The 72089-nt window shown below is 34.9% G+C and overlaps 1 protein-coding gene across 3 annotated transcripts; it reads left to right on the top strand.

The window, feature by feature from the left end:
* Window positions 1–24178: 24178 nt before the first annotated feature.
* On the top strand, window positions 24179–59363 carry LOC124370008. Of its 3 annotated transcripts, none has more exons than XM_046828279.1 (5): window positions 24179–24326; window positions 43137–43216; window positions 48340–48550; window positions 52638–53493; window positions 59132–59363. In XM_046828279.1, exons 4-5 carry the CDS (start codon window positions 52650–52652, stop codon window positions 59134–59136), a joined length of 849 nt encoding a protein of 282 aa, XP_046684235.1. In that variant the 5' UTR covers window positions 24179–24326; window positions 43137–43216; window positions 48340–48550; window positions 52638–52649; the 3' UTR covers window positions 59137–59363. The 3 variants fall into 3 exon arrangements, with proteins under 3 accessions (XP_046684235.1, XP_046684233.1, XP_046684232.1); XM_046828277.1 differs by lacking the exon at window positions 24179–24326 and adding an exon at window positions 34452–34637; XM_046828276.1 differs by lacking the exons at window positions 24179–24326; window positions 43137–43216 and having other exon boundaries at window positions 46033–48550.
* The last annotated feature ends 12726 nt before the right edge of the window (window positions 59364–72089 follow it).

The raw sequence follows: 72089 nt of genomic DNA on the forward strand, positions 1-72089 counted from the left end.
CTTCAGCACACTCTCGCGTTGTAGTACCCTCACTAGCTTCTCGAAACTTTGGTTTGAACACTGCTATATGACCTAACTTACTGAGCAAAAATGCCAATGTGCCATGTGGCAAGATATATTGAGAAAGATTTCATCTGTACACTGGCATGCAATTGGCATGAAGTTACCTTTCTACAGGGGTGCTGAAAAGTCCCGGGACGGTCTAATAACTTTTGAAACAAATTACAATATAAGAACCAAAATTTACATCAAGCTTTTGCTCATATAAAACTATTATTTTTATGTATTTCACCATGATATCCTGCTTATGGGGGATGTGCCGCTAGGGGTTGGTGAAAATTCTTAAATAGAAGCGTAGGTCGAGTCGTACATCAAATTAAAGCTCTTTTAATTAGAAACATTTTGGCGAAAATCTGACGTAAAACAGTTGACGCATTACAAAATGGCGGACACTCAAAGATTATAAAATACAGAATTTTTCAAATGCAAACATTCTGGTTGTTAGAGAAAACTGAGACACTTAATCTTTTATTTTACTTCTTTTACTTCAAATCACTTACCAAAACAGTTATAACAAATGTTCAAAGTGTTTGCCTTCAGTTTGCTGACAATATCCCAATCGATGGTGAAATACATAAAATAATAGTTTTATATGAGCAAAAGCTTGATGTAAATTTTGGTTCTTATATTGTAATTAGTTCAAAAGTTATTAGACCGTCCCGGGACTTTTCAGCACCCCTGTATATAGGAAAGAATTATGATATAAACCCTGTATATAAGAAAGAAGTTTTATGATGGTGCCCAATGCCACATATCCCAATGCCCAACTATGGAATTAGGCTGAGCGTCATTGATGCCAGTCACTCAGTAAGGTAGGACAATTTCTATTTTGTATGTAGAGAATGCAAACATATGTGTTCTGTACGTGTGTCTATCTATTTGTCTGCAGGACATCTAGAGATTGAAACGAGCTATAGATTTGAAATTTTTCACCCAACCTCAGCAAGGCCAGTTACACATACTCGACACATGTTGTGGCGTACTCGTATTTTGTATATAATGTAGGACCAGTGACCATGTACAGGGTGTTCAATAAAAATGTTCCAATACTTTGGGATTTTGTTCTACACATAAAAGTGAGCAAAAAACTCCATACGAAGGTATGTCCTAACAACTTGTTTTATCCGTGTATCTGCCTATACGTGGTTTTTATCAATGAAATCATATCTTTTGAAACAGTTATGATAAAGTTATGAAACTTGAGAACAGTATTAACCTTTGGTAGAGCGAAAATAAAACAATAACACAATACTTTTACCCGCTTCAAAATGGCGGACGTTTAAATTATTCTATCAAAATAACTCAAAACCGACTATCGTCCGCAATTATGAAACGGGTAAAAGTATTTTGTTAATATTTTATTTTCAAAAAGGTCTACCAAAGGTTAATACAATTCTCAAGTTTCATAAGTTTAAATCGACTGGTTCGAAAGATATAGTTTTTTTTAATAAAAACCACATACAGACAAATAGACGGAAAACTAAAGGTTTTAGGACATACCTCCATATGTATTTTTTGCCCATTTTTATATGTAGAACAAAATCCCAAAGTATTGTAACACTTTTACTGAACACTCTGTATATCTTTATGGCAACAGTAAGTTTCTAATAACATAAAACCATAAGAAGAGTGACGTGTTTTCGTGTCTGAGAAAATCAAATTAAAGTGACTGTTGTAAGACAATCGTACATATAATAAATAATCTTTATAATTTCTACCTAGAGTTGTTTATTTTACTATCAACCCTTCTGACAAGTTCTATTTTTTATTACAATAACATCGGTCTATAATCAACAGTCTACTATCAAATGAGCAAAGGTGACGGTTTCTGTTATTCGAGTTTTCTGTATTTGATCTGAAAAGCGATTAAAATGAGCTCTAGAAATAGAATATATGTAGCTTTTAGAAAATCATTATGAACAACGTGAGTCAAAACAACAAATGTTTACATTTGGCCCACAATAAGTTTGTCAGTTTTCAAAAAAACAAAACATACATCAGACGAAATCGCCTGTAAAGTCGGTTTTACGGGCGAAGATTTTACGTGACAACGTCTTTTTCTCGGTAGAATATTTATTGATATGAATATTATTAAATTGCACAATAGGAACAAGGAATTGAATGAAAATAAGAATTGCACAAATTTTAACTATAGAAATATATTTTGTTTACTAAAACATTGTACATAATTTGAAATTAATTAAAATTTGTTATTGTAAATGGTAAAGTTGAATAAAACATTTACTAAAATTGGAATTTGAAATTCTTGCTAAACACAGTTAAATTCTAACTCCGCGCGTGGTGATTGGTCGGTTTAGTTCGTTTGTTTGGTCGCACTGTTATGACAGGTTAGAGGTTATAATTTGTTATTTTAAATGTTTGACTAGCAATACGCGCTGTTTCTTCTCAATCGACTGAATTACGATTGATTGCAGAGTGATTTAAACAAATAATTTACTTAACACTATCAACATTTGTCAATAGTATGACATAACCTATAAACTCAGTTTCTCAACTTTTGTGTCAATCTAACAATTAATCAATCAATCATAGTTTACGATAATGAAATATCAGTGTACAATTATTTACCTTTATTGTTGTAGTTGTTGTAAATGACGAATCTAAGCACTCCACATTTTCACGAATAAACATAGTTATCTGCTTTATCCCGTGCGGCGGACCCACAGTTATCTGCTTTATCCCGTGCGGATCCCGTGCGGCGGACCCACTGGACGGGCATCGTAACGTTACCGGGCGTTACACTTTTTCATGAGTGACTCCGAGCCGCAACCTAATTTAAGACGTTGTCACGTCAAAACAGTGTAAATATAACGAATATCTGTTGAACTAAATTAACTTTTATATTGATCAGTGCAAAGCAAATATTAACTGAATACCACTAAAATTCAGCAAATAATATAATAAAAAACAACAATTTGTTCATTGACTTCAATTAATTATCTACTAGTTCAAAGATCCTTCCTGTTACTTTTCTTTCTTCAACAATGATGAATTTCAACTTGGAAAAAGCACGAGTAATAAGAAGGGATTATTCCTGACTGGAATTTACTTTTCATTTTTAACATTTTCTTCATACAGATAGAAAAGACTTAAGGTTGTCAGGGTCGCCAATGTTCCCACAACGATAAATTCACTTATTTAGGAACTTGCGTTTTAAATAGGTGAGCACCAATTTTCTTTTTTGTGTTGTGATGTTATCGTGTTCGAAATATATTCCTGCGCCATGCAAAGAAAGAATTTCTAGCATTATCGGGGATTGATGTTGAATAAGCGGCAAGCTTGCCTTATCTGTATCAGCCGACCGCATACAATCTCACACCACACCCTGGTGATAATTTGGCGTTCGATGTTACTTTCGACCGTTACTGTAGGATTCACTTCTGGCCATGAGTGTTGACGTGTTGGTTTCATAATTGTCAACGTTATCTCGAGTAAACTGTGACTCATCGGCTAATCTATAGTAAACCGGCGGGTATTAACCTCTCTAGAAACGTGAACGTTATATTTTTGTCCCTGTTGGGATAAAGATTTGTATTGTTAGGAGTTCACAGGTTAATTGTGATTTATTTTTAATTAAAGAAGCCCTAGCGAATCTATCCTCCCTGAGGCATACCATATATTACATGACCTAAGTACGACGATAGAATTATAATCGGCTATGCGACGCAAAGGAAAGTGTAATATGAAAGTAGATATTTTGAGTGTGCAACAATAGATATTTAGGGCTATTAAATATAGGATGGTTTGGTGATTTCTTGAGGAAGATGTTAAGAAAATGATTACATGAAAGTGTAGGAAAATGTAGTTCTGAAGTATACGAATATAATCCGATTTAATTTATGTCGATTAGTTGTTTTATCGTGAATTAAGGCTTTTTCGTCGATTATGGTGTAATCAGGTTATGGTGTTGATTATTTAATTGTATCAGGTAAAATAGCAAAAAAGTAATTTAATATAATATCTTATTTGACAGTTTCATATTGTACTGATTTTTAAAACCTTTAATATTGCTTTTCTGCTGTTTAAGTATCGACTGTCGTAAATAGTGGTTATTTCAATGTTATCGGAATTTTATTACTGATAATAACTCTAAATCTGATGATGATTAATCGTTAATGATTATCCATAAGTTTTCAAAAGCTTAACATTATTTATTCGCGTTGATTGTTTACCTTTTACCTAATTAATTTTTGTCGAGCTTTTGTGCGTATTTTAGGAATGTTAAAAATATTTAAAATTTTATGGTACTTTGCTATTATACCGTCACAAATTTTGGTTGATCTGCTTACTGGAGTAGTAGAGAGAAATGTTGAGTCAAATATCTTAAATTATCCTATCGCAACCCCCCCCCCCCCACCACCACCCACTACCACCAATGATAGGTAAGGTCGAGCGGTTAATTACTAATACTGTAATTAGGATTGTGGAGCAGCATCTTGACGTACGTCATTGCTAAGTGTACTTTCATGTCGGTGGTTCCCATGTGCTGAATAAGTGATCTGATTTCGACAATATACCAATCAGAAATGCTCCTGGCCTTCAGTGCGGTGGAGTCACTCCGCAATTCTGTCAGAAGAAGAAAAAACGTCCCACGAGGAAGTATCTAAATTCAAGCTCAGGCCACGTAATACAAGCGCAGAAATTGAAGTCGGTACTGTAATTGTAGACAATTACAGTTCATTTATGTATGGAAATCTGTTTTTTTTTTTTTTTTTTCATTTTTAGTTAAATTTTAGCAAACGTCGAGCATGTAATTATACTATACAGACTTATTAGTTTGGAAAATTGGCAAATTTTGAATGGTCACAATGGAGTTTTGTTTTTGTTTGTTAAAGATTTGTTTAAATGATCAACAATCAAAGCGTTTATTAGTTCAAGCCATAACTCATAAGTTATGAACAGGTCATAAGTACAATAGTTTGACTAGAGCAGTATTTGTTAGAATACCATCGAATCCCATGGGAATCGGCCATGGGAGTGCCGATGGCCGAGCGGTCTAAGTCGTTGGACTTTGGGTCTGTGTTAGAGATAACGCAGGTTCAAATCCTGTCTGTGACCATTGCACTTTTTATCAGTACTATTGACCTTGTACTGTATCGACTCTCCCCCTTATTCTGTTTGATAAGATCCTCGCACAGGCCAGTGGCCCATGAGGACGGACAGAATAAGGCTTAAAAGGGGATCGGCCTCTCCTTTTTTTTAAAAAAAAAAGAAAAGAAAAGAATAAACAACATACAAAACATTTAACATATAGGCGTTAATAAGTTTGTTTTGAGAATAGTTCCTTACTTGTAAATGACATTCTTTCCAGGACAACCAGTTCGATTTAAGTTCAAAGGCAAGTTCAGATTTTCCACATTTTATGTCAATGGGCTAGGCATTATCAAGTTTCACACATAGGTGAAGGGATAAGGCCCTGGTGGAATGCCTGTGAACTGTCAGCATTCCACCATGAGCCTTATCCTTATCCTACCTCTCTTGTTGTACGAGTGATAAGACCCACTGATAGTGAAGAGCCTAGGGGTGGATTCTGACAAAAAATGCAGCACCCATAACCCACCAAGCCCGCAAGGGTCAGAATATTAAGTGATTTAAAATAGGGTCTGCAATACCCTATGCTAAGCTTTAAAACAGCTCTGATATACAATTTCTGTATTCTAAAAATTCCTTTCTCTTTGAGATTCCCCGAAATATTAGCCCTTACTGTAGTATGAACTCTACGTTGCTAGTATACGGTAGGAGCACCTGTAGGCTTCTTTGAAATGTTACTGAAGTTGGCCAGTACTTACATTACAGATATTCCACCAACTTCTCATAGGGGTCACTGAGAAGGTGAAGGTGCTCATGGTGCAAACCTCTTTTAGGCCGTTTATCAATGTGCAGATTTATTTCCCCAAATTGAAATTTTAAAAAATTATAAAGCTGTCCAGGAAACTCGACAACCCTATCTGTCGAAATTTCTGAAACCGATATCTAGTTCAAGGTATGTAGGTTTCTAGCAAGTCACGGTCATCTTCTAGGACTTAGAAAAAGGCCCTGTTGCGATTGTGTCTTCACCCAACACGATTGTCTTGGTCTGCCGGGTGTAGACGGACTTTCTCTATAGCTTCTTTTGATCCCTATAAAGTGATGAATCTTGTGATTTATGACTCTTTAAAGTAAAGTAAAGTAAAGATGTCTTATTTTCCTAGGCGAAGTTAGGGCTAAGAAGCCCTCTCTAACACTTAAACCTGGGGACCAACGGCTTAACGGTGACTTCCGAACCATCACCAATGGCCGGGCAGGCGGGCTGCTTGCAAGGACAGGATCGCTCAGCGGTCACTCATCCAAGCAGCAGCCACACTCGACGTTGCTTGATCTGGTTGATATTTTAGATGTTTGTTGGAAGAGTTTCCCATTTCGCTATACGTGACACGTCCCACGCCTAGCTCTCCATAATATATAAAACTCTTTTTATCTGTTTGTTTGGCTTGTGTGACCATAACTATAATAGTTTAATGCCGGACTGTTCAGTTGGACCTAATGACGTTATATGCATGTGTACTGTTCTCAAATGCCTCAGTACAAAGACTAGACATAAATGTAATCATACATTGTTTCTAGGGTACAAAAACAGTCATATACATAAATAGATGTCAGACGAAATTAGACAATTTGTAACAATGAATATTTTCCACATAAATATAAAATTTTATGTATTCAAACTGAAGATCAAAATCCAATTCCGTACAAGAACGAAGCTTAGATCCAAACTGTCGTCAAGAATAAATAATAACATACACGGGGTCAGTAGATTTTAAAGGGGAGTTTCTGGTGAGAGGTAAGTCAAAGTCAAAATGTTCTTTATTTATATACATCAAGTACAGAGATAGTGTCAAAAATTAATAAAACCTAATTGATGACATAAAAACATTTAGAGTAGAATATTAATGTCCAGGGTTGGTCATTTGGTAAAATTCTTCAAGTGTGTAGATGGCCTGGTGTGGAGAGCAGTTTATGGAGTTCAGTCTTTAGCTGTTTCCCCTTCTTCGTTCTTATTTCTATCGGTAGACAGTTGCTCAGCTTTCTTCCTATGTAGGATGGTTCTTTTCATACTGTGCTGTGGTGAATGGGCAGTGGATACATAGTTGAGTTGCGGGTGTTGTAGTTGTGCAGGGTCTTCAAGCCTTGATAGGTTTTCTCTATCAACATATAAAATAACTTCTTGTATGTAGAGAGCGGTCACGGTCAAGATCTTTAATGTTGCAAAGACCTCTCTGCAGCTTTCCGGAAATGAAGGTTTGCAAGGATTCTTATTGCTTTTTTTTGAAGGATTAGAATTCTGGTCATGTTAGCATTTGATGTCCCCTCCCCATACAGCTTAGACCGTATTATATATGTGCCTCAAATAGAGCAAAATAGGCAGTACGTGCTGTAGTCAGATCACCAATTTCTTTAACCTGTTTGAGTGCATATAGGCTTGAGTTTAGTCTATTGCATAGCTGGTCAATATGGGGTGTCCAGGATAAGCTTGAGTCAATTGTAATTCCGAGGAATTTGGTTTGTTCAACCAAGTTAACTTCTGGTGAGCAATTAATTTGTCCTGTTTTCTTCTCCCAAACCCAAATTGGGTAGTTTTAGAGGGGTTAACCACTAAGTCATTTCCATCACAATATTGATATGCCATGTTGACCGCAATAAAAGCATTTACACTAAGGTTTTCAGGTGTATTGTTGTCAAGGATTAAGGTTGTATCGTCAGCGTACATCAAAGTTTTAGTATATTCATGTAAGTATTCTGGAAGGTCATTAGTAAAAAGAAATAAAAAAAAGCATTGGACCCCTCACGGATCCCTGTGGGACACCTCTATGTATAGGATGGGGTTGTGATCGGAATGCTTTAGTCAACCCTTTTTCAGTAGGACTTTAGTTCGACTATTTGACTTCTGTCTTTGAGGTAAACTTTCAAACCATTTCAGAGCTGTTTCTGTTACACCCAAGTGCTTTTAGTTTTTTCTGTATGAGGTCATGACCCAGGCAGTCGAAAAGCCTTGCTCAAATCCAAGAAGATAGCTGTAGTCAGGTTTGCCTTTTTCTATGCTGTCAGTCACTATGCTGAGAGCTGCTTAACAGGTTGTTCAACCTGCAATGTTCTAATAGCCTGACGAGAACAATTTTCTCACAAAGTTTTGAGACAGTTGGTAGTAATGAAATGGGTCTGTAATTACTTAATTCTGATTTACTGCCTGCCTTAAATTTAGGATAGATTTTTGATATTTTCAATGCTGAGGGAAAGTGTCCTTCGTTGAAAGATTTATTGAAGATATCAGTAAGGGGATAGATAAGTTCTTCTGCACAGTGCTTTAGTATTTTTGTGGATATGTCATCAATACCGGCTGAGTTTTTTGATTTAAAGTTTTTAATAATTAATCTTAATTCCTCTTGAGTTGTGGGTTTGAATGAACTAAGTTCATTAATTTGAGTGCCTATGCGTTCAGCTGGTTCTAATGGTTTTCTATGAGAGTTTTTACTAAGGTTTAATTGTGTTTTTTGCCATGTTGGCAAAGTAGTTATTGAATTGTTCAGCGACTATAGATGTGTCTTCAATAAGCTTTCCATCAATGGTTAGTTTTAGTTCAGGTGAGCAGTTTTGTTTTGTTTTTTTTGTTTTTTTTTGTTTTTTGTTTTTTTTTTTTTTTGAGGTAAGAAATGAAGTGTAGGGAGTGGAAGGCCTTGTAATAAGTAAATTTTGGTCTTGGGTGAGGTATATTTCATAATAACCTGCTGTTCTGAAATAACCTTCATTTTTAATTAATAATAAAACACCCTAAAAATCTCATCGGTTTCAATTAGAGAGATGTTTCGTTTTACAGTTTGGTCAAATTAATTGAGAAGCCCGTCTCATGGAATAAGCGATGTGACGTGATTATTCAATCTAACTCTCATCGCAGTAGTGCTGCCACTTGAATAATGCGAATAGAGCTCCAGAAGGGGGGGGGGTGATACCTGGGTCGGTGGGGTTTTTGTGAGTGGGAGGACTCCTCCACCATCGGAGGGAGGTTAAAGATTACGGTAGTCCAGGAGCTGAGCCCAATTTGCATTCAATAACCACACTATCTAGTTCATCTTGAAATTGGTGGAAAGGAAATTCACTTAAGAAAAGCCACGCGAGTTTTGGTTAGGTTCGAAATATGTGAATACTTAAAGGGTAAAATATCATACGATATGTATTTTCACATACCATATTGTTTAGCTTCATACACAACGAAATGGCAGAGACGTTGAAACAGCCTAAACCAACGAAATTAAAACTTACTATTTCACTGATAATTGTACTTTCAGTCTCTTTATCTCGATGGTTGACATCGATATAACTACTTATTATTATGCTGTCCTCACAAGGAAAAACGCAGTATCTGAAAAAAATGATAATAATGAGAGACACATATACCTGAATTCAGAAAAAAAATAGCTACTTCTAATAAACTTAACCATAGAATGTAATATCTGTTCTGTTGTAGAAGTTAATTTTATTTCAATCACTGCATTTACATCAAATAATGGAGTACGCTTGAGAAAACACAGTATAATCAGTTTACTTAATGTGAATGCCGTATCCTGTTTTCATTTACTGCAGTTTTTACTGCATAGTTGATTTCTTTAGTCGCAGTAACTAACGGCAATGTGGTAAGCCATTTTAGACAGCTTACATTTCTGTCACAACTTACGTGAGATGTGTTTATTTGATTACGTATATTCAGCTTGAAACTTTTCTTTGTTTGAAGTTTGTTTTTGATGATGGAAGGATTGTGAAGGAAACATAATTTTTCCGGACATTTGCCATCAAAAAGATCAGTAACATTACGTTTTGAGATTTACAATCTGATCTCTTCTTCAGGTAAATGACTAACCTAACACATAATTACAAACTAGGTTAAAATAAACAAATCATACCAGACCGTTGTGACACACGTAAGTCAAGAATCACAGCCATCATGTTGTGTGTCAACTTCACTAACTCTAAAACATGCAATTAATAAAAAAACTAAACACAACACTAAATATTAAAACTGAACTGCAGAATACAGGTCACAATAGGTCTGCATTCATCGACCAACCAACTTCGACTGATCTCGAAACGTAGTGTTACTGATTTTTTGTATCACTGAACGATGATAAATGTCCGGAAATCCTTTTCCTTGAATCTTTTGCAAAATCAACCTCTCTTGGTAAATTAATTTTGAGTTGACTTAAATCGGCAAAAGTGTGTACAATTTTCATAAGCATAGTTAACACAAATATATGAGAGAGGCTTTGCAAAAATGCAGTAGATGCCATATTTTATCGTGGATGCAAAGAAAATATTTAATCATTTATTATTAGGCAGTAATAAATTTATAAAATATAAAAGTATATACACTTAGGCTCCCAATATGGAGAGCTCTTCAAGTTAACCTAATTTTTCTGAATATTTGTCAGTTTGTAGATACTGCGCTTGTGAGGGCAGGATAGTGTTTGACAGTGTAATAAAGTGTCTAAAACTAAAAACACGGTAGAAATACGTCACACTACGCTTCGTTGAGGTTGTAGGCAACATTTCAAACATATAGCCCATTTCCTCCTAGAGATGTCTTGCGGACAGGTAGACAGACAGACAATCATACAAAAAAGAAGTTAACACAAAAATGATACATCATAGAACTTATTCTTGTAGAAATCAAGTTTTTATGCAAGATTTAAAGTGTGCGTATGAAATCTTCCTTAACATATCTTGCCACCATGATACATGATACATTCAAATTATTGTTCATTAAATTGGTTTTCATATACGTGCTTAAATAATAAAGTCTACACACCAAGTCACTAGAAGATTATGCTGTATGTGTTGGGATAGTTAGGATACATCTGTTAATATGTCACATGTTTGAATCTCATTTGGGTGTATTGAGTTTTTTCGTTGCCATCATGGTTACCTATAAGTTCAATATAAAAATATTTGCTATAGCCGAATCCTTTGGTGTGGCATTCACCATTTGCGAAAACAGTGTTGCTCAAATAGAAATGAAGCCTTATGTGCAATTTCGAGTCTGTAGGTCAGTTCGTTTTAGATATATCATGCGGACAGACAGACATACAGAAATAAAACTTTTATAGCCCACGAGTGATAGGCTTAGCTAAAGCTCAGACATATAAGGGTAGTTTTTATCATTCTGATACTCTCCCATTTCATCGTTTAAATACATTAACGATGCTGACGATCGGTTTCACGAACAACTTAATCATTTAGCAATTTAATTCAATTGGGTCTCGAATAAAGGGCTACGACCACTTTCCATCGAGTTTTGGCCATGCCAATTTACTACATCAGGAAACAATGTTTATAGTAATTTACTTTTGATAAAATTGTCAATGTGTATATATACCTACAGTTTTTCATATTTTCTATATACAGTCGAGTCTTATCGCTGAATTAAACCATAAAAACCACAATAAACCTATTTATACAAAGTAAGCAATGTAATAAAAATTTAATTTTTGATCGTTTATCAAATTGTCTATATACAGTCAGTCTTCTCGCAGAATTAATCCATAAAAACCATAATGAACCTAGTCATACAATGTAAACAGTATAATAAATTTAATGTTTCCCTGTTTATCCATCAATATTACAAATAATTAAGTAACCATTAAAGTATCTAGTAACAAAGTGCGCGGAGTAGAATGTTGCAGAAAAATGTAGTAATTTTAATAGTTACTTGAGCTGAGTGCTACATTAATGACAGTTAACATATCCAAGTTTTTATCCGAGTAGGTATATCAAGTCTCAGCATATAACTTCTCATTCCACAAGTAACCGCTTATCTACAATAAAACATAAATATCATGCCAGTCACGTAATATTCTCTAATATTCAGTTTGTTATTAAAGTACAAAGAATGGTATACAAAACTGATTGTGTCCATCTCAATAACAAAATATACATTATATATATATATATAAAAGTATACATATTATCCAATCAGTAACACATCACGTGCCAATATGTGTAGATGCGTCGCGACAGACGTGGTGAGGAGGGGTTATGCGTTTGACTGGTAGGGGGTGGGACACTGACTTTCACAGCGACGAGCATCAATGTGTGTTACAGAAAGTTATTGTAAGAATTATTATTTTTATAATATATACAGAAGTGAATGTATATCAATAAAGAATGAGGAACTAAAAGTATTCCCTGTAGGGGATTGATGCATTCAATTTAATAGATGCGTCGCGACAGACGTGGTGAAGAGGGGTTATGCGTCTGAGTGGTAGGGGGTGGGGCACTGACTTTCACAGCGACGAGCATCAATGTGTGTTACAGAAAGTTATTGTAAGAATTATTATTTTTATAATATGTACAGAAGTGAATATATATCAATAAAAAATGAGGAACTAAAAGTATTCGCTGTGGGGGGATCGATGCATTCAATTTAATAGATGCGTCGCGACAGACGTGGTGAGAAAGGGTTATGCGTCTGAGTGGTAGGGCCACGCCTGATAAAATAAGACATCTTTACTTTACTTTATTTTTATTCCCTTAGCACCTACTTGCTAATTTCAGTTGTTACTAAAATTTACGATTGTGTACAAGTGCTGCCAGGTTAACACGATGAACTCCCTTTTAACAAATCCATCAACAATCACAGAATTGTTATATTGTATTATGAGTATTTTTATCTATACTGTATACGCTTTTTAGTTTTTTCATTATTATCATGAGTTATTCAGAAAAAAATGTCTAACATTGCCTTACTTCATTGTTTTAAGTATTAAATTGTACACACTTCTCACAAAGACATTTTTTTGGATGCGCATTAATTATATCTCCCATAATTCTACGGCTAAAAAGGTTAGTCCCATAAGGTAGTAAAACTGCAGAGGTTTAACATTGTTCTCAGGCCCGGCGACAGGATTCTCGGGCCCCTATGCAATCATGAAGACCGGGGCCCCCCCCCCCCAAAGATTCAACAGGCAACCAACCTAATTACATTAAAATTCACACCCCCCCCCCCCAACGTTTAGAACAAAAATTCCATATTGGTTATATTAACATAGCAAGCATTATATTTTATTCCAAAACTTACTACTCCATTACTTGATTTACTTATTTGTTTAAATGATTCACTTCTTCAAAATTATGCCAAAATCCGTGGGATTTTTCCTGTATTTACTTCAATTTAAGTTATATAAATAAATGTTTGCTAAACAAATGGAAAGAATTGAGGTTTATAATTATGTAGTGATTATTTTTTTACTATTAAATCAATACAAAAACAAAACTCACTGAACTTAATTAAAATCAAAAACACCATCCTTAAAAAATATACACTTAATGAACTAAATGGACAAAACATAAATTAACAAAGAATTAAAATCATTTAAAATTAAAGTTCAACTCGTGTCGCTCTCCTTTTTAGTAGAAAACAAAACTTAATGATAGGTTCCTGGAAAACCTAATGAAACAAAAACTAAAATATCATTGAACAATCACTTAACGAACAAAACTAAAAAAAATTAAATGAACAAAACCTAATGAACATTGTACAAAAACATAAATTGAAAATTAATAAAGAAACATTGGGCTATGTTACTCACTAACATTAAACATGACTAAAACACAAACTCGTCGGGCCTTCTTCCCAGCAAAGTCTTCTATAATGTCGTCATATTTCAAACTAACGTGCCAAATCTGACTCCATGGCTAGAATACTCAGGTCATTCATGCGGTCTTGCGTCATCGTAGAACGATTTGCACTTTTAATTCTTTTCATCAAACTGAAGCTCCTCTCCCCTTGGCTGACAGATACAGGTATGCAACAGAACAACCGGATCGCTGTAGTGATATTTGGAAAATAAACTATCTAGTTTGTTCTTCCTTAGAGCGTTTATTAGACTTAATGGTTTGAAGAGTTTGTTCCCCCAAGTTAGTGCGATGAATCGATTTCAAAATGTTTAAATTCATTTAAAATTTCCATCTCAATTATCCTCTTTGTATGTTTGACACAGACTCAAACATTGCTGCTCAATAAAACTGTCGTCTTCCTCAATATATTTCCAAAGACATTGGAAAAGGTTGCTGATTTTTCCAGCAAAACTCGAATCTCTGAGACAGTCCCCCTAAGACTGAGTCTAAGATCTTGAAGAAGACATCAATCCTAAAACGTTCCTCTTCGTTTTTTAATTGATGTTCCGTGCCGTCCCTTGTTTCGTCATGAAAAAATCTTTCTTTTCTTTAATCTTTTTTCCTTAAAATCAGTTTCGCAATCTACACTCTCAGCCATGTTGCCTGCCACTAGCTTGGCCTCAGTGTAGAGATTGCTCCATCTGTCTCTCAGTACTTTTAGTTCCTCTATTAAAATCATTCAGAATTTTTTGTTTCAACGTCTAGAGTTGTTGATCGGGCTTGTAATACTTTATTTTTGTTGTCTATTGCAACAAGCACCTTTAGCCATATTGTCGACATCATGATACATTCGAACGATTTGTAGATATTTCAATAGCCCTTTCAGATCTGTCTTGCATTCTGCAGATAGAGATTCAGTTCTTTTACAATCATTGAGGGCATTTGATGATGAGAGGCAAATGCTTTACGACAAGGGCGCACACTATCTACTCGGGCTGACCATCTCGTTTGAGAAATACTGTGCAGAGAAGAGCCTATTTCTGTTCTCTAAGTACTCCCATCTTTGAGGGCTTCTAGAAAAGAAGTTATACGTCTTTTGCAGCATGCCAAAAAATGTTTGTAGCTTCCTCGCAGCATTCAGCAGCATTAATCCCCACACAGGTTGAGGCTATGTGCGGCACAGTTATTATAAAAAGCCAAATTGTTGGTCTCCATTATGATGGCTTGGGCACCTTTGTATATTCCAGCCATATTGGATCCATTGTCGTACCCCTGGCCTCTGCATTCCTTCAACGGAATTGAGTGTTTGTTGAGCTCGCTAATAATCAACTTAGCCACATCCATTCCAGTTTTTTTGTTACAGTCAACAAAATTTAAAAATCGTTCGCAAATTTTAAATTCTGATTCACAATCTAAGAGATATCTCAAGATCAACGTTGTTTGCTCAGTATGTGAGGCATCGGGGGTAGAGTCAGCAATAATAGCATAATATTTTGATTTCTTCACTTTCTTCCCAAATAACCTTCTGTCGAACTCTTTCCCCACAAAACTTGAATGAATTCATTTTGAGAGTCTTTAGACAGATAATGAGCTTGAACACGTTTTCCCTCTTCTTGGGCTTCCTTTTTTTACTTTTGCAATATGTTCTCTTAGTAAAGGGTCATATTCCGCTAACAGCTCTATCAGACCCAGAAAGTTTTCCATTGTTGGGATCCCCAATTTTTTCAGAGGTCCCTCTGAGAGCTTAATCCTCGCTCTCCAAGGAACATGACCACGGAGAGCAATCTTTGAAATATATCCCTCCAATATTTGGTTCTTGAAGCCAGTTCTGAGTCGAGTTGAGAATGTATGTCTGATCCATCACTTAGCCTCCTTTTCTAACTCTCTCCATTGGATGTAGCAATTTTTTGTGGGAAGCGCTGGTTTCATGCAAAGGTTAGCTTGTTGTAAAGCTTCCGCCATCCATATTCCTTTTTTCCATCCATCGTTACTTAACAAAACTGACTTATTTGAATTCGTGTTTTTCACCCCCACACTATTATTATTGAAAAGTCTACATGGAAAAACAAAATAAGGATCAGCAGTCTCACTCCATACAAGCCAATCTCTTCTGACGCTCTCTCCGTTCGGCCTTTTTGAAAAAAGAACCGTTTTTGGAAACGCTCTTTTTTCCATCACTTGGCAGATCTGACGGCATCAAAGATGGACCCAATTTTCACTAAAGTCTCATCACACTGTCAGTCACCACCTTGTTTTTCAGAAGTCCCAAATCTGAACTGGTAATTATAGTTCCTAACCCCGAATCTACATTAGCATTTAGAATGTCACGATTGTGATCTTCCAAAAACAATATCAATCTTTAGGATCAGGTTCTGAGGTATAAAAGCTATCTACCATTGTTTTCTCCTTCATCAGCAATTAGGCCTACAGCTTTCAAGATCTTCGCTGTCTTCAGTATTAGGGTGTTCATGAAAAACTGTGAGAAACTTCGCAAAGTTTCTCCCTGGCGGCGCCAGGGTCGTTAGGGCCGCTGTTAGAACTAGTTGTAGCTACGTCTACTTTGATTCCAACGTCAAATAATGTCCTGGATCCTTTATTTGAACTTTCAATTTTCTTTTGCCTTTCTTTACGTTTTTGAGCACCAGATTTATGTTTGTAAGTGTCCAATTTTGAGATATAACGGTGTTTTTTTTATGCGAAATGATGATAAAATACTGTGAATGGACCTAAAAATAAAAATCTTGGATTAGTCAAGAATAATAAATTGATGTGGGCAGATCATAAAATAATATTTGAAATAGAATTTTAGAACCTAAATATCAAAATACAAATTTAAAAATGTATCAAATTGATCATAAAACACTATTAGACAATTTAAAAATTAGTATTGATTACTAGGCCTAAAACCGAGCAGTTGCTAAAAAATAAATACGGAATGTAAATTATCAAACGCTGCGTTTAAAGTAGTAATGTATCTCAAACTGGGCTAAAACTAATCAAAAACCGACAGGTGCAATCACAGGACACGTGAGGGGATGTGATGAGTCATTGAGCTATTTTCGGATACTGTATCGCTTGCTGCGCTCTCACTCAGATTTCCAAGGTCAAGTTTTTTAAGGACGTTCACCCAGCGATCTCTATTGTTTACCTGTCTTGCCAACATATTGGGGGTTTTACTTCCTGTTTCTCTCTCTGTTTATCCTGTCCTCACTCCCCATTCCCTCTCGTAAACTGCGCAACTAGTGATGCGATGCGTCGCCTCAAGTTGGTTGTCATAACAACCAATATATCAGCCAACGAGCCAACCACGAAACAATACCAAACTATGTCGTCATTGAATAATATTTTCTACGTGCTAACGTGCATACTGCATACAAGCATGTGAACAACCACAAAAGAGTGAGCGATGAGCCGTCGTTCTCTCTTGATTTAATAGGATAAACTTGATTAATTGAAACTTAAAACGACGTTTCAGTAAGCAGTAGCAAAACCGAATTTATGTGTTGTTTTTTTAATTTTTAAACCATCCTACTCCTCATATGTTTTAGTTTAGATTTAGATACACAGTAAACGTCAGTAACATTTATAATTTCACGTCTTATTACATAGGTACGTTTATAAGACGATTACAACGTCTCAAATTTTGCAGCCCAGTAATAATTAAGTTTATTTGTATTTTTTGCTGTTATGGAACCTTGTTGATCGTTCTTAAAGGTTAAACCAGCCCTTGGATAATCGGGAGTTAACTGTAGCCTAATTTTATTTTATTGAAACTGATTACTGTATAATTCAAATTTATAATGAGGGGTAAAAAAATCATGGCTCCACATGGGTTGGGCTGGTGGACCCTGGTCCCAGGCCTGGGCCCCTGGGGGCCCGGCTCTGTCCCTAATTTTTATATATTTTACAATTTTTATTTTATTATGTTTATATTATAATCATCAGTTAAAATAAAAAATCTGCGTTACATTAAAATTAAAAAATCTCATGTTTTAATTTATGCCCTACAGCATGACAAGTGAACAGAAGGAGCGGGCCCTGAGCCTGATCCTGGTAACAGGGCCCGCAATCAAATGTGGGATCCATGGTAAAATTTATTCAGTTTTTTAATTTTTTCGGAAATTTGGAACTTATTTTCTAAAATTAAATGATAAAAATATTTACTAACTCACCTGTATGTTTCTTTAATTCACGGTTAAATCAATCTCAATCTCCTTACAACAACAACAACAACAACAAACCTAATTAAGCACGACAACAAACTAAAAACTAGAAGTGTACAAAAACAAACCAATCACGATAACTTAATAAAACCATTACCACCAGCAACCAGCATAGAAATGCAAGATTGAAAGAAACATTAGTTTATTATCGTGTCGGTATCACTGTCATCCGACGCTCAGGTTGCAACTTGTAGTGAGCAAGGAGGGGAGGGGCCGGGAGGGGAGGGGGTGGTGGAGAAGAGTCACTGCCTTCGCGTCCTGGGCGATGCGGACCCCGGGCCCGACGTCTGACAGCCACAACCAACAACGGTTCGCGCCACCTCAGTGTTTACAAATTTTATTGGTTTAAATCGGAGCAAAGAAAGTAGTTTAAATTAACATTGCATGTTATTTCCTGAATATTTTCACCGCACAGGCCCTGGGCCGATGGTAATGGGCAATGATAAAAAAAAAATAAAAATACATATTTTAGTCGGCCCGGGCCCCCTGTGGCCCCGGGCCCCTATGCATTTGCCCCCCTTTGCCCCCCCTGTCGCCGGGCCTGATTGTTCTTGTAAGGAAAAATGAAGGTCATTTTACCACATCCAGCTCTAGATAAGTAGATGAGTAACACACAAAGTAAACTAATGTATTCAGAAGAGAACATTACGTTTTGAATGAAAGAACTGAATTTGTTATTGCTCAGTATTTTTCCCAGTTCTGATTTGAGTGTAAGCAATGTGAATAAGAATTGTGAAAATAATAAATGAATGAGGTATTGTACACACTTTTCACAAAGAAATTTTTTCACAACCAGTTTGCACCAATTGGAAATCCAGGGTTTCGTAAACAAATATTTGCTTCATCAATATTTATGTTATTTTCTCTCCCTTCATCTAGAAATGTATTTGTTCTGGTGTTGATGGCAAACAACTGTAGCAGTATCACTCAGTGTTGATTTCATTGGTTATCAATTTATTGGTTATGTTCGGTTTTATTACAGATTTAAATAGTGAGTGATTTATACTTGTTTTGATATAGGTTTTTATAAATGATTCGTAGGTCTAAAACCCCTTTAGGTCATTTTTTATAGAATTGGAATAAAGCATGAATCGTATATACATTAGAAATCCTAAAACCTATTGACAAAATCGGGATACACAATTCTAAGAAAGATACTCAGGAGGAAAACAAGAAGATGACTCAGGAGAAAGTCATTCAAGAGAGAGAGAGGAAAGATATAGCCACCAAAGCTTATTACCAAGGAGTTTTAGACAGTAAAGCTACTTTTGTTTATAACATTTATTTTCCAAACTGTGCATTTTTTACGATCAGGTACCAATATATTTTGAATTATAAAAGCTAGAGACCTATAATATGTTTTGTATTTTAACAATGGTGGTCTACAGTTTTTACCATATTTTCTTTACCAGTAACTTTTAAATGAAGTACAGCAGCAACTTGAGAGTTTTAATTTGAAACAATTTAGTTTTTTTTATAAATTTAAAAATTATTCTCCTGGCCTAAAAATGGTGGTGAGACATAAATTTAATTTTTTGAATGGGAAACCCCAACGTATTGTATGTACTTCAAACTAAATGTCTTGAAGAACCGAACCACCAACCCAGTATTCTTCAAATGGGTACCAAATAAATTGAGACATATGACAGATTTAAACTACAGTTGGATACAGTCAGCAGCGACCCTTCTTTTTAACATATAGTGTATATATATATATATATATATATATATATATATATATATATATATATATATATATATTACCACAACCTTCAAAATAAGGTATTACACAATGACATTACTGTTAAAAATTCTTTTACCAATAACTCAAAATGAATAGACCTAAGTACTGCTTTTAAACTAAAAATTTCTGATTGAGAATTAAATTAAATGTCTAATTAATTAATAAGTTTGAAATTATTGCGGGACATTTCTTTAAAAATTTTGAAAAACATCAAGAGTCTGATATCATTGACATACGAGACATATTTTGCAAGAACTAAACGACCGAGTCGAAAAGGAATTAATATCCTTTTATTTTACATAAAGTAAAAGACAAGGCGGATGTTTGAGCGAAATTAGTAGACGAGGTCGGCGATTGCTGTTTGCAGAGGTGATGATGGTACTATTTTGCTGAGTCACGGTCACAAGACACAGCTGTGTTGGACCCCCCTTCCCCAGCCCCATCAGTCGTGACCTTGCGCGATGCGAATACTGCGAACTATCGGTTGTCGAACGATCGATATCATGCGAGAGTTGTTCATTACGACACAACAGTACAGTGCAGGATTGAGATGTTTGAGTCTCAACGACTGCTGTGAACATATTTTCGGACAATGGTAACTTAAGTGATTATTGTCAATAAAAAATGTGAATGTACTCACGCAAAAACTGCACTCATTTACTGGGATGATTTTAATTCGACAGGACATAGAAATTTGGAAATGCACAGTTTTAGACTGGATGGGAAAAGTTCACGCTTTAAACAGTCCTTCTCAAGCAATATCCACTAGCAAAAAAATTTTACGATATTTCTCGAAAATGTTAAGATTTGCTGGACTGATAAGTCCAAAAGTAAAAGTATATATATATAATATAGCCAATGGAGCAGTATAGCGGGTACGACGGTTATCGCAAGATAACCAGATTAAGCAACGTCGAGCGTGGCTGCTGCTTGGATGGGTAACCGCTGAGCGATCCTGTCCTTGTAAGCAGCCCGCCTGCCCAGCCGTTGGTGATGGTTCGGAAGTCAACTTTAAGCCGTTGGTCCCCAGGTTTAGTGTTAGAGACGCCTTCTTAGCACTAACTTCGCCTGGTAAAATAAAACATCTTCGCTTTTCTTTAATTTGTATATGATTTAAACTTTTAATACAACACAGGAAGGGCACAACCCGATTCTAGTTATTAGTTAATATAATTGACGTTACCCAATTATTACAATGTAAGTTTAAATAAAGTTGGTAGTTACGTAAAAAGAAAATCTAAGTGATCGTGTCATGAGGGTGCTGAATATTACATGGTTCCGTGGTTTTAAAGAGGTGTCAAGAAGGGGTCCATTTATGTCAATATTTTTTAGGAAATATGTGGTTCGCTTTGGCGTACTGTACGCTAAAACGAAAGAATACTATTATAGTTAAATATTTTAACAATTTTACACTGTGGGTTGCGAACAAGTGACAGATCCCACTTCTGTGTGAGACGGAAGTGTGTCATGAGTCCGTCTATTTTAAACTATTTAAACGTTCGCAGACTATAAACATCAAATTCTGTGGTAATATGGAGAGGGGGAGCGCGAAAGAAAACAACCTCATTCGTTGCCGACTTTTTTATCCCTTCACAAGAACATGACTCCAGATTCCAGAAGTCAAGTCTGTGACAGCCTCAGATTCCAGTCGCACTAATAGGAAGGTGAACCGGAGCAAAACTCAATGTTCACATAGGTTTTAAACATCCAAGAAGATTCGCAAGCAGTCGTTTACAATTCACTGCAGTACTCAGCCTCCACGTACCGAGAACAAAAAAGAACGTTTCTACTTGTTTTTGAAATAAAATTATATTTCTCTTCGCGATTTTCATGAGGTTGAAAACTGAACATGGTGCAGTCACCGCAGTGATGAAGAGATCTTGTTTAGAATAATAGTCCAGAAGCTGAGAGTCGATTTGAATTGTGTAAGCGCCCAACCTTGTGTTTCTTAAATTTGATAGAGAAATATCTCCTAAGAAAGGAAGCGATCGTCAGCCGAGCTGGTCGGAATGGGAATGTAACAAAAGGTCATAAATATCAAATTAAGGTGTTTTTTCCCCAGGTTATATATTTTTTTAGCTTGATACACTTATAACCAATCGTCAGACAAAGTATTAAATCAGCGTCCGCTCACATCGTAGGCTACATACCGAGCAGTATTGGGCTGAAACTGGCGTCTTTCAATCGCTTTATCCAGTTGTCTTGGTACGTAACTATTATTTATGTGTCTGACGGTCAGCTGAGAATATATGACTTACGAAAAAATATCGTTTGATACTTTTTAACACTTTTTATGGCGTCCAATGTGGGCCTCCACCAAATCTAGCGCTGCCGATGATATATTTCTTTCTTAGCCTATCGATTTCAAAACATCCAATTTGTGTACGAACTGTCTCCCTGTTCATAGACTTCAGTTCAGTTCAGTTCAGTTCAAAAATCTTTATTTTTACAATATATTGTAGCATATACATATTGTCAAGTGCAGTATGCACGTGTGACAAATCTAACACCTATCACATAAAATTTTTATATAATTTGGTCGACTGCACATTAAATTAACAAACTAATCCTGCTATTACCATTATTATACAATGTTTATATGTGGTATATAACTTATACTATATTAAACTAAAGAAATGCCAACAGACTCCCAGCTCATACCAGATCCAATTTTCACATATGACAACCACAACAACAAGTCTACATATTCACACATACATTCATAAGCTAATAATAAGTATATATTAAACTATTAATACAAATAACAACAATATACATCTATATAATTATTATGATAACAACAATAAATAAACAAGTCAAACAAAATAACTATTCATATATGAATTACAATAAATAAACAGATAACATTATAAAATCTCTAATTAAAATAACAATACAAATAACATTTAAATAGATATATAACAAATAACGAACTGTAATAAATACTATAACAAACTTTAGTCATTATAAATCAACAGAAAATACACCAATATCGTGAAATATAAAAAATTCAAGAATCATTCATTGAAAGAAGGGTTATAGACTTGGACAGATTCACGTAATATTGTTATGAACATATTCTTTGACTTTCATTTTGAATTTGGGCTTACCTTGAAAAAACAGATCATTACCACATTCCTTCAAAAATTTATTATAAATTTTAATACCGTTATAACAAAATTGGTGCCTGGAGATTTCTTTCGTAAAATTAGGAACAAATAATGATATTTGACTAGATGATCTAAGATTTAGTATACTTTGCTTAACACTGTAATTAAAGATATGTTGTTGAATGTAATTTAAAATTACATGACACATACAATTGGTTAATGTTCGGTATACGTTGTTCTATAAACAAATGTGAGACAGGTTAAAATTTTTTTATATTGTTAATGTTTCTAACTGCAAATCTCTGATTAGTTATAATTGGTTATAATTATAGACTAACTCAAATAGACTGTATTTGAGTTTTTGGCATTCGACCGGGAGACCGCCCAATTAGAAGATTGACTCTGCTGTACTACTAAGTGGGTTGCATTAGCGATGAATGAAAGAGGCGTGATTTTAAAATTGTATGTATGAATGTTTATTGTGTGTATGAATGCCTGGAATTTTAGAAACCACTAGTGACGTTTGCCGCACAATGTACATATTGTCGCTGCAATAAAAAAAATAATTTTGATTTTGAAATAAAGAGAATATACGAAGTCACTATGGAAATGGATCGACAAATGCCTTTTGGAGCTAAAGAAACCCTAATTTAGCTTTTAAAAATTCGTTTTTTCATTAAATCTGTCATATAATGAGCTAAAATTTGGTATAAGATTATATTTTTATGTATAGTAAAATCTAGTAATGACGACGAAAATGCTGGACACCTGTGTTGATAGTTGCTTGGACAAGGGGAAACTGGTGTTGAAATGAATACTCTACACGTTATTACAAGATTCGGAATAAGTATAAGAATAAGCGCATTTAACACTTTTTGCTACAGGACGAACTAAATGTTACAGACTCCTATAAAGAAGGCATTTGGGCGTACTTTTTCCACAGGACCAGAACAATTTTATTTTGAAATGTTTTAAACAAAGTAAATGGGTCCAGATACACCATTTTTGTTATAAAATACGTTCTCATTTAATCTAGATATACAAAACCTCGGCTGACCTTGATAGTTCGTGACCTACTTGCCAGTGGATGACGCTATTGGCAACGAATCAAAGATATCAGAGTTCATTGAACGATTTAAACTAGATTTATTGCTCACTTATTATTATATTATTTAAAATTGGTTCTACCTTTTTCATTTTAATTATTATTATTATGGTTATTTGTGGTTATTATAACTCATCAAGGCGTATTTGAAATAATGAAAATGATTAGAGGCTCCAGATTGCCGAGAAACCGATGATCGACTGATTTTACTATCGATATGCAGTTCGATTGTTGAAGTCGATAGCACTATCGATATTTATCTTGGCTTGTGTCACTGTGATCACAGTTTCGCGTAGTTCCCACATCGGCAGGCAGCAGCAAGGCTCGAGAATCACGCTGTCCTTGTTTCAAGTTCATTGTCGGCTACTTTTACTGTTCCGTTCTTCTTTTCTATCGTTATCTACTATTCTCCACATCGTCATGTAAGTACAGACCATTTGGTTGCGTCATTTGTATTTTAAAATAAATTTGCGACTTTGCGAAGACCTCAGATTATTTTTAATAGTTCTTATGTAATTGAGAATAAGGCCAGATAAAACAAAAATAGTAGATATGCTCGTTACATTACAGTAAATTCTCATTTTTACAAACTGTACTGCAGAAAATTTTGAGGACCGTCTATTTTGTGGTATTTTGCAGACGGCAACAAAACTCTGCAGACAAGGTACTTAGATTAACACGATTTGTATAAAAATTTGGTAATCGCCTTTTATAAGTTTTGTTTACTTAAAATACAAAATTCATCCTTACAAGTTTATTTTAAGTGTCTGTTTTTAACGAAAATCACCGTCAAACCTTGTAGACTGCCAAAACTCTGCATAGTGGGTGTACTTTAGATACATCCGATTTTGAAGAAACTTAGTAATCACCTATCGGCGTCACTTACATACAGTAAACTATTCGGTTTACTGGGTTTATTTAAAGCTTGTGTTTACCACGAAAACAGTATGTGATGAAAACCTTTTTGGTTTAAAACTCAACAAAGTGGTAATTTGGGGGACATACTAAACAATATACCAGGAACTGGATTTTTGTTTTAAATGTGTTTTTGCTGTGCTTACTAATTTTGTACTTACGTAATGATTTGGTAGTGTACCAATACAGGTGGCCAATATTGGCTGTCTATTGTTCTGCATAACTAAGTACAAGGTGGTCATACTGGATCGTCTATTGTTCTGCGTAACTAAGTACAGGTGGCCATACTGGATCGTCTATTGTTCTTCGTAACTGGCCACAGTAATCTTCTTAGTTACGGCATTGTTAAATATTTCAATCGTGCATTGAAGATATTATCTTTCAGTATCAAGAGGCATTTAAAGTTAATGTTTTATAAATAATATAGGCTATGTCAGTGATTAAAGCTATTTTATATTTGAAAAGCAGTGTTTCTTATGTTAACTGAGACTGTGGATCGTATATTGTTCTGCGTAACTAAGTACAGGTGGCCATACTGGATCGTCTATTGTTCTGTGTAACTAAGAACATGTTGACATACTAGGTCGTCTATTGTTCTGCGTAACTAAGTACAGGTGGCCATACTGGATCATCTATTGTTCTGCATAACTAAGTAAGGTGGCCATACTGGATCGTCTATTGTTCTGTGTAACTAAGAACATGTGGACATACTAGGTCGTCTATTGTTCTGCGTAACTAAGTACAGGTGGACATACTGGATCGTCTATTGTTCTTCGTAACTGGCCACAGTAATCTTCTTAGTTACGGCATTGCTAAAGTATTTCAATCGTGCATTGAAGATATTATCTTTCAGTATCAAGAGGCATTTAAAGTTAATGTTTTATAAATAATATATGTCAGTGATTACAGTTATTTATATTTGAAAAGCAGTGTTTCTTATGTTAACTGAGACTGTACTTTGACGTTTTTGCAATTGTGTGAGAGTTCCAAACTCAATCACCTTCAGACTTGTTCATTCTGTCACAAGGGACAAACAGTTATTTCTAATTAAACATTACGGGGGAAGGGGGTTTCTTGAACCCCGTGAGCTAGGAGGCTAGCCACTCCCAAAGCCTGCCCCCTCTCTTCGGAAGTGCTTATTACTTCGGGTATTAGAGTTTTTATTGTCAGTGATTTTCTTATGGGTGTGATTAATTTCTTTCTATCTTACTGATCATTTAATCGTTTGTGGACATGGTGTTAATAAGTTAAATTGATAATTCCATTGCAATATATTTACATTAACAGTAACACATTTGTGTTATTTTTCGTTCTGTTAATGAGGTGCCAAAGCTCAGAATCGGATTTTTGCTACTGCTATATTTTTTACATTGCTTGTCCTAACATTTTATTTATTCATTTTGTTAAATTCAGTTTTAATAAAACAAGCTATTGCTAAATTGCAGTATCTAAACTGGAGATCCACGAGGAAGAATTTAGGGCATTAATCTCAGTTCCCCTAATCCGAGGACCCCTCGGAAGAAGGGGAAGCCAGCTCTGAACCAGCCTCTCCAGCCAGTCAAAGCAGGCAGGGGTGGCACACTCTTATGTCTAGGCTGGCAAGAACCTTTGACTCTTAGGGAACAAACTCCACCAACTCCAACAGTCATCTTCCGCAGTAGACTAGACCTATTGGATTACCCTTGCGCCCCCTAATCTTGAAATTTGCGGTTAGTGATGTGCTGCTCCTGGACATCTATAAGGTTTCCCAGATTTAAGTGGCACATTGGTTTTTGCTGTGCCCAGTGTGGGTTCAACTGGAAAGTATAAACCAGCCATAAGTGAACCCTCCTGGGTATTCAAACCGCTTATAATATCTGCTTAAAGGGATGCTTTGGTTAATGTTGTACAAACTGTCATCCTTGTAAATATGATTTCAAATAGATTGCTTTATGCATATCACCTGTAATTTAAATTAAATGGTGATTTATGTATATCATATTGGGTCAGTTGGTCCATTAAAGAGTTTGAATATATTAAGTAAGAAGAAAATATTCTTCAAACGGTGTTACGACTACTAAGTAAACGTAGAAGAACAGTTTTCACCTTTCGGTATTAATAATATTTGAGTCGTATTACTTAGTTTTTTTTATAATGAAATACTGCGACTAGTTTGTAGATGTTTTCTCCTGTCAAACGATTACTTTGACAAACCGAAGAAAGGCAACAGATGTTCAAAACAAATGGCGAATATTTTGTGATATGTTTCAAAAGTTTAAAAAAGTAGAAGCGGCCCATTAAGATTATGGCTTATTTCGCTTCGTTCAGTGTTTGCTTTTCTGTCAGTGTTTTTATTACAAGTTCATAATTCAGAAACGATTTAAGTTATGGCCTAACTATATGGGGTTTAATAAAAAAAATTATCAGTAACGGTTCAAAGGTTTTTGAAATTCAAATTTCATTAAACCCGTAAAGAAGAGAAAATATTGTCAAGTTAAATAAAAGATAGCTTATAAAAAAAATGATAAATAATGTGTTATCATCATGTCAATATTTTGACAGCGAAGTGTAGTAGACCATAGTGTTAAGAGGAACTACTTTGTTTATTTGTACTTATTAAACCATACCTTTAAATACTTCCCCAACTTTTTGACAGCCTGTATAAGTTGTACGTATTCAAAGGCGATTTGCCAAGTTTCGTAAAAAAAATGGATTAGTCTGCAGAGTTTTGCTCCAGAGTGCAAAATAGACGGTCCCCACATTTTAACACATTTATTAAAACTAGAAATATTTTGTGGTCTTGTTAATTCGCGGTCAGTGCAATCGTGCCCCCTCCGCCCACCCTCGAAAGTCACAAGAACCTGGTTCATCCCCTATCATAGACGTATTTAAAAGGGGTACCAGCCCCCCGAAACTTTGAAAGAAGAATTAAGAATTGCACCGAATAGTTTGTTATAAGCTAGAACACACCTATGAGGTCTTAAAGCTCAACAATTTCCTTTTGGTAAGAATCCCAAGCCCCTATTTTGGAGGATGTTTTATACCTCCAAAACCACCCAGTGTGTTAGCTCCCCCCCCAAAGTAATTTTCTATATACGCCCCTTTCTCCCATAGTAGTTGAGGACGTAACAGAGTGCGACAACCGATACTGGTGGCGCCAGGCCCAATTCTGGCTTTATTCCCAAACTTTAACTTCGTGACCGGTCTATTAGACCACAATTGCACGCAATCGATATTGCTATATCCGTATGCAAAGTGTTCCTGAATTAGACCGCCTCCTGAGCATGCCCCTTTCGTTCTAACGTAATCCGATAAGTCTGTTCTTAGATATGTTCTTGTCTGTCTGTCTTTTTACATGAAATGTCGTTTTTAAAAAATTCAACTGGTACGTACGAATGCTTCTGAGCTTTATTTTAAAATTATCTTAACCCGTTTTAAATGGTAACTATTATCGTTTCACGAAAATGAGTGATTGACCCTAAAACTAAAAAGCCAAATAAACATTAGCGACTTTCATGCGGATTATAACATTGATTTTGGAAATTGGGAACGTCGTTTGCAAACGAGAGGCCAATTAGTTTTTTCTTGAAATCGGTAGATACTTTCCCCAATAACGAGTTATCCATCGTGATGGTTTTCATGGAGTCGAGATGGGAGAGCTAGAGAAAGGGTTAAAACTACCAAATGGTAACAATGTTCATATGGTAGTCCATAGTTATTTAGCGAGACTCACTAAAAACCAACAGTGAGACACTTCAGTGATAGTTATATCAGTGTCGAGCAATAACAAGATAAGAGAGTGAAGCTGGCGACTTTGGGTCTCCTTATCTCCTTTATCTGTACTTAGCCTATCAAGTTACCTGCAAGCTTACCTGGAAGTGTCCTGTCATCATCCAATCCTTATCTTCTAACCTCTTTTTCACAATCCTGTTGGCTGGGCTGGCTCTCTGTTATGGTGGTGCAATCCATTTTTCATTGGGATGATTTGAACAAAATTCTAAAGTGACATTTCTTTACGGCGACTTTCCTGAAGACATAAAATGAAAAAATATGTTTTATCACTTCACGAGAAATTTAGGCGATTGTTTAGACCCTAATACAAACGGCTTAATATAAAAATGTGAATATTTTACAGTATTTACATGAATAACATAATGTTTTGGCTTATACGAATTATTTTTTTAATTAAATTAGAAATTACATGTTTTTGTTGTAAAACGTTTCCTTAAGGAACTAAATTTCTATGAATAAAAACACGTCAATCCTTTCGTCATTTTCCATATACATGATATAAAAAATTCAGATTCTTCTCATCAATCGTTTTTCTACGGGCTAAATTATACGTTCCCTTAAAATTTTCTTCAAATACCTCCCACTCATGGATTTATCAAAAAAGAGTTTCATGTTTTTCCTGTTTTCACAACAAACATCTTAAGGGGCTGTTACGAACATCTTTTCCAAGAATGTTTTAAAGCGTCGCAACTAAAAGCCGAAGAATGGTATTTATTATTATCTCCATTTGTTTTCGTTTATGCTGTTGGTAATGTAGAAACCGAACTAGAAATCGTGCGGAAAAAGGAAATGCGAACAAAAAGATCATTTGCGCGGCAAACGCACGTAATCCAACCGACACACCATCTGCTCGTTAGCTTACTTCCTGTTAACAGTCAAATGGCGGATTGTTTGATAAAAACTCTTGCCACCAAAGTCATCCGCTTACAATTATGGTTATTAAGTTACAGAAAAACGGACGCTTGCAAGCACACTTCCTGACGTGTTGCGTTCAGGGGCGGATTTAGCAGGAATTTTGGGGAAGAGGTCACAACTAGAGAAGCTAGAGATTATGGACAACCCCTGGAATGAAGAGTTAAGCGCCCTCCCTTGAAAAATGTAAAAATACTCGTATTAAAACACACGTCTACGTATTTTAGAGTCTAAAATTTACTTTTGTTTGAAAATAAAACAAAAAGATATATATATATATAATAGGAAAATATTTTGGGAGAGGTCATAACCACTGGGACTCCTCCTCTCTTAATCCACCACTGGTTGTGTCTACTTCTGTCACTGATCTGTGGCCTGTGTTTCAAAAATAGAACTTAAGAATTTAAAGCACTCAGAGTTTAATTTCTGTCAAGGTTATGGTAGAATACGTCATGAACTGAGGCCAGTGGCGTATGAAGGAGGAAGACGGGCCCCCAAACAGCACTTCACAGATGGTAAAATTATCTGACATGGTAAATTCTACATAACTTAGTATGAAATTCTACGTTTCGTTTGGCACAGCGGCAATCAAACCCTGGTAGTCGCTGGCTCAGTCACGGTACTCGTAATTTAGTCTCGTGCATTACAATGTTCGCTCAGATTCGTAATAAGATATAATTTATGCTCATACAAATTTGTAGATATACATAAAATTCAATCATTATCCATTACCTGATTTGTTAATACTCCTACAACTTGAGCGTATTGAGCCTAGGAATTTTAGTTACAGCTAAAACGAAAATCAGAGACTTTCCGAGAATCTATCACCAGCCATTTAAGATTTGGTAAAGGGATTAGGAAAAAGGATTAAGGAATGTTTTCGTTAGTTCACGTTATGCGTCGCAACATAGGGTAAGAGGGACATTGGCAAGTACAACAGGTAGAAAAGGCCGTTTTGTTTAGTACCGTTTTGGGGCAATCAGATCCTTTTTCGCATTTCTAGACTTTTATTCGATGTTTTCTCAAACATCCTGTATCTTTAATGCGTAACATTAAAAAAGGACGAGGTCGATACCCCCTCCGTAAAATATAAGTTTATGAATATAGCCCCCAAAAGTTCAAAGGCTAGATACGTCACTGCGTGAGGCAAACGATCACAACCTCTACCTTTATTGTTAATGACACTATAACTTCATTAATTTTATAATTTTTATGATTTAAAAAAAAACAATCTTCTACGTTTTACTGAACTAGTGTTAGGTTCTATGTAGTCAACTGTATAAGATTCAGACGAACTATGTTCGATAATGGCATAGAATAAATCGACTACGCCAGTGGCGCAGTGTAGTGGGTACGGCGGTTATCGCGAGATAACAGAATCAAGCTACGTCGAGCGAGCGTGACCGCTGCTTGGAGAGCTGACCGCTGAGCGATCCTGTCCTTGTAAGCAGCCCGCCTGCCCGGCCATTGGTGGTGGTTTGGAAGTCACCTTTAAGCCGTTGGTCCCCAGGTTAAGTGTTAGAGAGGGCTTCTTAGCTTTAACTTTGCCTAGTAAAAGTAAGACTTCCTTTACTTAACTTTTTTACAAATTTCCGCTCTTGGTTTATCTACTGACTGTTCTCAGCAGGCCGTTCTCAGCAGGTCGTTCTGTCCTCAGGAATATTTCTGTCTTTTGTATCACAGACCTGAAGGAATAAAAGGATTACGGGCATTTTCCATCCCTATCTTACAATAACAGAACAGGACGTTTCGAGGGCTGACATCTTTCCTCTTCTTCACGTGTCAAATTCAAAGACACAAGTTTAAAATTGCTGGAAATGGTGATTAATACTCCAAAGTCAAAGTTGAATTTAGATCCAATTTACCTCCCGCCTATTTCAGCGTCTAAAATCTGACTCTATGACAGACTTTACTCCTGGAATCTGGAGCCCACGTCCGTATAAAGAGACGAATACTTTCAAAATAAACCCTGCATCGATTCGACATCAGACACACCTACATTACAAAAGAGGTCTGTCTGGTTGACCCAGAAGCCATCTATCTAATCTAAGTGAAGAGGTGTCCACGCTGTGCCATCGTGTGCGCAATTGAGTGTACTACGATGTTTTAGACAAGGTCTCAAAACAAGGCAGAGCAACCTAGTGTAGACTATTACATATGACGTTCAAACTACGCATTATGTTCGAAATATTACATTTTAACCTAATTAAGTTAGGTAATACGTAGTGTACTATTTAAATTTATTTGGTGAGTCATAACAGAAATGTTGTAACGCATTTAGGCCTAAATCAGACCTACGTAAATAAACTATTGAAAAGTTGCTTTGTTATAGTTATTTTTAATAATAACATATATAAAATAACTACAATAATATTGATTTTACCAGCCTAAGTAATTTTTGAAAGCTATATGTTGTGATAAAATCGGAAACTGTGTTAGCTGTCCAACTTGTGATTGATACAGTACTAGGTTTATAAATGATAATAGGACTTGAACTTTGTTCGAGAAGATGCAGGAATTATATAGTGATTTGTACTGTAAATTATTGGTATCAGTTGCCGTGAAGAGGCTCTTCCTTTTCAATACTGTGGTATGAGTCGGATACAGTAAAATATTTTGGATCCACCAATCACATATATATTGATTATGTAAAAAGGGGTGAAAAGACGAAAATGGTCGAGCAGGTGGTTGTAATAGACCTTCCCGCAATTTATAGTTAATAGTCAGTAGTCAAATATTTATTGCGGAGACAACATGTAGATTTGTATACCAACCGTCAAGTGTCTAATAATTTTGACACACATGCTACATCGAACTCTAATTTATACATACATTTTGACACTCACTCTGCTCCATACATCGCCAATTCTCCCCCTCCCCCTCAATTCGAGAGTAATTCTTCTGATTGTGCGGTCTCCCAGTTATACGTCATAAATTCGTTCACACTATAAAACGCGTTCGACACTACACGGCGTTTCAAACGAGTTTTAAATGCTTTAAGCGTAGGCGAATTTTTAATTTCATTTCGCAAGCTGTTGATGAGGGCAAACGTTCATGAACTACCGTCCTGTGTCTCGTGGTGCGGTAGTTTTCTCTGCCTCTTGTCTCGTACGAGTGAACATCCTGTCCGTTGGTCAAGGTGCATTTAAGCATACGATATGACGTTGTTTCTAAATTGTAGAGACTTGGCAATGTAGAGTCAACAATTGGAATCTTTTGAAAACTGGCCTACACGACTCTCTTAATTTTAATTTTGCAATGATGTTTTTGAAGCTTGAACACTCTAAACTAAACATATTCCTGTTACGGTTTCCCAAAACGATTCCAAGGACGTTTGAACATATTTGGGAAAACTTGAGTACGCTGAAATGGGTTAAAATAAACAAACAATCTCCGGGTACGCTTCTGAACAGTACACACCGCTGGTACATGTGAGCTAGCCACACTATCTATTCTGCTATCTTTTAATTGTCCTCCATTTGAAGTAAACTCTTATCGATCCCGGCAGTACGGGTGTCTTCCCCGTACTTGACCTACCAACGAACACTTCAACGAGACAATTTGCCGCGATTTACGTTTTTGAGCGAGACCAAAGGAAAGTGAAGTGCAGAACTAAGTAAAAGTTATAATAATTCCCGTGAATGTTACTTATTGGTTCCCACAGTTTTGCCGCAAGTAGATGTTTCGGCTCAGGGTATGGTCGGTGCAGTCTAAGTCTTCGTAGGGTGAAAAAATGAAATTTGGGCACCCCGACAATGTGGGCGTTTTTAAAGGACGATTGGGGAGATAAGTGCCGGTGGGTTCTAAAAGCACTCACAAGAAAAATCGAATTTTAAACTGTCATTGTCAAAGTCATTTCATGATTGAACTGGAATTTCCCAATTTGCTTTTGTATTTCTTTACGATCATAAAATATATGTTCAACGAAATTAGGATCCCCGGGACCCTAACTGTGGATCCACCCCTGGTTGGTGTTTAACCCATATCATATAGGGTTCAACAAGTAACTGACTAAATAAGTTAATTCAGGGCCTAAAATTCTATTTAAAATTTGTACAAAAAAGCCCCCGTCCCCAAAATACTAGAGTATATGTATTAGTATTTTGCTAGTGTCCTTATACTTTGAACAGGCGCGGTAGACATGTATGGGAAACCGTTCTGTGTAGACCTGTATCCGAATTGTTTTGTAATTATCCAAATCCTTTTACCAGTGTAGGTTTTTCAGACGAATTGAAGAGTTGAAACTGATGCCATATTTTTTACACAAAACGTAACTTATTCAGTTTATTTCGTCCGCAAAATTTCGCAAAGCCGGTTTTAGCCATCCAAATGGCATGAGACACATTGACCTAATTATAAAGGAAACAAAGAGCGCAATCGGGAGAAGGCGTGGAAGACGAATTCCCCCGAAATGTTGAAACAATTTACCACATACAATAGTAATTAGTTTGAATCTTATTTTAGTGTTTTTAGCTGTCAATAAAATTTGGTATTGTATTTTCGTCCATAAAAAATAAAACCCAACAATATATAGGTACTGTGTATTGCAGAAATAATTCAAATATTATAATCACCCCTTTTAATATCCCCGAAATGAATTCGAGGGTACACCCCTGGACAACATAAACCCAATTAATTAAGCCTAAGAAGACACTGTCAATAGTTTTAACTTTCTGCCCATTACGAAGATGTAAGTTTACATCAAGTGTTTGCTCTCTTTGGCGCTCCTTTTTCACGAGGCCTCGATTTCACCCGTCTAGAATTTCCCTTGCGATGTCCCCGACATTTCCCTAGCCGCGAGCGTTTTCTCCCTCCATGCAGAAATGCAGAGAAGCACCGCGCCTTCCGATTGGTGGAAAATGACATCACCGCTCTTGAGCGGCTCGCGCATGCGCAGAAGACTCCCGTGTGTTGCGGCGCTCGACGTTACTACCGGTGTTTGTGAGGCAGAGCGCCAGTTTCACGAAGACGCCCAGCTGTTGAATACGTACGTGGTTGGTGTCCTATATCGATCCGTCAGTTAAAGTTAAATCACAACTTGGCGATCCATCGTCACAGATCCCAGTTCGGTTTTTTTGTACCAGATTTTTCGTTTCGAGTCCGTAAACGCCCAGTACACTTTTCTGCCAGGTTCGGTAAGTAAAATTTGACAGTTTGGTACATTGCGCAATCGGTCTTTCCGCCACAGGGCATACAGCTGGGGCCCCCGAAGGGTGGTCTGGCCCTGAGCAGAAGGAGTTTTAAAAGTTTCATTTTGTGAAACTTCGGATTTACTCATTTTATAAACTTAGTTTTAAGTGAAGAATGATTTAAAAACATCATGTTACATAAAGATAATTTTTCATGGACTTTTAAAGTTATCAACAACTTTAATTAATTTTTACTTGTAAGTTATAGTTATATACTTAGGTATACAAATGGATAATATGATCTTATCAGTTTAATTCCACTTTTATTTCCCTTTCCTCTTTATTAAAATTGTAGAAAATTAAAAGTGAAAGTAGTATTGAAACCTAACTTATTATCACTTGCTGAAAACTTCTAAAGTTGGCAACAAAGTTTTTTCACAATATATACTTCACTATTTAATACTACAATTTGCTATTTTAAAGTCTTGCACAGTTTGCATACTGTTTTTATTTGGCTAGGTGTAGTCTGAATTGAAACATATTTTTATAAATGATACATATTTTCCTCCTCCTTACTATGCTGTTGAACTTTTGTATTTTTAGAAAAATAAGTATGGTTGGTCTATTATCTAACTAAACTTGAACATATTGTTTTATGAACAATGCAATAAATACATAATCAAAATTGAAATTCTGTATCGGTCTTCAGAGAAAATAGAATGTGATTTGGTACCAAGAATGATTTTTTGTAAAGTGTATAACAGATTTTATTTTATAGCTAAAAAAAGAGTAATGGTTACATATAAAACAAACATGTCAAATTACCTCGATAAACATTTGTAAAATTTAAATTAAAAACATCTCCAAAGAGTACTCAAAAACAACACCAATAATACATTTTATTTAGAAGAAATGAGTTTTTATCCGATTACATATAGTTTGCTTCAGTAATTAATAATTTTTATGAATTGTCCATTTTTGGTAAGGAAATTTACATGTTTTAAACATATATTTATGTTGGAAACAGATCAGTTAAAATAAAAAAAAGAAGTAAAGAATATTTAACTAATTTACCTCTATATTTTTTGAGGAATATTTCAATACAAAAATACAATAAGAATTGAAGATACATTGTTAAGATGTAAGTTTTATCATTTGAATGAAATGATGTTACCATCTTTTATTTATATTTTTAAATTAATATTAGTATTTAGTTTTATTGTAGTGAAGCTATTCTGGTGGTTTGACTATGAATATGACTATAAAATATATAATTTTAATAATATGTTATTAACTACTATACAATGTATGGATATAGTATTGTTTGGTTTCAGTATTAGTGTCATTCATGACACATACAACAACATAAAAACATAAAGTATCAAAAATATTGAAACATTTAAAAAGTTAGACTGGAGATTAAAATGGTGGATAAGCAAAAGTATAATAAAAACATTGCTACAAATTTTAAAAGTGATCAATACACATGTGGGAAATAGGTGCCAAAATAACAAATAATATAGTCTCTGGTTGCATACAAAACTTAGCTAAGTGGGGAAGGGTTGATTCAATGTGAATGTTCATTTTATTTTACTTTCCACTTTTCACTAAGTGCAGCTTTTTAAATGTGACACTGTCACAGACTTGATTCCTGGAATCCACAGTTTTCTGAAGAGATCCAAAAAAGGTGAAGACGAAGATTGTTCAAAACAAACTCTTTGCATTGTTTCAATGTCAGTTCTGTCTGGTTTCGCTCCTTAATTAACTGTGACGTGTCAGATTTCATTGCTGTACAGAATGGAAGGTGAAATGAAGTTCAGGTAGTGTTACAATTATCTCATAGTTCCAGTGCCAGTCCAGGATCCACTGTAATGATAGTGATACAATAATCTCATAGTTCCAGTACCAGTCCAGGATCCACTGTAATGATAGTGATACAATTATCTCATAGTTCCAGTGCCAGTCCAGGATCCACTGTAATGACAGTGATACAATTATCTCATAGTTCCAGTACCAGTCCAGAATCCACTGTAATGATAGTGATACAATAATCTCATAGTTCCAGTACCAGTCCAGGATCCACTGTAATGATAGTGATACAATTATCTCATAGTTCCAGTACCAGTCCAGAATCCACTGTAATGATAGTGATGAGGGATGACTGTGAAAAAGGCATTGTGAGGCATATGCTTGAAGGTTATGAGTCAGTTTATGATGTGGCTTTCAGAGAAAGGCATTGCAAGACTTTGTGTTTTTGTAGATTTTGATATAAAGGCATTCCCGGATATGTGCTGGTGTACTTTGGGCCACCATCTTTTCTCACTTTCTAAAAATTCCCACATTCATTCAAAGTAATGGACTTAAAACTGTATTTTTTAATGTTCAAAAAATATGTTCAAAAATGTTCATCAATACCATGTCTGCAGGTGGTCCCAAATTAAATTTTTGTAAAAGACCCATGACTTGGGAAATAACCCAATCTACTGTTATAATTATTGTCTACCCATATGAGTTTTATGACGAATGCTTCAAGTCACCAATAAATATTAGACAAAATTTTTAAAAACAACCATATTTCTTAAGTTTGCCACACAATTACTCCCACATTCTAGATCAACTATTGAAATATTCCATTTCTAATTATCTTTCACATTTGAGATGGGGTCTACTTATGTGGTGAAAGGGTTTAAAAACACTCCCTCCCCTTGCTAGGAAGGCAGGCACTCAGGCACTATCTGTGAAGTGGGCTCTTGACATTGGTGTAAATGACATATAGCCTATCTTGGGATGGTTAGCCTTCATTCTGTTTGGTTAGTCCGTCATATCAGCTTTTTGTGTTGAGATAAACGATAACAAATGTTAGATGTTACATCATCAAACTGTAGTGGAAAATATATCTATTTCATAATTAAGCGATGTACAACAGTATTTTGATTGCTAAAGGATGAAATTAAGTTCAGTTCAGTTCAATATTCTTTCTTTTTTATTTTTTTCTAATTGCTTTTTGTGATCAAACTGTCCAATTTTATACAACTACATGAATTGAGTTTTAAAACCGTTCTACATTTATAAAAAACTCAAAAATCAATCAGAAAATTTTTACTCTTTAATCTTATCCCATTTTGTTATCTTTTTTTGAAAATCACAGTGATCTACAAATAATACTATGTGGAAAACTTGCGTACAGATTTACGAACTGTGATTACCCAAACTCAAAATTACCCGTTTCTGCTGAAAATAGGGGTTGTGGGGAACTTTAAAAGGGCCATCAGGTGTTACCTCAAAACAGGCAAAACCAATGGCACAAAAACCACACTCCTGATGAATCTTTCAAAAATGGGTACAATTCCAAAAAAGTTTGAAGTCCAACTTCAGTTCGGTGCTGTGATGAATGTTGAGAATTTGGAGAGTCCTAATTTTTACAGTTCTCATTCTTTTATCAAGATCTTCAAAACGAGGAGTCACATTTTTGGGGCTCCTGCTAAAAAAATTAAAACTTACCTTTACAAACTAAATTTTTTCGGGGGAGCGGGTTTAAGTTTTTTTTCCATCCATTTATGAGTTTTAAGTTTTCCCTACTCTCCATTTGGAGAAAGGGAAAATCCATCAAAAACATCCTCAGAGACTTGTTCGAAACATCAGGTGGGGGGGGGGGGGAAGTTGGGACTTTTGGATCACTCAGTGTGTTTGCTGCTATAAAGGAGTAATGTTATTGTATGAATACCCTGCATTAAGATAATGTTTATATCAATATAATTTTTATCAAGTAAAAAGAAATGCAACACAACTTTTTTATATTTAAAGGTCACTATAATAGAGAAGGTATACTGGAAGGGCATTGCTACAGCAGTGTTGACACAGTCCTGGTCTGTTTGTCAACACTAATGTGACCCCGATTCTGTGACACTTGCTATGTGTATATGTGTGTACACTACACTAGCTACACTACGTTGTCAATCCCAGTCACTTAGTATGTGTGTGTGTGTGTGTGTCATGATTTAGTGGATATGTCACCCACTGCCAGTATTTAGAAGTAGTTGAACTTTAGAATGACATAAATAAACAATACAGTAGTATTACACAAAGTACTGTTTAGATTGATATTGTTCCAGGACTTTGGGGGGGGGGGTTAAGGGGGGGCAACAGCTGAATAAAAATTTTAATTGCAAATTTGTTTACCATTTTACTTGTTTCACAACTCATCATACCCATTAGTAGCAGGTGTCTAAAATGGATAATGCCATGTTTGCTTTCTCCCATCTTAAGGTTAAACATTTATGGCTGTTGTACTCTTGAGCAAAACCTCCCCTCTCTTCCTTAATCTGGTTCCTGGAATTATTCACCCAAGATATATGTATATATTAATGAAATGGTACAGAAATGACTGTGACAGAAGATTTTTTTAGTGTTTTTCTAACAGGTTAGGGTGGGTTTGGGGATGGCGAATTCCCGAGACGGTTCCCGGGGAAATCCTGGTTTTGGATTGAACTCTAGGTGCGCCCCTGATTGAAGGAGCAGAAGCACGGAACTCCAGTGATATTACTCCACACACCCACCTGAAAATAATTGCACTAACTATAAAGTAAGGTGAACAGTAAAAACATTTCTTTTAATTTGTGATGAAAATCGAAGCAAACTGTCATTCACAAACAATATTAGCCGATACTAAAGAAATTCGTTCCAAACTCTGTATCAGTTGGCATGGGATTGGTTTTTTCAAGTGACAGCTATCTCAGCTCTTAATGGTCGTAAATATACAGATAAATTTCATTCTGAGCCCTATTAAAAACCCAAAGTCAAAAAGGGCATATTTACTCATTTTCAGAAAACTAAAGATAATTAAATGGAAAACTGTAATAAAATGTATAGTTTTTGGAATTTACAATTTTACAAAACAATGTACAGCATCAAAGGGGGGGGGCGAAATAGAGTTGTACCCACAAGCACTTATTTGTTGGGCATGTTAAACTAAATAAACCTTATCACCTGATTACATTTCCGAATACAAGTTGAATTAAGAGTATGTAATGCAATGAAAAAAACCCACATTTCAGATACAAATTGAAAAAGGTATGAATGCCAAAGTTGAAAAGTATATGAAATCCAAATGAAAAATCCCCATACATTTCTGATACGAACTGAAAAAGATATGCAGACCAAAGTTGAAAAGTATATGAAATGCAAATGAAAAATCCCCATACATTTCTGATAAGAACTGAAAAAGATATGCAGACCAAAGTTGAAAAGTATGAAATGCAAATGAAAAATCCCTATACATTTCTGATACAAATTGAAAAACATATGCATGCCAAAGTTGAAAAGTATATGAAATGCAAATGGAAAAATCCCCATAAATTTCTGACACAAATTGAAAAAGATATGTATGCCAAAGTGTAACCATGCCAGAGACGAGCGGTAGAGAGTACTTCTCGCAATTTGCGACCTGGGTTTCCCGACGCCTGCCTACATCCTGTTTCTGAGCCTCGTATAAAAAGACCACAGGAGATAATGACTACGAGGAAATTGGAAGGATGGTGGCGGGCTATTCCGCAACAGCTTTCCTCATTTCTAGGAACTGGCTGACGTCAGAGACTACAGTCGGTCGATGTGGGAAGGGCCTGGCGACCAGCATGCGACATGGTCGATATTTTACCGCATATCCTTCCTGTGTACTTGCCGACTTGACTCCTTCAACGTTCCGTTCTCATGCAACTAAAACTTATCTAACAATAAACAAAAATAAACCACGTCTAAACACTTAGTTATTTTTGATTTTTACTATGTACAATTCCAATTCAGTAAGTTCATCGTCAGGTACATTACTCAAAAACTTTTCTTGTATCCTACATATTATAAGATTTCGAGATTGTTTTCAATATTCGTGTAAGTGTGACCAGTACTATTTCAATATCGGCATATTTATAATTTTATTTGTTTCCAAGGCGTTTTTATTTTAATTTAATTTAATTTTGGAGGATTGACGGGTTTGTCCATCTAATAATTTTAACATTTGTTACATTTTTGGGATGTTCCTCTAATTTTAAAATTTGTTTCTTGAATTATATTTATTTTTTATTGTAAGAGCAGGATTATACGTTTTGAATTTTAATCGATATCCTTGTTCAAATAAAGAATTGCTAATGTTGTGGCAATCTTTATAATTTAATGTAGTTTTCTTTTATTTTCCTACTTTTGTGGTTCTCCAATAATACAAAATCATGCTTGGCTTGTATCCATAATTTTGGGGGATATAGTTAATGATTTTTAATTCTTTATAAAACTCTCTGTCATTGAGATTTTTGTCGTCTATTTATTTGATCATTTATTTGGATGCAGCTATTTCGGAGACGTGGGTGATTTGATGGGGAAGGGATAAATAACTAAATCTGTACGTGTTGGTTTTCTGTAAAATTTGGAATTGGTTTTTGTTAATGTTCATTATTTAACAAATTCGAGTCTACAATAAATGTACTTTTTATGTCTAAAATAGTTTTTAAAGTTACATAATTAAATGTCACTAAAGTATAAGTTATATATATATACTATACTTCCAATTCGATAAACTAAATTGTGGGCATGTATATAAACTATTCACTACATTACAACCCTATTGAAACTTAGGTAATAGCCAAGAGCTGTTAGTATTGTTCCTTGCGTTCTGTTCTGTTCCTAATACACAATTGTTCCACTAGAACCTGTCTGTGTAGTCTACACCGGATAACATGCCACAAGAAGAGTAAACTGTGTGCAGTCTGTTTCTATTATTAGACACTTGTTTTCACAAACACATTTCTCGGAACTGTTATCTAATTCAGGGTTCGTCCGTGTACTGTCTTGGGATGTTGTGTGAGAAAGACGAGACCATTGCTGTTTGTTACTTTATAATTGGTTACGTAATCAATCTATCAAGATATAGCAGACGTGGTGGGTAGCCAAAGCACTCGATTGTCCTTTCCTTGGACGATGCTGACTTCTAGATTGTAAACTGTTGATGGGTTAATTAAAATTACGAGTCCTGAGATACACACTCTTGATATTACGACGGGCCCTACCGCAGCCGAACCGTTACAGGAGCCTTCGTCACGGTCCAGGAGTTCGCTACAGACAGTAACATAGGCTGATTTCGCGACTGTCACCTTGTCTACTTGAAGGTCCTTTCTTCGTTGTAGTAGTACTAAATTGTTTACACACACGGACCGTCTGCTTGTGTTTGTGCCAACAAAAATGACCAGTTGTAAGTCTTCAAATAATTCTACATCACGTGGTGGCTGCTATTTTCTTTGCACAATGGCTATTAACTCGGTCAACCACGTGACTGCGTCGTACAATGTAGCAGCCCATTTTGCCGAGAGACCAGAGCGACATTTCGCGGCAGACCACGTGGAGGCCGGGTGAATTTATCAATGAAGTTTGGAGTGGGACTTTAATGGGTTTGTGGCGGCGAGGGGGGTGAGGGGAGAAGGTAAAATTCAATATCCTGCTCGTGGGGATGACCTACCCTCACATCTGCCACCCCCACCCTTTCCACTCAAACAACTCTATGCTTATTTGTTGGGTCAGCAATTCTTGACAGAGGTTTGTTTATTTTCTAAATTCTTGGGTTTTGTTCTCTTTCCAGAGATGTATCACAAAGAGAGAGTGCCTTTTTGAATTCCCCTTTTTTGAGAATTCCTTCAACGTTTTACACAAGGCAAATAATATAGCTAAACACAAGGCAAATAATATAGCTAATCGTCCAAGAAAGATATCCTACTTTTTTAAAATAACACTGATTAGTCTTTTCCAGCAATCATTTAAAACTTAATTAGGGACGACCTATTTTGACCACTTTATTTGTAATTCCAAAATACTAACATTTGGTATTCCACTTTGGCATGGTAGTGTTGACTTATCACCACCACCAAACCATTCACCATTCATCATCACCAATCAACAACCATTCTTTCATTTTCCATTTCTTCAATCTGTAGAAAATGAAGAAGTTCAACTTTCTGTGTAGTTCTATATGATCTACTACAGGAATGATCTAAATGGACTCTAACATAGGAAGCCAAACAGTTAAATCATATCGAAGTTTCTAACTCTAATATTAGTTGATGAGTCTTTAGAAGGGGTTTCCCCCCAAGTTTTTGTGAAAAGTGTAAAACTTGGTCGTACTTAATCAAATGGTTTAATAACCTGATTAAATTTCATATTGATGAAGAGTTGATCAAGTTTATGTGATTAAAGAGTTCATCAAGTTTGATGTGATTAAGTAATTGTTCAACTTTGGTGCAATGAAGTAATTGATTTTAAGAGATTATTTCATTATTCAAGTTTGATATCCTGGGTTACATACCCGACTGGTAGTGAGTAGAATTTGCTACAACCTTGGAAGGTCTCCAGGTTGAGGGATTCTCAACTCACCTAGTGAGGGTCCAAGCATAGCAGCCACCATTTCTCAATGGAGTAAATTTGTTGAAATGGATATAGACTCTTTTCATTCAACGATTGTTTGGTTTTCAGGTTGAGGGATTCTCGACTCACCTGGTGAGGGTCCAAGCCTAGCAGCCACCATTTCATTTGACGACAAGCACAGATCTAATGTAAGTGTGCCTATCCATTCTGAAGTAGTAGTTTAATTGTACCCCTGTTTAGCTTCAGCAAATATCTCTCTCTCTGTTTCTCTCTATTTTTGTTGTGACCTTCCTTCCTGGCTCTTTCCTTGGGTTTTTGTTTCTGCATATACAATTGTTTTCTTTTTAAAATAAAGAACGTTAACATCATAAAATAACCCTAACTAATTGAAACCTTTTTAAATATTATTTTTCTTCCCTAACTTTAAAGGTTTAACTAGCTAAAAGTGGTCTGAGTTGTTGTAAACTTAGTTAAATGTTCAATAAATCAAAAGTAACTTTTTTTTAAATTATTTGCTTACTTTTAAAAATTAGATTTTTTATTTTTATAATGAATGTGGCCGCAAAGCTGAGCAATTACAGCAAATCTCTCAGAGGTTATATTAACGTGCAGCATGTATGTAAGATTTACATTAGAATACAAATTTTACATCTTTTTTTACACAATGATACTGAAATAATCAGTCTTTGTGTGCTTTGGTGTTGGATATCTCATCTGCAATGTTGTGTATGTGATTGTGTTGTACTCAGTTATGAACTCTGCTATATATATACATATGTTAATACGTTCTTTCCCTGACAGTTCAACAACAGTGCTATTTATTTTCGAAGAAATAATCTTTGTTTATCAAAGTTGTGACATTTTGGGAGTATTTGGCATTTGATAAATTTCATCATTTTTATGAGAAAGCAAATTGTGTAGCTATCACATAATGATAAACAGAAGACAAACAAAATGTTGATTAAAAAGAAAAATGTTATCAGAGACTAAGAATATAAAACAGTGTGCTTATAATTTTAGATATACAGTGGCAAGCCAATCTGTAGCAATACATGTACAACCCTGATGAGATCACAGTTATGAATTCTTAAAAAAAAATATTGTAACTGCAAAACTTCAGATTTATTACAACTCCGATGAGATTAAAGTACGGATTCTCAAATGTTATGAATTCTCAAAGAAATTATGTAACTGCAAAACTTCAGATTTGAACAACTCCGATGAGATTAAAGTACGGATTCTCAAATGTTATGAATTCTCAAAGAAATTATGTAACTGCAAAACTTCAGATTAGTTATAATCCTGATGAGATTACAGTAAGGATTCTCAAAAGTTATGCATTCTCAAATAAATTATGTTACTGCAAAACTTCAGATTTGTTACAATCCTGATGAGATTAAAATACGGATTCTCAAATGTTATGAATTCTCAAAGAAATTATGCAACTGCATAACTTCAGATTTGAACAACCCTGATAAGATTACAGCACGGATTCTCGAAGAAAATATTGTAACTGCATAACTCAGATTTGTTACAATTCTGATACCTTCAACATGACATTCAGTAATATAAATGTAATGTGAGATCTATTTAATTTGTATTAAAGTTGTGTATTCCGGATGATTAAAAAAAGTCGACTGTTTGGCAAAGAATAAAAAAAAACTAGCTCTAGATTGTATAGAAGGAATGCCTAGATAAAAAAAGAAAGAAAAAAAAGATGCAGAAATTTGTTGTTTAAATGTGCAGATTTTATGGACAAGTTTAAACTAAATTAAATATAAAAAGATAGTCTTTTTAAGTTGGGACTTGGGTGGATAGTTTGGTCCAAGAAGATTAGAAATATCCAAACTGATCCTGGATTTGAAAAATTACAGGAGGAATGGCAGAACTTCTTGGAGGAGTCACCATTCCTCTTCCTCAAAGAGACCAGTGTGTGCCGTACCTGATGACACCAGAGCAACAGTGGTACGGAATGGTAACGGCTAGTAACAGATGGAGTCAAGAGCAGTGTTGGGGCGTAGGGACATTTATTGACTGTTCAAAAAAGATGACTGTTTATTCATTGCTAGTTGATGGTGGTAAACAGAAGTGTCTAAATCTAGAGTAATCTAGTGGCAACTGCAAGGAATTCTGAAACTAAGTAAAAAATATTACTGATTAACAACAATGAAGTGTTATCACAACAGGCTTTTACTGTTTAGAAAGAACTTCAAACACAAATAGATTTTCATGGATGTGAAATTAGCGAAACAACCAAACTAATATTTTTGTGTAGTACACAATCTGTGAGAAAACTAAATTCATGGATGAAAGGGTACCTTTACATTTGGCTTTGATATATATTTATACAAATTATAAAGAACCAATTTATCTCCCACCAGTTAAGGAAGACATTCTAGTAGTAACTATTTTAATAGATATCAAAAAAAGATAGCAAAAGATCAAAGATAAGATAATACAATCAAGAGATAAGATAAAAAAAGTCATCTTTAATGAAGAAAAGCAAGACTAAAGCCGAGAAACAAAAAGAAAAAAAGTCATATTTGATAATTGAAAAAACCTGTAAAATAAGGAAGTGGAAATAACATGAACATTTTGGAAATAGAGCAATTTAAAAGTTGTTTTGTGCAATTTGATCAAGAAATAAATTTGTTAGTTCCTACGCCCCAATGAGTGTACAATGTTAGAACTTCCAAGACATTTTCTGTTCTTTTGTTAATAATTATCAGAAAATAACGCGTGGAAACCAGGTAAGCTGTGTCAATTATTTAAATGCTTTTAATTATTGAATTTGTTATCATTTATTGAAAAATTTGTTTCTAATCATTATTTAATTAGAATCAGAAAAATCCAATTTATGTTTCAGATTATTAGTCCGAACATATTTTGTCTTTCTTATATTCAAAACAGTTGTTTTTTCTTGTATTGTTCGTTTTTTTTAAATATATTTATTAATGTGTTTTTCCTTTAACTTGTGATTTCAGATCATGTTTGCGGTAAGAACCATTATACCGTTCTCGTGATTCCGTAAATGTATTGGAAGCTCTTGACTTGGTGATACAGGAATATAGACTATAATTTACTTGTAGTTTTATTTAGTTTTAGTATTATTTAAAATACAACCTAAGTTTAGCAAATTCTCGTCATTTACAAATTTATTTAGATGTAATAAATTAACTTAGCACAAAAATGTTAATATATAATGCCATATTGAAAGTTACAACATTGTTGAGAATAACTTATTAAAATTCTATTGATAAATTACAACATCAATCTTCTATATTCCCTATACTAAAAAACAAAATCAACGATCAAAATTAAATTATAACCAAATATAAAATCATAACGGGCATGGACATATATTGAGTGGAGTTCAATTCATTTTAAATCTCTTAGTTTTTCTGAAATTAAAAATGAATTTTTAGCGTTCTCAATATGAATTTTTGTGGAAAAACCGGTCTGTTGGGGTTTCAAAATTTGGTACAAAATTATAAGAGTTTCAAAGAAAAATATGATTAGATTTTTAAAAAGGCCCCAAAATATTTTGAATATCGTATAAAAACAAACATTAAATATTATGTACCATGAATTGTCTGTACTGGCAGCCATTTTGATTCTTATTCCATAAAACAAAGCTAAACCTTAAAGCATTTAAATCCCTTGTTTTTGTTTGTAGAGCTTTGTGATATTAGTATGTTTCACATAAAAGTACAGCTTTAATTAATCCAACATTTTCTTCCACATTACCACCAATCATTATAAAAGCTATAAACATTGGATGAAATAACAGTCTTAACATTAAATTTCGAATCATAATTTGTTATCAGCTAATGCTGTAAAACATAAAAAACAAATACATTTTTAAATTAATGTAGTTTATTTAGAAAATCGCAATCCCAATAATATATATATTCACATGTTACTAAATCAAATTCTTATGTCCAAATTTTCATGAAATTTTAAATCAAGAAACAAGTTAGGCTTATATAAGACATATAAAATTGATATTTATATTTTATTGTTTTAAAGTTGTGGAACTAGTAAAGTTCAATATACAAACATAACAATAACAAACCATAAAACCTGTTTAACTCTGTATTTATTAAAGAATATTAATATGAAATTTTCAAAAATTATAATTGATGTAACTTTTGATCATATTTACTGATGTATATTCAGAACTTGTATGTATTAATTTTAACATGGAAAATGTAAAGGGTTATGCAAGACCAATAACATTTTATGAATTAGATCAAACAAAATCGACTTACTTGTTGAGTCAATCCTTAACCTAAAAGACTGCAATTGATTGAAGATAGTTTGTTGATGCACTCCTCCGAAGTTCAAAACACGTGAACTGTGTATAAAATTTTAAACACTACCATATTTTCCAAACAAGTTATGTTTCTCTTTTTGTAAAGTTTTATTTTGTCAGTAATTGGTTTTTGAATTTAAATAAAAATCACACGTGCATTAAATAAACAATCCTCAACGTTGAACAGTCCTGTTTCCATTTCTAGGCTGTAGCCCTTATGCTTGTATCTCCATTGTTCTCATTGTGCAGTACTGAAATAATTTGTGAAACCAACAATTGTTTATAAATAAACAAACTGATCTGTTTCCTGTGCCAAATAATTGTATTCCATGAGTTTCCTTGCATGTTATCTATTATGGTGCTGGGACACCCTCGAGGTTCTTCCTTAACTCTGTTTTCTCACGTATATTTAGCTGTTGATTTGGGTACAAATTTGACTCAAAAGAGAAGTATATAAACTGTTGTTGGGTTTGTGCTTAACCCTATTATTGATTTACAAAGTAGTTCTTAGCAACTCCACCCGGCAGTAAGTATTGTAGGTTTTAGGTTAGTATAAGTTGAACAGAGAGAGTCATAGATAAAAATACAAAATACTTCAGGGCCATCAGCAACTTTGGATCCGTTATGTTTCTCTCGGTTGAATATCTTCTGTCAACTTAACAAAGGCATAGTGTGCGCATGATTTTGGTACAAAATACAAACCGATGTTAATGCCAAAAGATAATTATACTGAGAAAAAATTGTTAATAAACTGATTACATAGTACGGTTCATCTCATTTAACGTTTTTCCTCTTGTAATTTGATAAAGTAATTATAACAGGAAAGCAGTCAACTATTGATAAGTACTATTTTTTCACGTTTTCCGTTAAGTGAGGAGGAAATAAGATTTTGACAAGGAAAATCGTGTTGCTGATGGCACTAGTGATGATGATGTACTTATATTAGTGTCACATGTTCGTAGTATCAGTATATATGTTCGGATGTTTGTTCACCAGTCTAGTGCAAGATGCGGCCTGTCGGCGCAGTCGTGGGAAACCTATCCTGGAGAGAGAGCGACACAGAGTGCTCCACTCTACCCACAGATGAGTTCCTTGGAGTACACGGAACCCCTATGGTGCGAGCAAATGCAAGACATGAGTGGTTACGTGCTCCCGGACATAATCTCGCCGCCATTGGATGAACAGTTTCAATTAAACTTTAGTACAGGTCAGTCTCTAGCCCTGATCGTATAACTTGTTGTATTTCAGCTCCGGAACATTGGCAACAGCTGTCATTATTTGCCATTATCTGTGTCAGTTGTACACGTGTTGTTTTGATCGAGTAGATGTGACATGAGGTGCTGTTGCTGTGTAATGGAGAAACCGTGTAGTGTAAAGGTGCTGTGTTACATAGAAAATACGTACAAATTGAATACGTTGTTAATTTCCATAAGTTGATAATTATTATAAGTTCAAATGTTCTGGTAGGTGTAGTACTATTGCTTATCTATTAATATAAACAGTTTTATAAAAGAACCATTGTTACTGCTACTCAATACATTTTGGTTGCCTTAAAATGTCCATGAAAATATGACGATGTACTCAAACGACACGTTTTACGAGTTATCAAATTCCGTTAAAATGTGTAAACGTTATCGTCTTGACTTTTGTAACACTTTTCCCAAAACTCACAGATCTTACTGTATCGTTGAGTTTTTCCAATACAACACACAACTCATGTGCATAAGTAATTAAACAATTATAGACCCAGAATAGGATTAACAACACTAAAATAGGTAGTGTTTCTGATAGAATTTCATTCAGTGTAAAAGTTACTGAAAAGAAGTTTGGTTAAAACAAAAATACAGGATATTGACTCTGTGTTATTGCTCTGAGTGCAGTGAGGGATTCCACAGTTTCTCCTAAATGAAATTAGTGTTTGGCGCGGCACGAAAAGGTTTTTCCAATATTTCCATAATTTTCTGGAACAAGAGTTCCTGGGATCTTATCGGTGAGCCCATCTTAGATCCCCACACAGACACAAAACTACACTAAAATAGTCTGTCTACAGGTGGATAGCTACCCAAAAGCTATATTTCCAGTCATAGTTTAATGTAAAATCAGAACCACACCAGAAAAGATATTTTAGTTCCCATTGATGTCTACTGAGGCACAGTTTGTATCCTCCCCAGATAAGGAAGCAGTTATGCATCGCAGGAGATCTACTAATTGCCAGAACTAGATAGGAAAACTATCGTCCAGAATTTCCTCTGTCTACTTAAAACATATCTTTAACTCTTGACTAGGGAATTGTTGATTGTGATTGATCAAGAATGGCCACATTCACTAATGCCCACATTCACTGGCGGTAACCGTTGTCAGTTGTATAATACCAATCTGTGGCACAATTGACACCTGGTTGCTACCAGTGAAAGTTAACTAACGTCATATTCACCATAAAGTATCCGATGTCAAAACGTTGCTTTTCAGTGGATAATGTTTGTCATTGAACATTACACACCATAAACATTCTACTTTTTGAAATGTTTACACTATTGAAAATCATGAACTTGAGGAGGACAAGGTTTTCGATCTATCTGTTATGAGAACGTAGTATAAATAGTCATTCACATAGAAATTGAAAAAAGAACAAGGAGGGCAAAAGATTTCAAGGATAGAGTAATGGAAAGAGATCTCCTTTTATTAACATGGTACAATTAGGATTTTGGTTAAATATTTTTAAAATTTCATAGCTTTTTTTGCTCTCTTATGACAAGAATTTGAGAAACCTCTCATTGCACTTGGTCCTAAAAGGACCTTTCTGCTTGCTTCTGGAGTGACAGGATATTCAGGATGGGTATGGTTGATGGTAGAAGCCGCCTCATGTCGAGATCCCATGAATAGGGATGTGGGCTCTATTTTTTAGTCATGTCACCTTAGAAAGTAATCTAGGTCAGTTCTGTATCAGCCTCTACAGTCAAAGCGAACAAGAGTAGGACTTCCCTATGTTCAGGTTAGCAACTGTCTAACACCTGGGGAGCCTCACCAACTCCAACAGTCATCTCCCGCAGTAGACTAGACCTATCGATCTACCCCCCAGGGTAGTGATGTTCATATACCGCTCCTGGACATCCATAAGGTTGCCCAGATTTAAGTTACACATCAGTTTTGCTTTACCCAACATTGGTTCAGTTACAGCCCTTCAATTCAGATAAATTTCCTGAATATGGGAAAATTATAAAAAAATATGATAACTCCACAAGGCATTATATGTATTGAAGTAAGAATTTTTAAATAAATATTACATATATTATATGACTTATGACGTGAACCCTGAATGACCCGTGGTCACAATATTTTTAAAGATTTTTAACTTAATGAAATATTTATAAAAAATATAATTTAGAAAAATTTGTGTTTTATAGCAAAATATAAATTAGAAAAATTTGTATTGAAATCAAATATTACTCAAGAAAATTATAAACAAATACATTTCTCTTTCCTGTACATACTGTAAACAGTTTATATTCTTATACCAGCCAGTTTTTCGTAGGCCTTATTACAAGATACCATTAATTTATTTTGGCTTACAATTCTTCAACGAAATATAAAAAAGATAAATTTTGCTCATCTCGAGAAGATATATTGAAAGGACTTGAGATTTAAAAGTGTAAAATAAATTAAACAAAAATAACGGTAATATTCTATAAAGTAAAGCCATTAAAATTACAAAGGGAGATTAATGTAACAATCTCTATACTTTTCATATTACACATGATGTAAGTCTAGAACCCAAATATATCTTTATCGAATTATTGACTGGAAGTTTGCCAGAAGTTTTATCTAACCACCCTTTTTATGCTGCTAATGGTATGAGACATGTTTATTTAAGTAAGTACAGTTTTAAAATTCCCCTTTGGTTGATGTCCCACACTTGCACACTGTCTACTTCCATCTGTTATCAAGCCACAGATGCAATTACAGCAAAAATGGATTGTTTTTACATCTGTTAATTCATATTCCAAATTCCCCATCAATTGAGAATCCCACCAACTGTAAAGACGTGCTGTTATTTGTTTTCTTGTTGCTAAAGGCATGAATGCAGTTGAAATTCACTGACAGAATTGTGAGGTGTATGGAAAAACGTTACGAGTGATGTAATGGCATTCAAATGGGTAAAGGCTTTAAAAAAGGCCAAAAGATGTTCATGATAAGAAATAGAGTGGACAGTCGTCAGTAATCGCCAAGGATTTTGTGCAGATAGTGAATGATAAAGTGAAAATGAGCAGAAATTTCACGATTTCTTCTTTGTCAAGAGACATTCCTCATGTTTCATAAAGTGTCCTGTACTATATTTTATTGAATGTTTAAAATATTGAGAAGCATGTTTTGATGTATGTTCACATGCTTTATGCTAGGGACAATTCGGTAATCCCTTTAACAGCCTCAATTTAGGGCCCAGTGACTACCATTTGTTTCTTCATCAGAAGATTAGTGCCGCACTGGCTACAATAGTGCCAAAATGATCGCGTTGCAGTCTCCTTTAAATCAGGTGGCGACAATCTTCAATGAAGAAATTATAAGAAAAGTTGTTTGTAGATATAACAGTGCTTTAATATTAATGACAGTTATGGAGTAGATAAAAGTGTGGGCTTTCATATAAAACTAAAATTGGTACACAAAGTTTACTGGATTTTGTTGTACATATATGAAAACGGTACTTACTTAAAAACATGCCTCATAGAACTTTTTTTACAGTATTTTGAACGATTCTGGTGGTTAATCTTATAATGTATTTGAATTTGAATGCATAAAATGATAATTCAGTGAGCTAAAATTAATTTTCAAAGTACATAGACTATATGATTTATGCTTAACCTCTATGACTTTTTTATTGAGATAAGTGAAACAGAAATATAAGAGGGAAGCAAAAGGAGAAAAGGATTTAAATAGGAAAGGAATGTTAGGAAGGGTGCTGCCTCAGAGAACTTTAGTAGTTATTCTGCTAAGCGATTGAGATGTTTGGCAAAAGCTAACCCTTGGAGATCATGCATTGATTCCACCAACAGAAAATGGTATTATTAACCATATAGTGCTTTAGAGATTGGTACTTGTAACCTCTAAATAAAACCAAGCAGCTTTTAAACCAAGGCTTGAAAGGGGGGTATTCCCTCACGAGTTCAAAGCCACAGATTTTGCATTACTTCCAGCATCAACCTAGTTTAATTTATATCTTCTAACTGATTTATTACTAGTTTATAATGTACGTTTATTGTTTGGTGTACCTTGCTCAGCGATTTTTTGTTTTGTTACAGCACAAACTGAACATGACTTTGACCTGCAAAAATTCAGGAAATCCATCACCAGAGGAGTTATTATTGAGGGAACAAACCAAAGTTTTATGCGAAGACTCTATCACGTTTGATAATAATTCCAACTACAGCGACTTACATACCAAAATGAAAGCGTGGCTCCCAAAAATCTCTGCTGTGGAAATAGATGAGTTCGCCACAACCAATATGATTAGTGGTAACGGGTGTTTTCCACCCTGTACTGATTCAGAGACCATACAGACCTTACCACAACCACCTAGGGAGGAAAACAGGCCTTCAGCCACCGACGCTAAACAAAGACACCTATCTATATTTGACTGTGAAGAACCACATATCAAAGACGACCAAGACATTTTATCCTTGTGTTACAATGATATCAAACCTGAATTTGACGATTTGACAGATGATGTGGAGGTAGCAGAAGAAGTAGTGGTGACGACTGTTCTGGATGAATCGAAATCAAAAATGTTTTTGGGTTCACACTTTTTTGACTCTGCTTCCCCCGAGTATCTTGTGGATCCAAAAGAAGAGACGATGTTGCCTTCTGAAACGAACGAAGAGATCTCATCACCTCTCGGTGCGTCCTCACTGATGGAGACGTCGATCAACTTTGACTCGAACTTCTCTGCGGAGGATGACCTCTATTCGCTGGAGCCTGAACCACAACCTCGTGTGGAACCTCCTCGGCCCACAACCAGGTTACATCCTCCGCTCCGGTTGAATATTGAGGCTGCGAGTCAACTACCCTTGGGAGGGCTTCTGGACACACCCGAGATGCTAAACCCGGTTCTCAAACCTGAAGACGAGTTTGATCTTGTTCAACTTCCTTCTGACCAGTGTAAGTACAGTACTAAGCTTTTTTTATTGCTTCTCAATTGTGATTGCTTTGACACATTGAAAGCACATTAACTGACGGGTGCAACCGTCAATCTGTCTAGGGTCTACTAAAGTAAGCGAAAGAATCATTAATGGACATCAGGGAGGAAAGAACGCTATTAGTTGTATATTTATTCAAAATGGATTTAATCCTTATAACGTCAGTATATCTTTTCACGACTTCCAGCAAACGGCACAATATTTAAAAAAAAAAATTTTTTAAATGTGTAAAGTTCATTTTTATTTTTACTTTCTATAATTATGGTAAGTATAAAAAAGTAAAAATTTTAAAATTATTTTGTACGTACATATATCTATGGGACATTAAATTGTAGATATAAATAAAGTCAAAATAAAAGGCACACAAAATTTTATTAGCTAAACAATAAACATTACCAGACAATTATATAAATGTAATTAAAATAAATTATATTTATAATAAAATATATATAATAAAATTAAAAATAAATAAAAACCATATAAACAGAAAACACGACGAAGGAAACCAACTCAGCGATGGTTAGACACGCACTACCTGAAGCCAAACTGCAAACAAAAGCGCGCACACTGTACGGCGTCTGTGCCATGTGGCGGGGAGAGTGTCTAGACACCGCATCTATTGTTTCAAACAATGTAACGCGACAGCTATATTTTGACGCTTGACATAGGTCAATAACCCACACACATGGTTGACGCATACCGTTAGTGACATTGATCGGATTTAAAAGGAACTTAAATTTGCTATAGACGCAGTTTTGTGTCGATGCGCTGTACCGTGTCTTTGCCGTTTGGAGATAGTTTGTCTATGCGCCATACGGCGTCTGTGACGTAATAAGGGTTAAACATTATGAAAAATCAATATTTACTACCTTATTATTCCTATTGCCTTACAACACTTTCTTAGCTTACTGTACATTCCGTTTTATTAAGAATTTTGGCAAAGTATGATTATTTCTTAAACACAGGTACATGTGAAGTGATACTTCACATTCAGTCTACTCATAAGCAGTTTTTTTTACTCTCTCTCCATGTTGTATTTGAACACACAAAGCAGTGTTTTGATTAATTGTTTTTTTTTTTTTTTATAATCATTCTGTCACCAGGAGTCAGCATCGTATATCGATGATCGATGATTTGCAAGAACCGATAATATCATATAAACATACTTGGCACGAGAAAATTACAGGGCATTGGCAACAAAGCTGTGATTACATGTTCTATTGAACTAGGAGCTGGCGCCATACAGCAATAATTACTTTGAACATTTCACAGTCAAAATAGTACGGAAGAATGCCACTAGAGAATGTAAACAGCCATTGTATATTATTTGAAACAAGTGTGATGGATGGTTAAATGCGTCATTACTCCTTAGGGATAAAATGGTTATAAGCCGTCAGTACCCTGTCGGAACCACTTTCAGCTACTCCTCAACAGGTTAATTTCAACGTAATGAAAACAATAAGAAAGGAAACCTCATAGAGAATGTCTTTATTGTCGTATTCTTTGAAACGTTATCAATTAACTGTAATACTCAGGTATGGAGTCTTGATATAAGTTGGTAAAGTTCAGACACTTATATTACTTAAAATTGTACTTGAATTTTTTAAACACACCACTTGTTATATATCAGCACCAACCATAGAATTATATGACTATAAAGAAGATAAACTGATACGGTTTTTGGAACAAATCTTAAAATCGTATAATTGACAAGTAAAGTATGATATAAAAAATTTGTAAGTTCACTTTTGACGATTTGTATCACTAAATAGATATTCACTCTGTTGTGTTAAGGTCCATTATTTATTATTTTTGTTTGAAGATGACCAAAGGTCGGTGCAGTCAAATGTAGTTGTGACTGCTTACTTCGTATGTTGGAAATCGTTAAATTTAGTATTTGATGCATTTGTGATCTATTCTCTAATTGAAAATTAACCGTGTGAGCACCAAGTTATCACTATACATATGTATACAGGGTGTTCACAAACTTCTGAGGGTGATAGTATTCATCATTCCAAACAAAAAATGTCATACAAATATATAGGTAAAAAATGTTTCGTTTAACGGCTAAGTGCCATTTTGTATTTGTTGTGTATAAAAAAAAGTAATAGCACTAAAACTAGTTAGGCTAAAAAACACAATTAGGCACATAGGTTTGAATAGATAAGAGGAAAATGTCAAAAATTGTGTTATTTTATTTAATATTAAGAAAATGGCGTCTGTTGAAAATTTTATGAGTAAAATAACAAAAACCAGTATAGTTATAACAATTTATTAGATACCAAATATTTTGCAATTTTTATACAATTCCAACAGTATTTTTTCCAACAAAATCTGACAAGTTAAAATATCTAAAAGAGTTTCCAAGGAATAATAACTCTTGTCTTAGAATAAGTTTGTTTTAAATTGGATTAAAATATCTGAAATATTAAATATTGAAGAGGAAGGTGATATAACGTACTGTACCCTTGTCTTAATACATGATAATTTATAGATTGTTGTATGGAGTTGAAATCTGATAAACATTCTTTGACCGGATATGTGGATAACATAGGTAGAAAACTAACTAAGTTCATTAGTTCATTTCAAAATTACAGCCAATTGAAAATTTTCGAAGATTCCTAGTTATAAAGATTCCAGCCGTAAGATAACTTCTTACGGAGTGGTTTATCAGAAAATTTTGTACTGCATGTAGGATTTTTAACTTTTGTGACCGGGGCCCAAAGTCCCAAAAAAGTTCGGCTTATTACTTTAAGAACGTAAGTTATTAGAATTTTGTGCCAGTTATATAATACTGGTGCTTTCAAGCCATTATTGTCGTGACAATTGTCAAATTGTTTTAAATTTCATAGTAAGGCTTTCTGGACTAACTTAGACAAATGTCTTCTTCAAAAAATTCTGTCGCCTGTGCTTTTAACTAACCAGTGACACCGTCTTTGAATTCATCGCTGTAATTGAAACACTGAGAGCCAAACCACCCTAAACAAGCTATTTCTATGCCCAGAGATTTTGAAACATCTATAGTCACTTGTTTTATTTAAAAGAAACACACAGTTCTCCAATAATTTTTAAATACTTTACACAAGGCCTTTCAACATCCAAGATGCTATCGTCAGGTGTAAAGCAAACAAGATGACGTAGGCATCTTGGATGCTGAAAGGCCCTATTATGTAAAATATTAAAAATTATTGGAGAATTGTGTGTTTCTTTAAGACCCTTAAGACTCCTTTAATGTTTTCCAATAAGAAGAGCTTCTCCTTTAATGTTTTCCAATAAGAAGAGTTCCTCCTTCAACGATGTACCTTCACTGTTTCGTTGATGTTATCAACAAGTTCATCACTCACCATTGAAGGCCTGCCACTCCTTTCTTCATCGTGGATGTTTGTTCGTTCACTTTTAAACAAACGAACCCATTTATGTACACTCTCTTTACCCATAACGTTTGGCCCATAAACGCCATAAATTTCTCTTTGAATAACTCCTGCAGAGTATTGTTTTGCTTTAATAAACTTAATTACAGCACAACCTTCGCATTTGTTGGGAAATTAATTGCGGCACACATTTTGCAAAGCTGTAGAAAATGCCTGAGCGAAATGAACATACGACCTTCTAACTGCTATGGCTAGATGCTGAGTGCTACTGCTACTACTAGTGCTGTACACAAACGGCAGTTATTTTTAGAATAGCCCTTGTATATTGATTTAAAAAAAAATCACAAATGTTAATCACATTGAAATATAGAGAATGGAATGAGGAGTGGAAGGTGGGGGAGAGTGGAAATTGTGCTCTTTGAATGAGGATATCAAGAGCAAAAATCTATGTTTTCTCTTCCAGGTGGAGAGCCATCTTCAGTCAAAAGATGTTAAACCAAAACTACCAATAATGCAATAAGGATTCATTTATAGAAGTTATCATCGTGGAGCTTTATCGTGATTGGGTGAAGCTTCATCAACCAACAACCAGTTAATGATCATTATTGCTTCTTTATTACAGGCTGCCATATTTTCGACAATTTAACACTGCCTTCTTTATTAAAGTTATTTTCTATTTTAACCATTTCTAAGGTTTCTCTAAAAGGGGGTTCACACTGAACAAAAGAGAAAATCGAGACTACTTCCGGATCTGAGGATGAGCAGAATGGTCCTGCATCACCTTCTCTCAAGGTGGCGTCTGACTTTCTCTCCTTAAGTAGATTAGTGTCTTCTCAAGTTGTGGGACACATTCACCTGAGAAAACATCTTCACAGAGTTGACATTTTCCTGGTGAATCTGCTCTGTAGAATGTGTGACTGGCAGGAAGAAACTGCTGAAAATCTTGTTTTGACTGACCTGCAAAATAGCAAGAGAGTGATATGCCATCCTTGGCAGTCTGGACAAGGGTAGTGAATTTCCCCAGAGGATCTTATCAGTTGTTTTCGGCAGTTTGTAGAACTGCTGAAATTGTAAACTGGTTGATTTTATGGTATATATCAGGTGGCACAAAAGGCCCTCGAGGCTTAAGTGCATGGCGATAGTCCGCCCTTTAGAAGAAGTAGAAAGCTTCTCTTATTGTCCTTGCATAGTAGTAGGGAATTTTTGCAAGTACCTTTATTTTGTCAAATTCTATTGCATGTTTCTTTTAGAAACCGTAGTCTACTATGGATGATTTTTCTGTATCTTGTCCTTTCCTTTGTCTAATTATTCACTCAGTTGTTTAGCTATTCGAATTTTTTTAGAAGAAAAAATCCCCAGTTTTCAAGATCCCCAGTGTAGACTGAAATACAACTACATGAAATTCGACGTACACTCGGTTTAAACCGTAAATCGTGTCCTTCACTTCTCCCAAACAGTTCTTCATTTTTGTACTGGCTTGAATACAGGTTTTATATAGTGTCCTCTTGATTTCCTACCTATTTTAGTTCCTTGAATGTACAGGAAATAGGCTAAATTTTTATATTCTTCATGATGACTTTGATCTAAATATAGCACATTCTGACACATAACTTTCATAATGTTTTTAAAACACCTTATTAGTTTGTGTAGTATTGTACACATTATCCTATGATGTTTTGTATAATGTTCTCTCTCTTTATTCCAGGTATCTTTGTCTGATCTACAGATTATTACTTTATCCCCAATTAATTAACGTATTAAATATTCTGAACAACTGCCCTGGATGATGATTAGCATAAGCATTCCGATATCTATTAGTTTGCTATATGCTGAATGTCCTAAACTCCCGTCCGGCTTACCTAGTTGTCATTACATCCAAAAATGGTAAAACTCCTGTTGTTTTCAACCTCTACTTAAAGTTGAAGTTAGGATGTATGGTATTTATATGTTGTAGGAACTCGTTTAAAATGTCTTTACTGTGAGGCCAAATTCCTCATACATTTTCTATAAAAATTAACCCATAACTTCAGCTTCTTCTATGCTTCTTTCAGGGCTATCTTCTCGGATTTCCATATTTAATCGTGAGAGGTTTGATGTGTGTTCCAGAAAGCATAGTTGTTGGAACACACCTGACGTGGAAGCTCGAGAACTAAGATCAAGAGCAAAATTCTTCCTTAATTGATTCTTTCTGAATTATTTGGTTTACATTTATTACTTTGGATTGTTTAGGGTGACTCGAACAGCCGGCTTCCTGCCACTCCCGTCGTCACCAGACCATGCCCCCAAAGACGAGGGAAGAGTCATCTCTCTATCGCAGACCTGAAGGAGTGTCACAAGTATGGCCGAGGGAAGCCATCACCTTCACATTCACCTGCACCCTCACCGTCACCCTCATGCTCCTCAGGCCGCCCGGCACGCAAGAGTGCCACAAAGTTCAAGAGACTCCTGGAAGAGGGCCTCCTAGATTCGACGCTAGACTCTGGCTCCGTCTCGTCAGAAGATGAAGATGTTGCCCCCAAAAGTAAAAGGAGAAGGTCAATCTCATCCACATCGAGTCGAAAACGACTCAACTCTGACTCGGACCTGTCTAGCGTCGGAACAGGTATCATTGAGAACTCGGCCAAGTACAGGGAAAGGCGGGACAGGAACAACCTGTCTTCAAAGCGATCCAGACAGAAACGCAAGATGCAACAGGAGCAGAAACAATTGGAATTGAAAGACTTGGAGCATCAAAACAGGAAACTCAGACGAAAAGCAGATGCACTCGCTGTCGTCTTAGATAAAGTGCATAAAGCATGGAAAGAGTACTTGAAGAGTATGAAGAAGGACTGATGAGTATAAAAGTGATGAGTGAATCAGTGAATGTGCATGTGTACCTGAAAAGAGGAAACAAATTGTAAACATTTGTTACTAACTCTTGTATACCATCTAGCATAAATAATATGCATGTTATCAATAATTATAATCTTCTTTATAATTGGCTATAGCTTTCCACTGTGATCAACACTTTTTTGGATTTAAAATAAAATATCAAAGGATACTAATGGTAATCACAGAATTAAAGTATTAGAAATATATTTAATAAAAATACAAAAAAATTCAAAAATGTAAAACTTAATATGATATTAAAGTGTTAGTCTTCAAAAGTATGTTAACGTAGTGCATCACAATTTATTTAGACGTGACTTTTTGGTTTTGTTATTTATTCAATGAGGCACAGTGTATGTTTTTTTATACCTAAGACTGTAGAATAGTATAAATAAAGTTTTTAATGTATTGTTGGTTTATTTCCTTCATTTTTATTTCATTCCTGTGTAGCTCTCCAAGTGGCAATTAAAACATTTTCAAGTGACAAGTCATTTTAGATGTTTTCCATGTGTACTTTAAAGTACCTATTATAAAAAGTACACATATACTATAATCATATAATGTGCTTATGCCATTCTTCAGGGAATCTATGGATAATCATGGTGCATAAATCTTCATACTATAAAAATATCCCCAGGCCAAGACAATTTTTACTTTATTTATCTTTTAAGTGTAGTAATTCGCCTGGTAAAATAAGACATCTTTACTGTAACTGGCAACGAACGAAATATTAAAATCTTGAGGCAGTGAAAACATTTTAAATTTTATCTAGTTTCAGAAGTGTTATATGAATCCTGTGCAAATAAAGTTGATATTACTCGGTTTGCGACCACAAATGATAGAAAAAAGGCCATAATTGTTATGAATACAATGGATTTTTTTTCAAAAATTCAAGAGTTAATTTTTACACTTAAGTGTCTAACTTATACCAAAATTTATAGCATTACGTACTACAAAGCAAAAGCATTTCTTTAATCAATACTAAGTTCCTGCAAGCAATGGCTCATGGTTACAAATAAATTATTTTCAGAGGGATAGGTCTTTGTTCTAGACTATATATTCTTCTATCAATTTTGATTTGGGAATATTTTACTGTTTGTTAAATTTAAAATAAATATATACTATGAGGTGTGGATAGAAAGAAACTGGTTTACTTTTGTTATAGTCACGGAACAAATGCATTAAGCTAGAATATCGAATATCATATAAGGCAGAATATCACATGGCCGATTGCATGACTCCCCCTACCCGCGCTCAAGTTTCATCTTGCTTTCACACTCATTCTGCCTGTAGTGTCGTTTATAATAATTTGTCTCTGTGTCGGAAAAAAACGAGTGTCCAGAAAGAACAATGAATGAACATAAATTACAACTTAGAAAGTTTTAAATGTTACAAAAAGTGAGTGATGATTGTTTATCACGAACTCAAGAGTGGTTAATACGACTTAAATAAGGGTGCGAAGACAAGTGATGACACATGTACTGTCAGACCATCATCAATAAAAAATGATGCTAACATTGAAAAGATCCATAACCTCGTTGGACAAGATCGCTGCATGACTATCAGAGCAATGTCCACGTTAACAGGAATTGACAAGGAAAGTGTTAGGCAGATTCCTCATGCAGGCTTCAACGTGAACAAAGTGTGTTCAGAAATGTTCTAAAGTGTCTTCACACCTGAACAAAAGGAGTGCCAAAGAATTCTGACATCCTAGAAACAGAAAATGATTCTACCGATCATCTGCAAGAAGCAAAATATTATTATTTGCAATAAATCATGGTGTTTTGCTTGTGATCCTAAAACAAATCGTCAATCGACGCCCTTGGTTCTCCACAGCAGAAAAAAAAGCACGAATTACAAAATTGAAATCCATGGCAATGATGATTGTATTTTAAATATCAAAAGGGATTATGCACATTGATTTCATACCAGAGGGAAACATTGATTGGGTGAGCATTTATGGAGGAAAACGGAACGATTTGTAGAAAAAAGTCATGGACCCCCACCAGGACAATGTCCTAGCTCATGATGTTTCTTGAGTGAAGACGTAGCTAAACACAAGACCCTGGTCTTAGACCATTCACTCTGCACACCTGACTTTGAATAAAATCATGTCATCTTTGAAAGGAATGAAATTTGAGACTGCTGAAGGAGTAAGAGAAAATCGATGGAAGTCTTTTACAAGATTATTGAAAATTATCTACAGCATTTTTAAGCTCAGTAGAAGATTTCCATGGAGCAGTGTAGACACCAAGGAGGGGGACATTCAATAGGGAATATCAAATTGTACATATTTATCAGTAAAATAGTTTTTTCATCCTCAGTCCGGTATTTTCTGAGAAGTAGGAAGATCTGCTGTTGCAACATTGAGAAGTAGGAAGATCTGCTGTTGCACATTGCCAGATAATGTTCAGCATGAAGTGTACCTTCATAGAAGAATCTAACCAATTGATATCCTACAGTACAAAGGGAAGCGTTTAGCTTTGTAAAATTCTAGCTGTGTTGCTATCACATGAGATTGGCATAGACGTAAAACATCTGTGAAAACAATATCTTTAAATGCGATTGCACTATTATCAATGCATGGCACTTATACTCGCAAAATTTGACTTGCAATCAAAGTTGTCCTCAGGAAGTTACTAAATAGAATGGATTCTGTATGCTGTATATTTGTTACTTTGTAATATTTTTACTGACCTTTGGGAAATATTTGAAGTTTTCAAAATTATATATTGAACTTGGTGATTTTGTAATAACATTGCAAAACATCCAGTGGGAATTTATCCTTGTTTGACTCGTAATTGCAGTTCCAGTACTTCCTTTTGAAGCTTTCTTACTATTCAAAATATTTTATTGTTTTTAATAATACGAAATAGGATTGCAATTTGAAAACTTTCACTATATAACTTCCTCATTTCCCAATAAAATAAAACAATATTATCTCATACCATCCATTGGTTTTTTTATCATTATATCATTATCTGTATTAGATAACACAAGAAACCTGTATTAGATAAATGGTAAACACCAAAGAGGAAGAGATAAGTTTGATCTTACCCATAATCTATTCAATACCTGATATGGGTGAAGATCTAGGTTGGTGAAGATCTAGGTTGGTGAATCCTAGTTAGTCATCTGAACAATAGTTTTACAAGTTCTGAATACATGTTCAAGTATGTGTAGAAAGAAATATAAATTGTTATTTGTTGACCAACAATGGTTTTCGATGAATATGTGAATAAAAAGAATTGTTTATCTTCTAATTTATCGGGCAGTTTTAATTTAGAATATTTGCGATTTTTCAAACATAGGATTGAGTTAATAAGTTCAGTGCAGTTTAATTTTAATATCTAAATACGTTAAATTATCTTTCTAGACTTTTTAATACAGAATAATTTATTCCAACTGTATTTTTAAAATTGATTTCCAACAAAGTTGTGTCACCATTTTGTACTTGAATGGGATTATAATCGTCTACTTTTCATACTTCATTTTCTTAGGTAAAGACTTTTGAATGAGGTACCTACCACTCAGTATTGGTTTACTTTTCAAATTTTAATTTGTCCTCTAAAAGGAGGATTTCAGGGACAGGGACAAAACTGTGATGAAACCGAAAATTGTAGATTTTTATCCTACATAGGTAAACTAACAGGTTTTTTTTGTGGTGACATTAAAAAGTTTGTATGGAGTACTTATAGAGTCAGCTGTATTGTCAGCCATCTTGATTTTAACTCCATAAAAACAATGTTTAAACCTCAAACACTTTTACACCCATATTTTTAATTGTAGGATTACGGGAGAAGCCTCATTTTAATGCATCCAAATTCCTTTTATTTTTGTAATGCTTTTATTGGTTATTTAGAAAAATCTTAATGTTTTTGTAATTCGTCGTTTGAATATTACAAAAAGTATAACTTTTCAAAAACAAAAGTATTTGGATGTGTACTGATTATGTCTTTAAAATAAGACATTTCCCATAAGACAACATAAAAAATAAGAATGTAAAAGCATTTAGGGTTTAATAATCTTTGTAAGGATTATAACTCAGGGTCGTTTCACTACAGCAGTTACTTAAGCCTCACTGCATGGGTGATACCATACCATACATAAAAATATTAATTTATGAATGTTCCACACTCATTCCACCAGGAAGACATTGACACTTAGGTATAAAACTTTGGGCCTAATTTAGTAACACTTGTTAAAGAGACATTTGTCTTTGATTAGTTAATTATTGGTGAAAAAATATTGTTTTAGCAGAGAGCATTCTCATCTCAGCTAGGATTGCATGTCAAAATATAGGTTTATTAATTACTAAGTATTTTAGTTCTGTTTTATGAACGTTAAAAGTACTGTTTATTTTATTGTTATAATAACATTTGGATGGTTTAGACAGTGAAATTAAATCAAGTAGTAACTGTATAGTCAATTGGGGGGTCCAGACACCTGATATTTTCTTGTATTAGACAGAGAGTAAGTCCCCCATTTTGTTCCTTTAAAAGTTCTTGATTCGTTTCTTGGTTGACAACAATCTTTAAGCAGTACATGTTAGTAGTACTGAATTATTTAAATAATAATAATTTTTTACTAAAAAAAGTATTTGAAAATTTGGGGGAGTCCGGACCCCTTGGACCCCCTTGCTGGCTACATCCTTGTGTGCAGTACAACCCTGATTACTTGATCCTCAACAACTTTATTCTTGATACGTTTAACTTTTTAAACTTCTCTTGGATTTCTCACAAAAGTTCATGCTAATTTCACCTCTATAAGTCAAATATTGTTTTATAAACACCAGGATGATTTGAATTCTCCATTTATTGGAAGAGTACATTAAGACTATGCAGACTTGAATTTCCAGCTATGCAAATCTACATAAGTTGAAATTCCTATCCATAACTTGGTTTAAGATGAGTTACAGCAATAAATTGAAGTTCAGTAACTGTGCTATTGAACTAATCAACAAGTGCTATGCAAATTTTCGTGATGTGACAGGAATTTCCCCCATCCCTCAACCACTGGCTGTCAGTTCATTGTTTTACTGTAGTGTTTTGTTCCGTGTTTTATGATTTAGTATTGTAGGTGTTTGTGAATGAGATACTTTTTCACTTGGGACAAGGAGGTAAGGAAACCTCTCATTGCATTTGCTTCCAAAGTGACAGGATTCTTTGTTTGAAGGTTATTTTTGACGATGGAAGGATTGTGAAGGAAACAGGATTTTTCTGGACATTTTGCCATCGTTCAGTGAAACAAGAAAACAGTAACACTACGTTTCGAGATCTGCAATCTGACGAGTATCAAACGGATCGGATATTTGTAATAAACCAATGCGGAGTCACAATATGGTTTTAAGAAGTTCATCTCGCATGAACCAATAATAACGAAAGGGCCCATTCCTGTCCCCTTTCCCTTGTATTTCCGCCATCTTGTTTTAGCCAGCCATCACGATTACCATTGGCTAGTCCCTCTGGTCAGTCGTAGGTGGTTAGTAGACGAGTGAAGACGTATTGTGACCTGTATTCCGTAGTTTAGTTTTAATGATTAGTGTTTGGTATAGTTTTGTATTTGTATGTCTTTAGAGTTAGTGAAGTTGACAAACAACATGTAGGTTGTGATTCCTGACTTAGGTGTGCCACAACGCTTTAGTAAGATTTGTTTATTTTAACCTAGTTTGTAATTATGTATTAGGTTAGTGACAGGATATTAAGGATGGGTTCATGTTAGAGGTTGTATCCTGTCGAGAACTATGAGTATGGTTTAGTCATGTCACCTAGGAGAGGCTACCTCTGCTCCAGTCCAGTAGGCAGCACTTCCTTATGTCAAGGGTAGCAACACCATGGAGCTCCTTCTCCAACAGTCATCTCCCCCAGTAGACTAGACCTATCGATCAACCCTTTCGTCCCAATATCACATTTGCAATAGACAATAGACAAATCTTTTAATTACAAATCATCAAGATATTCAATGGTGTCAAATATTACATGTTTAGTTTTTATTGAGAGTATTGTTCTTCTCTTTTCCAGTTCAGGAATTCATCCATGGTGTAGAATGGACGGCTAAAGAGCCATTTGGTCAGTGCTGTCTTCATTCTTTGTCCTTGTAGCATTTTTATATCTTCAGGAAGATGGCTGAAGATTTTTTCTGCCCATGTAGGATGGTTTTCTTTAAAATATTGCAGTGTGATGTAGTGGCAGGTGAAAATTTGAAGCATGGCGGGTGCTGTAAGTATGGAAGTCATGGCCTCGTTGTAATTATTCTTTGTCAACATGAACTATGACTTCTCTGATGTATACATCGTCCGATAATCGTTATGATTTCCTGGTGAGGGAAGGCATCTCTGCAGCTTTCCCTTGGACCAGGCCAGACATGATCCTAACTGCTCTTTTCTGTAGTAGCAGCATTCTATTTAAGTTTCCTGCAGTTGTGCCTCCCCAAACTGCAAGTCCATACCTTAAGTATGACTCGAATAACGAAAAATAGGCAATTTTTGTAGTTGCTTCATCACTGGCATGCTTTACTCTTTTTAAAACATATAGGCATGAATTCAGCTTTTTGGAGAGTATGTCAATGTGATTGTTCCATGATAAATTGCTATCAATTTATCATGGAACAATTTATCAAGTGATGTGCCGTTCCTGGACATCCATAAGGTTGCCCAGATTTAAGTAACACATCGGCTTTTGCTTTGCCCAGTGAAGGTTCAACTAGAAGGTATAAATTAACCAAGGTAAACCCTCCAGGGTCATACTTTCGTTACTCTGCATTTTGTTGCTCTTCCGCCAACAGAAGAGATGATGTCAAGTAGTTGTGAGGAGTATCTGTTACTTGTAGAGTAACCGGTTCTTATTGCACGCCCATTGGTGAACACGAAAACTCCCTTTAAATTATAAACCAAGTGATTCTTTTTCTGAATATGAAAACCATAAGAATATTGGTCACTTTTTCAGCCATGCCAGTTTAGAAGAAGGGGTGACTGTGTCAGTCAAATAGGGCAAGGATGGGCTCTCCGTCATGTTTAGACCTGCTCAAATGTTTAACACTAACGGAGCATTACCCAAACCAATTCATTTTTCACTGTAGATTAAAACCAGTAGATAATAGAAGAATAAAGAAGCTTTATTGTCATTAAATACACAAGTGTACAATAGACATTATCATGAACATAGTAATAATGTACTATAAATAAAAACTATTACAATACAATTATTTTCCTTTAGGTAGTGTATTTGTGATCTTTGTTAAAAATTAAAAAGTGATCAAATAAATATACATTTTATCAAATAGAAATACACAAAAACAGGAAAAAAACAATTAAGTACCAACAGTAAGACAAAAGACCTTCAACACTAACGCTTAAAATTCAAACAATTAAAATTACCGCTTAAACACATTTATAAATAAATAACGAATTTAAAAACAGGTACAATATTTTTTTTAATAACAAAGTTTACAGTAATGAACTTGTATCACAGTTAGATAATAGACAATCTTTACTTGTCAAAACATTAAAAAAATGTTTAACAGTTGTAAAAAAATAAAATAAAATGTCACCAAGCTACATCATGCTTAATGTAAAAAATCGTCTATATCTAAAAGGTCTTCTACATTGTAGATACAGTTCTTTATCAAAATTTGTTTTATGTGTTTCTTGATCAAATTGACTGTTATAGTTTGATTGAAATTAGGAAGTACATTATAAAATTTGATCCCTTAGTATTCAAAACCTTTCTGAGTTAAACTAAAGGTACACTTGCTATTAAGCAGCCTATGCTTGTTTCTTGTGTCATGATTGTGAACTGCAGCTAATTCCTTAAATCTAACTAAATTGCTTCTAACAAACATTAAAATGGATAAAATATACATGGACAGTAATGTTAGTACACCAGTAAGTAATAAACTACTTACTATCCAACAAGTAAGGACTTTCTGTTGACCAATGTGTGATCATCCATTTGCAGTCGGTCTACATGTACATGGCTTCAGTTGTTCCTATTAGGGTTAAAATTATTATTTTATTAATCATGTTATGGTTCTCTCCCTTGAAATTAACAAGTTCACATCAAAAATAAAAACCAATATGGACTCATTGGACTCTAAGGTGTTGGTTTTATTCAGTTGTTTTATATTTTGACACAATTACTATATTTGTTATTACTCTTAAATTGTCAATAGACTGTAAAGGAAATGGAATTAGTTACATTCCTAATCAAATTGAAATATTAATGTAAAATTAATACTGCTGTTATCATGAATATATGGGCACTTATGGCATATTATACATGAGCGGTTTTTAATTTTTACTAGAAAAGTTGATAAATCATAATTTTTTGTTTTAATTTCTTAAAGACAAAAGCTTTTACATTAATAAAATTGACCAAAAACTACTAAACTTAAACTGATGAAAGATAGTGTTAAGTAAATGTGGGATTTATCTTTAATCAAGAGTAGAAATGAATATTTCATTTCACGGAAAAGGATATAGTTTTAGGGTTTGGAAGGTGGTAAGCTTATATATTTTTTTCTTTATAAAGTTAAATGGAATGCGAGGTAAATTTAGGTCTGGATGTTGGAAACACATATATTACCTGTAAATATTACATAAGGAAGTTGAGGCTCTATTGTATTTCTCCCTTATCTGTCACAGGGAATGTTATTTTTGAACAAATAGTTTCTTGGAAAAGTATTGTACCCAAATAGGAGGCATCTAGAGCTGTAAGGTAGTATATTTCTGTATTTGTCATATTTTATATTAATATTTAGAAATTGTCTAAACATGTACTTATATATAAGGGGAATTTAAACACATGAAATAAATCTCTTAAGATGTGTTTTAGAAGTCAAAAAAAGAATTTCTTTACCCTATAAACATTTTTGAAATGCTTCTTTTCAGATTTAAAATTTGTCCAAAGTTCGAGTTTTTGTAAACAGTAGCTGCATTAAATGGCACCAAATTAAGCGTTATATTATGTATCTACTTAGTTCACTTCCCAACTGGCTTATACCTACCAATTGAAACTACAAGGTTCAAGGGGTCTGGACCCCCAAATTTTCAAGTAATGTTCAATTACTTTTTTAGTAAATGGTTATTGCTATTTACATAATTCAGTATTACTGACATGTACTGCTGAAAAATCGTTCTCAACAAAGAAATGGGTTAAGAACTTTTTAAGGAAGAAAATGGGGCCTTATTCTCTGTCCATTACGGGAAAATACCAGTTGTATAGATCCTCAAAATTCTTTCCTGGCTACGTTCTTGGAAAGGCTGGACCAGAGTTGGTCTCCCCTTCTTCCAAGTTGACATGACTGAGGTATAGTGGGTGGCCCCTATTTCCAATCTTACCCATCCTGAATTTCATGTTACTCCAGAAGCGAAAAAGTCCTTTGAGGTCCAATGCAATGAGAGGTTTCTCAGCTTCTGATAAATGAAAAAACTGTAATATTGTGGTAAAACATACATCTCTTTGCACATTGAATTTCGCTCCATTTCACCTTCCTCTAAGTGCAGCGTCTGGTATCTGACGCTGTCTCAGACTTGACTCCTGGAGTCTGGAGTCATGTTCGTCTAAAGAAATCCAAAGAAAGCCGACGATGAAGAAGCTCAAAAAGAACTTTCACATCAGAGGGCCTCAATTATGCATCTGATGAGACAATGATACTGCAAACTCACGTATTTATAAGTGTCTCTGATGTCGAAGCAATGTAAAGGCTTGTTTTGAACTTCTTTGTCGTCGACTTTCTTTAGATCCCTTCAGACGAACATGACTCCAGATTCCAGGAGTCAAGTCTGAGACAGTGTCAGATACCAGATGCTGCACTTAGAGGAAGGTGAACTAGAGCTAAATTCAACATTCAAATTGAATCAACCCGTCCTACCATAGCTACGTTATGTGTAGATCTATCTCTTTATCATCTCTCCCAAGTAGTTACATTGATAATTCTAAGCCAAAGAAGTCCTGCATAGAGGCTTGAACCAACAAACTCAAAGTCCTGACTTAAAATATATTTTGACGTCAACTTTGATCATAGTAAAAAAGTATAAATCATCAAATTTCCTCCATTCTTCTGAGACAGTGTGATGGTTCAACTAAATTTCAAAGTAAATTCAATAAGCATCACTATATTGTCTATTTTAATGATTTTTGACTTTTTAACTTCATGGGTAAGTTTTATTAATAGTCAAAAAAAGTTATTTACTTTTAAACATCTGAAAATTTCCATTTTGGTAACGTTAGTCCAAAAATCATCATGTCTACATACTTAAACAAAAGTTTTACTATGAAACTTTGGAAAGCTGTATATCCGAGTACCTTTCAAGAAAATTGTTAATACAACCAAAAATCTTTCAAATTGGCCCCTTGGGATTAAAAACACCCTGTATAACATCAACTTGATGTATAAAGATAGTCAGCTAGAATTAAAAATTTGGGTAAACTAGTTTTTAAATACAGCGAACTACAACCTTCAAATGTTCTGGTTAGGACTAGTTTCCAGTTGACAGGAACCCATATTTTAGGTAAAACCACAATCCTGTAACATATGAAAATACATTGTAACAATAAATATATCACCTTACTAACTGAGCAGCAATGCCAACAACTTATCTTCTGTTAACAAGTTTTCCACTGATAACACCTTTTGGCGCTATGCCATACTATGCCATATGTGGCAGACACCCATCAGCACCGTAAACAACTTTTTGTACACTTTTACTTTATGTCGTTTACAATGTTATCCGGACTTAATAGGTTAGTTATTGCACTAGGTTATAATTTTGTTCACTCCGGGTCTTTGTAGTTTTTATGTAATGAGAAACGTAGTACTGAAAAAAGTTGGTAAAAACCAATGAGATCGTAAGTAAATTATGGCTGATTTGGATTCAGAGGGTTACTTTGAGGGTAATATTGGTGATGATAACGGCTCATAACCTCTAATATAGGGTTGCAAATCTGATAATGCGTAACTATATATATACCTGCAATTTTTGAGTAGTATTTCATTTACAAGTTATTATTACTAAGTTTAATAAACGTTTTCAACCAATAAACAGTTGTGTTAGTAATACAAGATTGTTCTTTCTATCCCGTGTCCCGAAATTGAGATGGTGCGTTCAGCGTTATCTCATATTGTGCAAAAATTTTGTGCTGTGCCTATGGGTATCATTAATTTGTATGATATGGAAGTTGATAGAGAACAACTTCTAAAATGATAACATTTCATTTATGATTTATGACTCTCTCAGTTGGTTTAAAATGTGTCAAACTAACAAAATATTGTTTAATGTTTTTAACCCTTTCGATATTGTCAGATTTTGACCGCCGCCGAAACTGGTACGGCCATAGGCGTATCTATTGGTGTGTCCAGCAGTACATTACAGCGCACAGTAAAAGAATTAAAATAAGCGTAATATAAGCGTATACAATAGAACGTCTCGTGTAACACTACCTTTCATAGATCTCATCACTAAAAACCCCTTTGAAAGCGTGTTTCAAAATTAAGTTGTGTGACTTGTCAGTTATACATATGGTATAACTGAAATTCAGACAGTAAACTCCTTCTATAACACGGGTTAATTGATTAAAATATAAATCCTTTTCCTTGTATTTTCTTATACACAGGTGATTAGCCACTAGCTACTCCCCACTCTTGTACAGAGTTAGTCCTGATTCTAGGAATTTGAGACCGTTACAGCTTTATCAGATACCAGACATTGCAATAAAAGGAAGCTGAACTGGAGCTAAACTCAAAATTCAATTAAATCAACCCTTCTTAGTATAGCTACGTTATGTGTAGAAAATTCGGTTGCTCCACCGTACTTAGAGATCGTGTCTATCACATCGTTGTGCACTCAGTTGTGTACCTGATGAGACAATGAGACTACCACTTCACCTATTTATAGGTGTCTCTGATCTCAAAAAATGTAAATGTTTCGTTTTGAGCTTTTTCGTCGTCGACTTTCTTTAGGTCTCTTCAGACGAACACGACTCCAGATTCCAGAAGTTAAGTCTGAGACAGCTTCAGATAGCAAACGCTGCAATACAAGGAAGGTGATCTAGAGCTAAACTCAAAATTCAATTTGGATCAACCCCTCCTACCTTAGCTACAGCTGTATTTTTATCCGTATACTAGGGGTCAAAAGTTAATTAAAGTAAATATTTTTTTATTTTACCAGGTGAAGTTTGGGCTAATAAGCCCTCTATAACACTTAACCTGGGGACCAACAGCTTAAAGGTGACTTCCGAACCACCACCAATGGCTGGGCAGGCGGGCTGCTTGCAAGGACAGGATCGCTCAGCAGTCACCCATCCTAGCAGTCACGCTCGAC

This window comes from Homalodisca vitripennis, chromosome X (genome assembly GCF_021130785.1).
Source record: "Homalodisca vitripennis isolate AUS2020 chromosome X, UT_GWSS_2.1, whole genome shotgun sequence".
In the NCBI taxonomy this organism is placed as follows: Eukaryota; Metazoa; Arthropoda; class Insecta; order Hemiptera; family Cicadellidae; genus Homalodisca; species Homalodisca vitripennis.

What these genes read in the sequence shown, in the direction of transcription:
- LOC124370008 (XM_046828279.1), top strand. Translation starts at nt 52,650, where the DNA reads ATGACTTTGACCTGCAAAAATTCAGGAAATCCATCACCAGAGGAGTTA.